This window comes from Gracilinanus agilis, chromosome 1, assembly GCF_016433145.1.
Source record: "Gracilinanus agilis isolate LMUSP501 chromosome 1, AgileGrace, whole genome shotgun sequence".
Taxonomy (NCBI): Eukaryota; Metazoa; Chordata; class Mammalia; order Didelphimorphia; family Didelphidae; genus Gracilinanus; species Gracilinanus agilis.
Genome location: NC_058130.1, coordinates 706,144,518 through 706,214,153, shown reverse-complemented (window position 1 = coordinate 706,214,153; position 69,636 = coordinate 706,144,518). Strand labels below are relative to the sequence as shown.

Sequence of the window (69,636 nt, the reverse complement as noted above, 5' to 3'; positions counted from 1 at the left end):
TACCTATCTCCCCCCCCCCCCACTACTCATTCAGTCAGCTTCCCTTTCTTTAAACTTCTCTTAGTTCCCTTTCCGTTTTTCCTTGACTTCTCCCTTAGCCACCCAGTTCAAATTGAGCCAGTGATTGTTAAGCATCTGCTATGTACAAAACTTTGAGTTAGGTGTTGGGGATATAAAAACAAAAGGAAAAAAAGATGGTCCCTTCCCTCAAGATGTCTACAGTCTGCTTGGAGAATACAATATATAAACATAAGTATATAAATGATAATAAGGGGAGAATATTAACAAGAGGATAAAAAAAATTCTCCTATAACCTAAACCTTAAAGGAAGCTAAAGATTCTAAGAGATAGAGTTAAAGAGTGTCCTCATGCACAGAGATTTGCATGGAGACAGTGCCACTGTTGGGGAGAAACAGTAGGCCAGTCTGGCTGGAGCATAGTGTGTGAAGAAAAGTAAGGTACACTAAGTCTGGAAAGGTAGGCTAGAATTCAATTATCAAAAGCTTTAAATGCAGCCTGGATGTTTGTCTTTTATCCTACAGCAGAGGTTGGGGGTTGTGAATTTATTTTGTTAATTTCAACATAATTGTTTTCCTTGATAATGCTATGTATTTTACACATTTAAAAACACTTTTGAGAAGGTGTCCATGGCACAAAAAAGTTAAGAACCCCTGTTCTAAAGGATAATAATCTTTACCTCCCCCCAAACCCTATCCTCCATTGAGAACCAAAGAAATACAAAACCCAATTTAAAATGTATAAGGAAAATTCTACACTAACCATGTCAAAAAACTTTTTTCTCACTCTAAACTTCACTTCTCTGTCAGTTGAGTATATAGCTTGTTTTATCAGTAGTTCTCTGGAATCATGCTTGGTCACTGATAAGAGTTCTTACTTTTTTCAGAGTTGTTTGTCTTTACCATATAGTTATCACTGTATAAATTCTTCTCTGGTTATATTTACTCTGCTTCAATTCATATAGGTCTTCCCAGATTTTATTGAAACCAACTCCATCTTTTCTTATAATATAATTACATCACACTTATATACCATAACTTATTCATCCATTCCCTAATTTATCTCTAACTATCCCCTTCCAAAAAAACTATAAATATTAGCCTTTCTTTCATATGACAGCTTTCCAAATACTTGAAGACAACATACTTCCCCCTCCACCTCCAAAGTTTTCCATTCCCTAGGCCTGTAGTTGTGGACATATGGCACATGTGCCCAAAAGGGCACGCAGAACCATCTCTGCAGGCATGTGAGCTGTCATCTGCCAGAATTCCTTAGAGGAACTCAAGAAAGCTGCTCCCTGCCCCCTCTCCACCTTGCCTGAGGACAGTTTTTCACTTCACCCATCCCTCTGCCCAGCAGCCCAATAGGACCGTTTTCTCCCCTGTCAGGTAAGGAGATGGAGGTTTCTGGAAGCACAGGGTCTAGAGGCAGGAGGGGTAGCATGCAGTCTCTAAAAGGTTTGCCATCACTGTCTTGGCTAACCACTCCCAATTTCATTCAATCAACAAGCATTTATTAAGAGTTTACAATATACAGGCACTATACTAAGAACTGGAGATATAAAGAAAGACATTAGTAGTCGTTGCTCTCAAGGAGTTTATAATCTGAGGGGGACAGACGACATGTAAATTAACTAGTACATATGAGATACACACAGAGGAAATAAAAGGTTCCTTCCACGAATAGTAGGCCTTTCCACATCCTGGAAGCCCTCCTCTAGTCTCTCTTGAATATTAATTCATTTAATATGAATTAAGTGACTTATTTGTGCAAGACACTGACCTTGGCATTGAGGATGTAAGGACAAAAATACAACTCTGTCCTCCAGATCTTACATTCTGTAGATGAGATATACTATGGAAAGAAAGAAACCCAGGCCAAAGAAAGCTAAGGATGTAGAGCAGGGGTCGGCAACCTTTTTGGCCATGAGAGCCATAAACGCCACATTTTTTAAAATGTAATTTTGTGAGAGCCATAGTGTGCGCTCCTGTAACAGTGCCTGAAAAAAAAATTGATGATATGGCTCGAGAGCCATACGTTGCCAACCCCTGATATAGAGGGTATTAGCAACTGGGAGGATGAAGGAAGGCTTCCAGGAGGAAGTAACCCCTGAGTTGACCTTTAAAGGAAAATAAATTAGAGAGGAGATTAGGAGGGTGTTTATTTCAGTCTTGGAAATAGTTTGTGTGAATGTATTGAGTATGGATTCCAGTTTTTCAGGGGAATAGAAACAAGGTCAAAGAGGTAGGTGGGAATCAGCTTATCTAGGATCTTAAATGCTAGACTAAGGAGTTTGTGTTTTGTCTGGTAGGCAAAGGAATGCCACAGAGCAAGGAAGTGACTTCAGATCTGTGTCTTAGGAGCATTATTTTAACAACTGTATAAAGAATTAGTTGGAGAGACGAGAGAGTGAAAGCAGAAAGAGTAATAGAATTATTGCAGTAGTCAAGTTAGAAGTGATAAGGACTTGATTTAAGGTGTGGTGACATTGTGAGTGGAGAGAAAGGAACAAATTCAAGAGATATTATGTCCCTTAAGATTGACAAAACTCGACAACTGACTAGATTAATTAAAAGAGGGATGAAAGAGAGAGAAGCAAAGACTTTGAAGGTATAGGGGAACCTGGGAACCAGAAGGATGTTGGTACCTTTAATACAGAGGTCGGCAACCTTTTCGGCTGTGAGAGCCATAAACACCACTTTTTTTAAAATGTAATTTCGTGAAAGCCGTACAGTGCTCACAGTGCAGCTCCTGTAACAGCGCCTGAAAAAAAATTTATGACTCCTGCAGAAAGAGCCATACGTTTCAAACCCCTGCTTTCATAGAAACAGGGAAGTTTAAAGGTAAGTTAGGCTTAGGGGAAAAAGATTCTGAATTGCATTTTAGACATGTTGAGTTTGAGATATGTATGGAACATCCATTTGGGAGATGTCCAATAATTGATGTGAGACTAGAACTCAAAAGAAAAACTGGATCTGGATTTAGTTACCTCTGCCCTCAGTTATCCCTTCCCTGTATCTTCTGGTCTTCCCAGTCACCCCATACCTATTCCCCCTTGATTTCTCCCTCAATCACTCTTTCCCTTGCCTTTCTTTTGCCTCTCCTTATTTCTTCTGATTTCCCCCAACCACCCCTTATCTGATTCCTTCCCTCAATCATTCCTTTAGCACAGTGCTTGGCACATAGTAGGCACTTAATAAATGTTTGTTGAATGAATGAATATACTCTAATTCTCCCCTCATTCATCTCTTCTCTGATCCTCTTTCACTTATCCATTTCTAGTCTCTTCTTAATTATTCTCATTTTTCCTTCCTCTGATGCTCCTTTCTCTTCTCCCATCTTTCCTATGAATTATCTCTCTTCTCTAACTTTCTTTTCAAATCTTTCTCAGTAATCCCCAACCTTAGCACTCTCCTCAGTCATTTGGCTGCCTGTCTCTTCTTTCTGATCCCCCTCTCAGTAAACTCCCTCCCTGTCACAAGAGGATGAGTGGTAAAAAGCAGGGCAAATCTCCTGCAGAATCTCGGAAGGCGACAAAGCCTACCCCTGGGTCTAAATCAAGGACACCTTCTGGTGAGTTCATGGGCCTCCCCTACCCACTCCTACTGTCCACAATCCCAGGGCTGACCCTCAACCCCCACACCCAATTCACTGTGCCCTTTGAACTAATCCACTATCGAAGGCCTTCATAACCCCCTCTAAACCCAAACCTGACTCACTTAATGGTCTTTAGACCCCTATCAACCCTCTCCTGACCTGTTGAGTAACATTCAGACTCAACACATACTTCCTCCAATACCTCCTCCAAATCCACCTCAGACCTAATGAGTAAACCTTCAACTGCCTTCCTAATCCACTTCTGATCTACTGAGAGACCCTTCAAACTCTATGCCACTTCCATTCGTCTTCAGAGATTCCTTCAGAGATCCCTACATTTGGAGTGGAAAAGTGGTCAGAAGAGAAGCCCGTGTTACCCTTAGAGTTTAGAATAGTGTCACTCTTATAACTTTGCTAGGTGGTGTTGGGGAGATGGATGTGGGGTTGAATCTTGGGCTATTGAACAGATTTTTGCTGGGACTAGGTGATAAAATCAAGTAAGATTTTTTTTTTAAACCCTTACCTTCCATCTTGGAATCAATACTGTGTATTGGTTCCAAGGCAGAAGAGTGGTAAGGGCTAGGCCAGGGGTTGGTGATGTATGGCTCTCAAGCCATATCTGGCTCCACCTCCCAACAGGCCAGTCTGGGCAGAGCCCCAGGATATGCCCCAGGGGGGCCTTCACCCCCCACCCCATATTCCAGCACCTTCTGCCTCCATCCTCCTCCTTCCTCACCCGTTTATGGCTCTTAGGGCCAAAAAGGTTGCCGACCCCTGGGCTAGGCAATAGGAGTCAAGTGACTTGCCCAGGGTCACACAGCTGGGAAGTGTCTGAGGGCAGATTTGAACCTAGGACCTCCTGTCTCTAGGCCTGACTCAATCCACTGAGCTACCCAGCTGCCCTGATCAAGTGAGATTTGACATGGGTCTCTCCATGGTTTGGGTTTAATCTGTCAAAGAGGAGAGGTCAGGATGAAAATAGGGTAGAGATTGAGATCAGAGGGAGGTGGTATTCTGATAGAAAGAACAATATACTTGAAATGAGAATTTTGGTTAAATCAGTTTCTCAGTCTGGGCCTCAGTTTTCTTCTCTGAAAAATGAAAGGGTAGGACCAGATAATCTCAGAAGTTGCTTCTAATTCTAAAGTTATGTTCCTATAACTTAGCACAGCCTTTTTTACAGAGTGTCCCAGAAGTTAAAACTGCACTAAGGTTTTTGGAACTTCCTAAGTCTTCTCTTCCTTAGGCTAATGAATTACTCCCAAGTTCACTCAATCAACAAGCACTTAATAAAAACTTACTATGTGAGGCAGCTAGGTAGCAGCACCATGGAAGAGCACCAAGTCTGGAGTTATATAGGTCCTGGATTCAAATGTGGCCTCAGGCACTTCTTAGCTTTGTGACCTGGGCACAACCCTAAATTGGCTAGTCCTAGTTGGTCTGCTTTGGAACCAATATTTAGTATCAATTCTAAGATAGAAGGTAAGGGTTTAAAAAAAAACAACTTACTATGTGCAGGCACTAGACTAAGCTATAGAGATACAAAGAAAGACATTGGCATGTCTTGCCCTCAAAGAGTTTACATTCTAAGGGGGAGAAACATTATGTAAATTAATTGGTACATACAAGATACACACAGAATAGATGTAGGACTCCTTCAACTGTTACTCATGGGATGAATAGTAGTATTCATCTGGATATGCCTTCCTCTGTTCTATCTCTGAATTATCAGTACCCTTCCTAAAGTCTAGTACCCAGAAATAAATATACTACTCCAAATGTCTAGCCAAGGCAGAGTAAACAAGAGCCTCAGTTCAATTCATCTAATATGTATTGAGTGACTTATTTATGCAAGACATTGATGTTGGCTTGGGAATACAGAAACAAAAATACAGTCTGTCCTTAAAATTTTACATTCTGTAAAAAAGATACAACACAGAAAGAAAGATGCTCAGGACAAGAACAGAAAGGGTGTTAGCCACTGGGAAGATGAAGGAAGGCTTCTAGAAGACACCTGAGTTGACCCTTAAAGAAAAACAAGATTCAGAGGAGAAGAAATTAGGAGGAATTCATTTCCAGCCTAGGGAACCCTCAATAGCAGGACAAAGCAGACTCAGGCTAAATTTATTATCCCTGGGTTCTCTGAATAGGCAATTTCAGTAGCACTCAGAGTGATCCCAGGGAAGTCTCTAAAGAACCCTAAGGGTTTCTAGCTAAGTTCAGTGTACTCCCAGAGACATTTTCCCCATTTCTGAGGGACTCTGACTGACCCCAGAGTGATGCTGGTAAGATTTTTAAACTAATTCTGAAAAGTTTGTTCTTTCACATCTTCAAACCTTGATTATTCCCATAGAGATGCTTCAGTCATCCCATTTGTCAGCACTTACCAATCCATGTCACTAGTATTGATCCATGTCCAATCTATGTGAGTATATACTGGACTCCTCAGGCTCAGAAATGCACACTGCTCACAATCCTTGACCCTTCCCATTCCATTCCCCCCAATCTTATGCCTCAGGCCTCTAGGTCTTGCAGGATTCCTCATGCTGGATCAAAGGACTCAGGAGAAACCATTGCCTGGGAGAGTTGAGGGAGAGCAACTGTTTAATACCACTCCCCACCTCCAAAGCTCACACCTGAGTCCCCAAAATAGCCCCAGCTGAGTCTGAGGCTGGGGCCAGCCTCCTTAATGAGAGTAATGAGTACAGCCACAGCGTGCTTCCCTGATCTCTAAGCACCTAATAAATGCCAGGGAGAGGGACAAATCAACCAGGAAACTAGCCCTTAAGGGGAGATGGGGGTAGGGCAGAAAAGGATGATTAGAAACACGAGCTTTCTCTATCTTCATCAGTCTTGACTCACCACACTCAGGTCCAGTCTCTCCCACCATATACAAACATAAACATAATCCTATACTTCAAATAAATAGATGTTTCTCCATGCAGACATGCATCATGAATATGCCCTCCTCTTGGAGCACTGCCCCCAAACAGGCATATGCACATAGTCATCTGAACACATAGATGCATATATATATCCTCTCTATTCTGCAAGAACATCTAAATCCCTAATACTTTCTGTCTCCTATACCTTGCCTTCCTCAGGCTGACCAGAGACCCTTTAGTAGTAGCTCTTCCTTTCTCCTATAGTGGGCCTTGTAAACCTAGGTCATAGACCTTTAGTTTCCTTTGTGCCCACTTAAATGTAGCCATTTCACATTCTTCATCTGGCCTAGAACATTTCCCACCATGTATTAGTAAGCCCCCTTGATTTCTTCCCAAAAAAGATACCATCACTGGTCCTTCAGTGCTGCCTAGAATATAACCAATCATATATGTTTGTCATCTTCCCAAATTCCTGCCTAGAACACATTTCATCTCATGTTCCATCATACATCCTTCAAACCTCTGTTTACAACATGCTCCACCATATGACTGTTAACCCCCTTGTTCAGATCATGATCCATGTTTGCCAGCTCTCCTCACTCATGACTTGAACATGCTCCATCATGTCTTCTTAGCAGCCCCTTCCCAGAACATGTTCCATCATATATCTGCCAGCCCATTGCCCAGAATGTGTTCTATCACATCCCCTAAATTGCTTGCCTCCCTAAATAGTACATGATCTATCTCCCAACTCCTTCTAAGATAGACCAGCACTCAAAATTAAAGCAAAATTTCTTTTCTACTGCCTCTCCCAATCAATTTCCCCTATACATAATAGCTGTCCCTTCCCAAAGACTCAGTGACCAACCAGTCCCCTCCCCAAGAGGATACAGTTTTCCCTGTCTGGTCCCCTCAGGGTCAGTGACCAATCTGACCGCTGATTGAGATGTCAATGACCAGTCTCTCTGTGGAGTTCTGACTACCAATGGTTCATCCATCCTTCCAAAAGGTCAGTGACTGACTGAATATATATACCATCTCCAGTGGTGTCCTTTGGCTATAGAACCTGGTTCTTCTCTCAGTGACTTACCTGACCATGCACCTGTTCCTCCTGCTCTTCAAAGCCACCTGTTCTTAGCTGTTCCAGCTCCAGGGCTAGCTCAATCCCCTCCATCCGTACCCATGCATGTTCCTCTTGTAACTGCTCCAGCCATCGCTGTTCCTCTTGCCATAGCTGCTCTTCCCGCCATAGTTGCTCCTCCAGCTGCAATTGCAGCTGGATCTGCCGCCGGCGGTCCTCCAATAAGAGCTGCTCCCTCTCCAGGCACAGCTGGACCTCTTGGAGTCTTAATACTTCCTGTGCCAGGGCCGGGTCAGGGCAGCTGGCCCCATATCCCCCCAGCTCCATGGCTGTGACCAACACCAGCTCTGGGCTTGTAGTTACAGGCTCTGCCAGCCCCTCTACTGCCCCTGAGCAATCTGACCTGACCACTGGCCCAGGGTGCCCCACAGGAACTGACTCGTCCATCTCACCCATCTCTTCTATCACGTGCCTTCCTTGACCCGCCCCATTCTGGGGGCCCCCTGGGGCCAGTGGCCTCGTCTCAGCCACAGAGCCTGTCTCACCACCTCCCTTCCGACCCCGTCCCTGTCTCTTAGTTCGGGGTCTACGGGACCGACTTCGCTTCCCAGACATGATGTGTCTGGTCTAGACTGTTGCCCCTGAAATGACTATCTTGCCTTGCCCTACTGGTCACAGCCCCTTCTTACTCCCCAACACCCCAAAGATCCTGGTCATATTGACCAAGATGTCATCTCTGGCCAGCCGTCAGCAAAGATAGTATTTGGGGATGGCATAAATTCCCAGAGGTAAGTGCCAGCATAGGCCAGCCCTCAGGCTCACCCCTTCCTGTGGTCCCGTGCTTGCTTGCCTGTCGGGCAGCCGGTATCTTGTTGTCTGCCTGTCTCCCAAGCACCCTCCCCAGGCCTCCAGCCGGCACTTCTAGCCTGAGAGGCTTCTGAGTATCTCTCTCAGCCCAAGAAGGCTGGGGCTAGGCCAGGGGAGGTTGGAGAGTTTATAGGGACTCCGAGCTGCCGCCTCTCAGCCAGGCCTCAGAGGCTGACTAACAGGCTGACACATGGCAGCAGGGACTTTATGGGCCACAAGCCTGGTTAGCCAAACCAAGGCAGAGCTATAGAGAGACAGAGTGAGAGAGGCAGCTTTCACAGAGGCAGGATCTGACAATGTGTTTACAGCAACTTGTTGAGTCCTGTATCTGGGCTGGGCAGACACCCACAGTACTGCCTTATATGGAATCACTTCAGCCCCCTGTGGATGGACCGGGAAACTCAAACCCCAAACCCTCGCTTAACCAGGGTGTCCTAGACCCTTAATGAGCAAGGAGACCTTGAACCCTCCCTGACCACTTGGCTTTGTAGGGAAAAACCAATAATCTTACTTTGTTGTAGCTGTTCAAAATGGGCATTTAACTTAGGGTAGCCTAATTTTGCAAGATAACATGGCATTGAAATGGAGTCTGAGGACCTGAATTCAAATTCTAACTTTCCTACTATGTGACACTGGACAAGTCTTGCTCTCTGGGCTTCCATTTCCTCCTCTAAATCATTTCAAACATCCCTTTCTGCCCCCCAAAATCCTAGGAATTTAGAGGACCCTTACTGATAGTAGGAAACCCAGAACCTGAAACCTCCCTGACTCCCTGACCAACAGACATCTCCACCCCCTAGCCTATGGCTGGACCAGGGGAACACACCCTAAATCCAGCAGGCCTGAAGTCTGTGAGAGCATGACTGTGGGAATATAGTGCAGAGAACATAATCCCTATATTCAGAGCTATTTGAGGAGATGATAGCTGGTATGTGTAATCTTTAAAAGGCTTAAAACATGTTTTACATTCATTTGAGCCTTACACTAACAGGTAAGGAAAAAGTTTAGTTAGGCATTTAAGTGACTGACTTGCCCAAGGTTATATCCCTAGTAAATATCAAAGGCTAAATTCAAACTCGGGTCTTTCATGACTCCAAATCCAGTACTTTTTTTTACTCCATACTTCCCAGTAAGATACACAAGAAAAGATTACTAACTGTACCAGGTAATACATAAGCAGAATTATGTGAACACTGGGGCTACTGAGAATACACATTGAGCCCCACAGGCTCAAAGGGTTATAACAAATAGGAAGGTGGGGTAGGGGTCTTTGTGGGCTGGGGTAGTCCATGGGGATAAGAGAACTGAAGTGTCCACTGATCACTGAGGGAACCCTGAACTGGAAGAGAGACTAGAAGTAGGCCTGTTATGGTTGGCAAGTTTGGGGTCAGTGGAGGGGGCCTGGGTAAGCAAATGTTTGAAGCTCTAAAAGTACAAGATGTGTTGGAGCACTATGGGGGGCCCAGCTGACTGGGGACATAATAACTGTCATCCAGGATTAGAAGACCTTCTGGGCAGAAGAGGTAGAACTGAGTGGGCAGAATAAGGGAGAATAAGGTGGATGCTGAGGGGAGGCAGATTCAGATGAGATTACAGACAAAGGACAACTGTCCAAAAGAGGACTAGGCCACCACAGGGCACACATCCACAAACAAATGCCGAATGACTACTTGCTAGGGAAATCACTAAGGGGTTTCCCACTCTCCTATAAATTGGATTAGATTAGATTTATGGGGTCTCTTCCACATATGAGAATCTGGGAATGGGAAATCATTCAGTATGGAAAGATCAGACAAGTTGATAAAAACTGGAACCATCCAAATTATGAAGGGCCTTGATTGCCAAATGTATGAGTGTGAACTTTACTCCTTAGTCAGAGAACCCAGGAGAGCCAATGATGGCCAGAATTGCTGACTCCTATACCAGCATCAGCACTTCTTCCTTTCTTCCCAATTTCCTCACCACCTCTTCATTTGATATGATATTTCACACAGACTCAAGACTTCCTTTCTTGTGTAGGTTTGGAAAGGGGGCATCTTCAAGCAAAAAGTAATTATTAATCAAATTCCTATAAAATACATAGGTGTGTAAAGCCCAGGTGAGGTTGGTCCTAAGGAGGGAGAAAATTAGAAGAGAAGGGGAAAAGGGGTGCAGTTGGGTAGGACTCAGATGGGACAAACAGTACTAAAGAAGGGGTATGGGTGGGGGTTCCCTAACAGTAATATCTAGATCCCTCCCCTTCCTCACTTCTCCCCACCGCAATCTGTTTTGGGTGAGTCACACCAACGCCCAGAGCTCAATAAACTTCTCAACCTACCGGCCCTTCAGGTTTGGCCTCCCAGACCCCTCCCCCATCTCCCTGATTCCCCACCCTTCCCTCCCTTTCTTTCCTCTCCCCATTGGCCCCAGGAGTGGCAGGAAGAGGAGCCCTGGGGGGAGGGGTATACTGGGCAGGACAAAGCAGAGTGTTGGAGAGAGCAGTTGAGAAGGAGGTGTGGGGCCCTAGGTGAGTATGGAGGGGGAGGGGGAGGAGAGCCAGAGGTGCTGCCTCACCTCCAATTCTAGTGCAGTGGGCACTGAAGCTACTTCTGTTATGGTTACCCAAACCCTTTTCCATGACCCTGGTGTACTGGATAGCCTGGTGAGTCACTGATTATTTTCTAGGCTTCATTTTCACCATTATTCTTTATGAGAAGAAGCCGAGGCTACCTTCAGAGGGAGATGGTCTAGCCCTTGAAAGTCGAGGGCTGAGTTTGGGTTCTTGGCCACTGGCCAGGCCTGTCCAACTTCCCCAAAAAAGGTGTTGCCATATAGCTTGGGGCTGGAGTGTGATACAGCATAAAGGGTGCTAGATTTGGATTTCGGCTCCCAATTCTGGCTCTGTCACTTATTACCTGTGTGACCCTGGGCAAATCCCTTAAGCTCTCCCGGTCTCTGTTTCTTCATTTGTAAAATGAGGGAATTGAATTAGATAACCTCTCAAGTTTCACCTAGCTCTAAATCTAAGATCCTAATGACCCTTTGTGCTTCCTTACCCTCCATATGCAGTCAGTTGTCAGTTCTTTTAAATCTATCCCTTCTCAACATTCAGATTCCTACCTCTCTAGTTCATACCCTCATCAGCTTTTTTTTAAACCCTGACCTTCTGTCTTAGGATCACTATTGTGTATTGCTTCCAAGGCAGAAGAGCGGTAAGGGCTAGGCAATGGGGGTCAAGTGACTTGCCCAGGGTCACACAGCTGGGAAGTGTCTGAGACCAAATTTGAACCCAGGACCTCCCTGCTCTGGGTCTGGCCCTCAACTCATTGAATCATCTAACTGCCCCACCCCACCCCCAATCAATTCTTAGTAACAACAACAGTTACTGACATATGTGACACTAAGGTTTGCAAAACATTTTACATACATTCTCATTTGTTATTAAATAACCCTCTGTGACAATTGCACGTTTCCCCCCAGTCTCATACAGATGAGTAAACTGAGGCTGCAGAGACTGAGTGATTTGCGCAGTCATAGGGCTAGTAAGAGGGTTTGAAATTAGGTCTTCCTTCAAATTCACTCTTGCCAGTCTCCTAAGCCATCTCTGTGCCTCTATTTCTACCCTTTTAGTCTACACTTCATATTGCCACCCCATAATATTCCTAGCTTATGGGACACTTATTCAAAAACCTTTGGTGGCTCCCCAGTTAGCTGGAAGAGAAAACACAAAGCCAGTAGTCTGCCATTGAAGGCCCTCCCTAATCTCTTCACACACTTGATGGAGCCAAACTGGACTTCTAGTCTTCCTCAGTCTCATTCTTCTCTCACCCCACCTCCTCTGTGAAGTCCAAGAGAGACTCTGACCACATGCTGGACATTGAAACCCTTCTTTTCCTTCAGGCCCAGCCTTCTTCCCTCTCCCCAGTCTAACAGTGCTCTCTCTCTGCTCGCAAGTTTCCCATCCCTTTTTCTGCATCTCTCCTTTGTCCCCAGTCATGGTGCCCTGCCAATGGAGGGGAAGTTCCTCCAAGGCAGCAGCTATGCTTTTCCATCCTTATATCCCTGCCTCCCAGCACTGAGCGTACCTGTTACACACAGTAGGTGCTTCATAAGCATTTGTTTAGTGGAATTCTTGAATCTCTTCCTGATGAGGGACCCCCTTCCTGAAGGAGTGTTGTGAGGTTTGCTAATTAAGGATGCTGTGTGTGGGGTTTTGCTACTAATAATGGTGCCTGAGGAGTTGGCTTGTTAAGGCCAGGGGAACTCATTAAAGGCAGACGCTGGGAACCTTTTAGGAGCCCCATAAACACGACGGTGACTCCTGGGGTGGGGCACTGGGGGCCATACTTCCCAGTCCTCTTATTAACAACAATTTCCCCCCAACTATTTCCCCCAGGGAAGCCAGCCAGTGGTACTAAGCCTGAGAAGCTCCAACAAGCTACCCCTGTCATCGAAAACCCTGGCCCCAGCCACAAAGGTAAGAAGAGGTACAGAGTTCTCACAAATGTGCCTGAGCACCCTGAAGCCTCCTGCAGCGCCAAGCTTAAAGTGAGGCCATTCCTGCGTGCAAGGCTGTGTCTCTCCTCACTGGACAGGGGAATGAAGCAGAGACAGACTCCGGAGAGGGAGTCGGGGTAGTCTGGGTCTTCTGTTTATCTCTATGCCTCCCTATCTATCCATATATACACACGTCCCTCCCCTGTGTCTGTGTCTTTATGTATGGTCTCCCCCTTCTGGACGGAGAGGGAAATGACCATCCAGCTCTGAGATCTGGGATCCATGGGACATACTGCCAAATTTTCTCCCACTGCCTCACAGGCCCCTTGTTACTCTGCCCTCTACTCAGAGGCAGCTTGTGGTGTGTGGCTAGAGCTCTGGGTCTGAAGTCAGGAAGACACGAGTCCAAATCCAGCCTTTTGCACAGACTATATGCTATGTACTCTTTGTCTGCTTTGGTTTTCTTATCTGTAAAATGGGGATAAATAACAGCATCTACCTTTCATGATAATTATAAATGATTATTCCCCTTTCCCTGGCCTTCTTCTTAATTTCTCTGTTACTTTTGAGGGTACTACCATTCTCCCAGTTTCTCAGGCTCACAGTCTAGGTATCATCTTCAATTCTTTACTCTCACCCCATCTTATATCCAGTCAGTTGTCAAGTCCTGTCACTTCTACCATCATAACTTCTATATGTCCCATTTGTCTTCTGACACTGCCACCACCCTGGTGTAGACCCTCATAAGCTCTTGATTAAACTATCTCAACAGTTTGCTGATGGGTCTCCCTGCCTCAAGCAGTTAAGTGGGTTAAGACCCACTCAAATACATAATAATAGCTAACGTTTATATAGCACTTAACTATGTGCCAGGCACTGTACTAAGTGTTCTACATCTCATTTACTTCTCACCCCAACCTTGAAAAATAGGTGCTAGATCATTTTACAGATGAGGAAACTGAAACAAACAGATTAAGTGACTTGCCCAGAATCACACAGTTAGTAAGTATCCAAGGTCAAATTTGAACTCAGATCTTCCTGATTTCAGGAATATGATATATCCTCATTTAGGTATTAAATTTCCCAAAGTACAAATCTGACCATATCACCTCCCTATTCATTAAACTCTTGTGGCTTTTTATTCCAGAATCAAACATAAAACCTGTTTGTTGTTGTTGTTGTTGTTTTAAACCTTTACCTTTCCTCTTGGAATCAAGTCTGTGTATTGGTTCCAAGGCAACAGAGCAGTAAGGACTAGGCAGTGGAGGTAAATGACTTGCCCAGGGTCACACAGCTAGGAAGTTTCTGAGGCCAGAATTAAATGCAAGAGACTGGCTTTCTATCCACTGAACTACCTAGCTGCCTCCTGTTTGGCTTTTAAAGCCCATCTTAACCCATCTTACTTTTCCAGACTTCTATACTTTATTCCATTCCACATATTCCTTATCCCTCTCCACATATTCCACAATCTAACTACAGTGGCATAATCGCTGTTCCTTGAATATGTCACTTAGAATGGTCTCTTTCTACTTCCTAAATTCTCTGCTTTCCTTCAAATCTCAACTAAAAAGTCCCATGTTTGATAAGAAGCCTTTCTTTTGATTGTTTCTTTTTTCCCCAGTTATATGTAAAAACAATTCGTAATGTTCATTTTCTAAAAACTTTTAGTTCCACAATCTGTCCTTCTCTCCCTTCCTTCCCACCTCCCTGAGATGGTAAGCAATTTAATATAAATTATGCATATGCAGTCATTCAGAATATATTTCTATATTCATCATGCTAGGGAAGAAGACACATCAGTTTTTTTAAACCCACAAGGAAAATAAAATAAAAAATAATATTTATTGATCTACATTCATACTCCATTTCTTTTTTAAAATTTATTTCTTTTTAAATATTTTCCTCTGGTTACATGATTCATGTTCTTTCCTTCTCCTCTTCCCTCCCCCCTCCCAGAACTGACAAGCAATTCCACTGGGTTATACATGTGTTATCACTTGGTACCGATTTCCATATTATTCATTTTTGTAATAGGGTAATCTTTTAAAACCAAAACCTCAAATCATATACCTCGATAAACAAGTGATAAATTATATTTTTTCTTCTGTTTCTACTTCCACAGTTCTTTCTCTGGATGTGGATAGCATTCTTTCTCATAAGTCCCTCGGGGTTGTCCTGGATCATTGCATTGCTCTCAGTAGCAAAGTCAGTTACATATGTTTACCCCACAGTGTTTCGGTCTCTGTGTACAATGTTCTCCTGTTTCTGCTCATTTTGCTCTGCATCAGTTCTTGGAGGTCTTTCCAGCTCTTATGGAAATCAAGCAGTTTTATTGTTCCTTATAGCACAATAGTATTCCATCACCATCATATACCACAATTTGTTCAGCCATTCCCCAATTGAGGGACTCCCCTTCATTTTCCAATTTTTTTGCCACCACAAAGAGCACTGCTATGAATATTTTTGTACAACCCTTTTTTATTATCTCTTTGGAATACAAACCTAGTAGTGGTATTGTTGGATCAAAGGTCATGCATTCTTTTAAAGCCCTTTGGGCATAATTCCAAATTGCCTTCCAGAATGGTTGGATCAATTCACAATTCCATCAGCAATGCATTAATGTCCCAGTTTTGCTGCATCCCCTCCAACTTTTATTATTTCCCCTTACTATCATATTGGCCAATCTGCTAGGTGTGAGGTAGTACCTCAGAGTTGTCTGGATTCGCATTGATTCTCTAATCAGGAGAGATTTAGAGCACTTTTTCATGTGACTATTGATAGTTTTTATTTCTTCACCTGGAAACTGCCTATTCATGTCCCTTGACCATTTCTCAAACGGGGATCCTTCATTTCTTTTTCTTGAAGTGGATAGCATTTTTCATCATGAATCCTTTGAATTTGTCTTGGATTATTATATTGTTGAGAATAGCTGTCATTCATAGTTGATCCTTGTACAATATTGCTGTTACAGTATGTAATATTCTAGATCTGCTCACTTCACTTTGTATTAGTTCATGTAAGTCCCACTTTTTTCTTTTTCTTTTTTTTTTTAAAGCTTACCTTATGTATTAGAATGGATATAAATATTGGTTCTAAGGCAGAAGAGCAGTACAAGGCTAAACAATTTGGGTCAAGGGACTTGCCCACGTTACACAGCTAAGAAATGTCTGAGAATAGATTTGAACCTAAGACCTCCTATCGCCAGGCCTGGCCGTCTATCAATTGAGCCACCTACTTTCCCCTTTCCAAGTTTTTCTGAAATCATCCTGCTCATCATTTCTTATAATGCAATAGTATTCCATTATAATCAGATACTTCAGATTATTCAGCCATTCCCCAATTGATTGACATCCCCCCAATTTCTAATTCTTTGCCACCACAAAAAGAGATGCTATAGTTATTTTTGTACAAATAGGTCCTTTTCCCTTTTTTTGACCTCTTCAAGATACAGACCTAGTAGTGGTATCACTGGATCAAAGATGTGCACAGTTTTATAGCTCTTTTATATTGCTCTCCAGAATGGCTAGATTAGTTCACATTTTCAACAACAGTGCATTACTGTTCCAATTTTCCTACATTCATTATTTTCCTTTTCTGTCATATTAATCAAAATGATAGGTGTAAGAAGATGGTATCTCAGAGTTGTTTTAATGTGCATTTCTCTAATCAATAGTGATTTAGGGTACTTTTTCCATATGACTATAGATAACTTTGATTTTATTATCTGAAAACTGCATGTCCATATCATTTGACCATTTATTATTTGGTAATGACTTGTATTCTTATAAATTTGACTTAATTCTTTGTATATTTGAGAAATGAGACCTTTATCAGACATACTTGTTATAAAAAAATTTCCTCAGTTTTTTGCTTTCCAATCTTGGTTGCATTGGGGTTTTGTTGTGCAAAACCTTTCTAATTTACAATAATAAAAACCATCCATTTTGTGTCTTATAATGTTCTCTATTTCATGTTTGGTCATAAATTCTTCCTTTATCCATAGATCTGACAGGTAAACTATTCTATCCTCCCCTAATTGTGAGTAGTCCATTAAATAGTACATTTGGCATTCAAACAATGTGAGCAAACCATCAGAGTTGTGCTTTCTGCAGTGGAGTCTAAATGCTTGGCTATTCAGCTGGGGAAAGGACCTTAGTGTCCACTACCTTATCTTACCAGGAAATCTTTAGAATCTTCCAAAGACAATTCAAATGGAAGCAATTCATTTTCCTGCCATAGGGCTGGTATACTGTCTAGGGGTACTAGTAGAAAAGAAGGAAGGAAAGAAAGAAACAAAGAAGGAAACAAGGAAGGAAACAGGCATTTTAGTGCTTGTTGTATGCCAGACACTGTGCTAAGCAAATACAAACAAACAAAAAGACAATCCTTGCTCTGAAGGAGCTTGCATTTTGTTGAGGGAAGATAACATATGAAAGGAAGCTGAAAAATGGGGGAGAAGATTTAGGGAAAGGAAAGTACCATCAGAGGCATGATTTTGAAGTTCAGAAAGTCAAGAATAGGACTGGGAGGAGATTGAAGGCTTATGAGCAGGCCTGGGCCTTTCAATTAAATAGAGGCTCCAGGAATAACTCCAGAGGGGAAGAATTGGGAGGCAGTTTTTCTGAAAGAAGGAAGGAAGCAAACATTTATTTAGTGCCTAGTGGGTACCAGGAACTGTTGTTATACACTTTACAAATATTAATTTATTTGATTCTCACACTGAGTCTGGAGGTAGCACTATTATTTTACGCATTTTGCAGTTAAGGAAACAAAGACAGACAGATGTTAAGTGACTTGCCCAAGGTCACATAGTTAATAAGTGTCTAAGGAAGGATTTGAACTCAGGTCTTTCTGACTATAGACCTACTTCCTTCCACTGCATCGAATAGCTGGAAAGAATGTTCCAGGGTGAGCAGCCAATAGGAGGAGTAGACTATTCCAAATCTAGGGGACCCAGTCACTGAGGGAAGTTTCAGGATGAGTCAGCAAGGCTAAGTAGAAATTGCCTGATTTTGAAATCCAGAAAGCCAGGAGCAGGACAAGGAAGAAAATGAAAGTACAAAGAATAAAGCAATACCAACTCACCAGAGATTTTCATTCTAGTGGAGGAGACAAGGCATATATAACTTTATATGTAAATATAAAATTAATAAATATCTATATCTGTATAGAATCAAACATATGTAAAGTACTAGAATACAAAGTAGTTGGGAGGGAAGGCTTTAGCTATTGTTCAGGAAAGACTTCACAAAAAAGATGATACTTGAACTGAATCTTAAAGAAAGGGAAGGACTCTGAGGCATAATAAGAAAGGAATGCATTTCAGGCATGAATGACAGTCAGTACAAAGACTGTGAATGAGGAAGACCAATTTGAGTGGATTATAACATGGAGGATGATGAGTGCTGTAGGAATTCATTTTTAATGGTTTGACTAAAATATATGAAAATTATAAATAATATAGGGGTCACTGATTTAAAATATTATAGCTCAAAGTCAAAATGACTTTTAATAGCTTTTATTTACAAAAGAAATGGAAAGAGTGAAAATAGAGAAATACAAAAAGGAATAGAGAAGATGTCTAGCCTATCACACTAAATATTGCTTTGATGCTTAACTCAGTCAGGCACAACTTGCTAACCCTCTCAACTGAAGTTAAACTCTCTCCAGAAGGAAATCAGGAAAGGAAAGCCAGCTATCACTCACCCAAGTTTCCTCCAAGAGGCAGGTTAAGACAACTTGAGCTGAAGATGACTCCTAAAGCCAATACTCCTTTTCTTTTTTTTAATTTTTAATTTTTTAATTAATTAATTTAGAGCATTTTCCCATGGTTATAGGATTCATGTTCTATCCCTCCCCTCCTTCCACCCCCTCCCATAGCCAATACACAATTCTACTGGGTTTTACATGTGTCATTGATCAAGACCTGTTTCCATATTGTTGATATTTGCACTAGGGTACTCATTTTGATATATCCTATTGATATATCATGTTGATATATATAATTAGGGATTATAGAGATATAATCCGTAATTATATCCCCATCCTCCCATGTGATCAGGCACTTGTTTTTCTTCTGGTTTCTGCTCCCACAGTTCTTCCTCTGAATGTGGATAGTTTTCTTTCTCATAAGTCCCTCATAGTTGTCCTGGGTCATTGCATTGCTGCTAGTACAGAGGTCCATTACATTCGATTTTACCACAGTATATCAGTCTCTGTGTACAATGTTCTCCTGGTTCTGCTCCTTTCGCTCTGCATCTGTTCCCGGAGATCTCTCCAGTTCGCCTGGAACTCCTCCAGTTTATTATTCCTTTGAGCACAATAGTATTCCATCACCAACAGATACCACAATTTGTTCAGCCATTCCCCAATTGAAGGGCATCCCCTCATTTTCCAGTTTTTTGCTACCACAAAGAGTGCAGCTATAAATATTTTTGTACAAGTCTTTTTCTTTATGATCTCTTTGGGGTATAAACCCAGCAATGGTATGGCTGGATCAAAGGGCAGACAGTCCTTTAGAGCTCTTGGGCATAGTTCCAAATTGCCATCCAGAATGGATGGATCAATTCACAATTCCACCAGCAATGCATTAATGTCCCAATTTTGCCACATCCCCTCCAACATTTATTACTTTCCTTTGCTGTCATTTTAGCCAATCTGCTAGGTGTGAGGTGGTACCTCAGAGTTGTTTTGATTTGCATTTCTCTAATTATTAGAGATTTAGAGCACTTTTTCATGTGCTTATTCAAAGTTTTGTCTTCTTTATCTGAAAATTGCCTATACATGTCCCTTGCCCACTTATCAATGGGGAATGGTTTGATTTTTTGTACAATTGATTTAGCTCCTTATAAATTTGAGTAATTAGACTTTTGTCAGAGGTTTTTGTTATAAGATTTTTTCCCAATTTGTTGTTTCCCTTCTGATTTTGGTTGCATTGTTTTTGTTTGTACAAAAACTTTTAAATTTAATGTAATAAAAATTATTTATTTTACATTTTGTAATTTTTTCTAACTCTTGCTTGGTTTTAAAATCTTTCCCAGGGGCAGCTGGGTAGCTCAGTGGATTGAGAGTCAGGCCTAGAGATGGGAGGTCCTAGGTTTAAATCCAGCCTCAGACACTTCCCAGCTATGTGACCCTGGGCAAGTTGCTTGACCCCCATTGCCCACCCTTACCACTCTTCCACCTAGGAGCCAATACACAGAAGTTAAGGGTTTTAAAAAAAATCTTTCCCAAAGATCTGACAAATATACTATTCTGTGTTCACCTAATTTGCTTAGTTTCCTCTTTTATATTCAAGTCATTCACCCATTCTGAATTTATCTTGGTGTAGGGTGTGAGATGTTGACTTAAACCTAATCTCTCCCGTATTGTTTTCCAGTTTTCCCAGCAATCAAATAGGGGTTTTATCCCAAAAGCTGGGCTCTTTGGGTTTATCATAGACTGTCTTGCTGAGGTCACTTACCCCAAGTCTATTCCACTGATCCTCCCTTCTGTCTCTTAGCCAGTACCATATTTTTTGATGACCACTGCTTTATAGTACATTTTAAGATCTCATACTGCTAGGCCACCTTCCTTCACATTTTTTTTCATTATTTCCCTTGATATTCTTGATCTTTTGTTCTTCCAAATGAACTTTCTTATAGTTTTTTCCAATTCAGTAAAAAAGTTTTTTGGTAATTTGATAGGTATGGCACTAAATAAATAGATTAATTTGGGTGGGATGGTCATTTTTATTATGTTAGCTTCTCCTACCCATGAGCAATTAATGTTTTTCCAATTGTTTAGATCTAGTTTTAATTGTGTGGAAAGTGTTTCATAGTTGTGTTCATATAATTCCTGTGTATGTCTTGGCAGATAGATTCCTAAATATTTTATTTTGTCTAGGGTAATTTTAAATGGCAATTCTCTTTCTAACTCTTGCTGCTTGGATGTGTTGGAAATATATAGAAATGCAGATGATTTATGTGAGTTTATTTTGTATCCTGCAACTTTGCTGAAGTTGTTGATTATTTCCACTAGCCTTTTAGTTGATTCTCTGGGATTCTTTGAGTAGACGACCATATCATTTGCAAAGAGTGATAGCTTGGTCTCCTCATTGCCCATTTTAATACTTTCAATTTCTTTTTCAACCAGTGGAAATGTGTGTTGGATATGGGGAGGGGGGGAGGGAAAGGAGGGGAAAGGGAAAGTAAAAGCAAGAATCATGTAACCATGGAAAATTTTTCTAAAAAAATAAAATATTTAAATCAATTTCTTTTTCTTCTCTAATTGCTACTGCTAGTGTTTCTAGTACAATGTTAAATAATAGAGGTGATAATAGGCATCTTTGTTTCACGCCTGATCTTATTGGGAAGGCTTCTAATTTATCCCCATTGCAGATGATGCTTGTTGATGGTTTTAGATATATACTGTTAATTATTTTTAGGAAAGGCCTTTCTATTCTTATACTTTCTAGTGTTTTCAATAGGAATGGGTATTGTATTTTGTCAAAGGCTTTTTCAGCATCTCTTGAGATAATCATGTGATTTTTTTTGGCTTGCTTGTTGATATAGTCAATTATGTGGATGGTTTTCCTAATATTGAACCATCCTTGCATTCCTGGTATTAATCCCACTGGATCATAATGAATAACCCTCCTGATCACTTGCTGGAGTCTTTTTGCTAGTATTCCATTTAAGATTTTTGCATCTATGTTCATTAGGGAGATTGGTCTGTAGTTTTCTTTCTCTGTTTTTGGTCTGCCTAGCTTTGGAATCAGTATCATATTAGTGTCATAAAAGGAATTTAGTAGAACTCCTTCTTTGCTTATTATGTCAAATAGTTTGTATAGTATTGAGATTAGTTGTTATTTGAATGTTTGATAGAATTCACTTGTAAATCCATCAGGCCCTGGGGATTTTTTCTTAGGGAGTTCTTTGATAGCTTACTCAATTTCTTTTTCTGATATTGGATTATTTAAATATTCTATTTCTTCTGTTAATCTAGGCAATTTATATTTTTGTAGATATTCACCCATATCTCTTAGATTATTGTATTTATTGCCATATAATTGGGCAAAGTAATTTTTAATGATTGCCTTATAATTTTCTCTTCATTAGAGGTGAGGTCTCCCTTTTCATCTTTGATATTGTCAGTTTGGTTTTCTTCTTTCCTTTTTTTAAATTAGATTGACCAGTACTTTGTCTATTTTATTTGTTTTTTCAAAGTGTCAGCTTCTAGTCTTATCTATTAATTCAATAGTTCTTTTACTTTCAATTTTATTAATTTCTCCTTTAATTTTTAGGATTTCTATTCTAGTTTTCATTTGGGGATTTTTAATTCACTTTCTAGTTTTTTAAGTTGCATGCCCAATTCTTTGACCTCTGCCCTCCCTAATTTGTTAATATATGCACTCAAGGATATAAACTTCCCCCTGAGTACTGCTTTGGCTGCATCCCATAGATTTTGGTAAGAAGTCTCATCATTGTCACTCTCTTCAATGAAATTAATTGTTTCTATGATTTGTTCCTTAACTAACTGATTTTGAAGAATCGTATTATTTAATTTCCAATTAGTTTTTGGTTTGCCTCTCCCTGTACTCTTGCTAATAACTATTTTTATTGCATTATGATCTGAAAACGTTGCATTTATTATTTCTGCTTTTTTGAATTTGTTTACTATGTTTTATATCCTAGTACATGGTCAGTCTTTGTGAATGTACTATGTGCTGCTGAAAAGAAGGAGTATTCCTTTTTGTCCCTATTTATTTTTCTCCACATATCTATTAACTCCAATTTTTCTAAGATTTTTGTTCACTTCTCTAACTCTTTCTTATTTTTTTTTAATTTTTTTTAAACCCTTAACTTCTGTGTATTGACTTATAGGTGGAAGAATGGTAAGGGTAGGCAATGGGGGTCAAGTGACTTGCCCAGGGTCACATAGCTGGGAAGTGTCTGAGGCCGGATTTGAACCTAGGACCTCCTGTCTCTAGGCCTGGCTCTCAATCAACTGAGCTACCCAGCTGCCCCTCTTATTTATTTTTTGGTTTGATTTATCTAGATCTGATGGAGGAAGGTTCAGGCCTCCACTAGTATAATTTTGTTATCTATTTTCTCCTTAAGCTCCCCCAATTTCTCCTTTAGCAATTTGGATGCTATACCATTTGGTGCATACATGTTGAGTACTGATATTTCCTCATTGTCTATACTGCCTTTTATCAGGATGTAATTACCTTCCCTGTCTCTTTTAACTAGATCTATTTTTACTTTGGCTTTGTCAGATATCATGATTGCAACTCCTGCCTTCTTTTTCTCAGTTGATGCCCAGTAGATTTTGCTCTAGCCTTTAACCTTTATTCTGTGTGTGTCTACCTACCTAGTGTGTGTTTCTTGTAGACAACATATGGTAGGATTTTCAGTTCTAATCCATTCTGCTATTTGCTTCTGTTTTATGGGTGAGTTCTTCCCATTCACATTCATAGTTATTATTACCAGCTGTGTATTCCCCAACATTTTGATTTCCTCTCCTTGTCCTGCCCTTTCTTCTTTCATTATTTTCTTCTGTACCAGTGTTTTGTTTTTAATCAGTCCCACTTATCCCCACCCTTATTTTACTTCCCTTTCTCCCCCCTCCCTTCTTATTCCCCTCTTATTTTTCTTTAGGGTCTTTTTGAGTTACCTCCCACATTCTCCCTCCCTAGTATTGCTTCCCTCCCCACCAGTCCATTTGTTACCCTTCTACTTCTCTAAAGGACACAAGTCAATTCTCTGCCCCAATGGGTCTAATTGTTCTTCCCTCTTTGAGTCAATTTCAATGCATGTACAACTTAAGTATTTTCCGTCTCCAACTTCTTTATTCTTCCAGTGTATTGGTCTTCTCCCCCACTCCCACCATGCGCTTCTTTATGAAATATAAGTTTACCCCATTTTATCTCTTTTCCCATTTCTCTTAATATTATCTTTTTTTACCTCTAGTTTTATATATACTTATAAATACATGTATATATCTTGACATTTGATCTTATACAGTTCGTCACTATACCCTGTAAGTATACTTCTAGCTATCCTGATGATGATAACAATTTTTAAGAGTTACCAATATCATCTTTTCTTATAGGAATACAAATCATTTGAACTTATTGGGTCCCTTAAAAAAAAGTTTTGATTTGTTTTCCTTCTCTCTTAATTACCTTTTCATGATTCTCTTGATTTCTGTGTTTGGACATCAAATTTTCTGTTTAAGTCCAGTCTTGTCTTTATGAACGCTTGGAAGTCATCTATTTTATTAAATTACCATACTTTCCTCTGCAAGAATATAGTCAGTTTTGCTGGGTAGTTGATTCTTGGTCATAGGCCTAGTTCCCTTGCTTTCTAGAATATCGTATTCCATCCCAAAGTCCTTCAGTGTAGATGCAGCCAGATCCTGTGTTATCCTAACTGTGGTTCCATGGTATCTGAATGACTTCTTCTTAGCAGCTTGTAATATTTTTTCCTTGGTCTGATAGTTCTTGAATTTAGCTATAACATTCTTGGGCATTGTCACTTGGGGATTAAATGTAGGATGTGATCTGTGGATTCTTTCAATCTCTACTTTTCCCTCTTGTTCAAGCATGTTAGGGCAGTTTTCTTAGATAATTTTCTGTAGGATGATGTCCAGACCTTTCCTTTTGTCATGATCTTCCAGTAGTCCAATAATTCTCAAATTGTCTCTACTGGATCTATTTTCTAGATCTAAGGTTTTGTCAATGAGGTGTTTCATAGTTTCCTAAATTTTTTCATTCTTTTGATTTAGTTTTATAGATTCTTGCTGCCTTGTGATGCCATTTGCTTCTAGTTGTTGGATTCTAATTTTTAAAGACTGAATTTCATCCCTGGCTTTTTGGTCATCCTCCTTTTGTTTTGATTTTCTTTGTAGGTCATCTTTCACTTTTTTTGCCTCATTTTCAAGCTGGTCAGTTTTGGCTTCTAAGGCACTATTTTCTTGTTTAAGTTCATGTATTTTCTTTTCCCAGTTGTCTTCAGCCTCTCTTGATTGTTTTTTGAGTTCTTGAGTTCATTGAATTTTGAGTTCTTCCAAAGCCTGTCACCATTTCACTGGAGTTTCTGTGTTTTTTCTTGGTGTTCCTTGATTCTTCTCTGATACATTTGCTTTTTGTTAATTTCCTGGATAGATGCTGTCAATTGTAATTTCTTTTTTCTCTTTCTGTTGTTTACTCATATTTTTTCCTTCTTTCTCCCCTATAATTGGCTGTAATCTTGCTCCTTTGATTATTTACTGGATCTTTGGGTTTGGGCTATTCAGTCCTAGAAGGGCTTCTTCTCTGCTCTGTTGACTCACTAGATTAGTGAGATTAGTGAGCCCTGGGGCCAGATCTTCCCCATCTGGTAGTAAAAACTAAAGATGTGATTTTGGCTACTTTTACTGCAATCTCTAGGGGAGGGGTTTTGAAGCTTCCCTGCCCTCTGAAGACTTCTTATCTGCTGTATTGATAAGATTAATCCCAAGTGGAGTTGATCTGCAAAGCTTGATATGCCCTGAGGCCAAAACCTTGAGTAAAGGATGGGGTGGGGGGCAGTGCAAGATGGAGTGTTTGGCCCCCCTCCTTGCGCTTCTCCTCCAGCTGCCTCCCTGCCATCTGTGATCAAAGCCTTGTGTCTAGCACAGCTATGCCAGCAAGGCACTCCCTCCACACTAGAGCCCTTACCCACCCAGAGATTCTAGGATCTGCCAGAGTCTCAGTACATTAGGTGGAAGAAGGAACCTGGGATCTTCTTTTTTCCTTTCCCTTCAAACCCAAAAGTTCAAGAATTCAGGCTTTTTTTTTTCACGTTTTAAGTTTGATTTAGCAGAAGTATCCCTCAGCTCCATTCTGTTGTCAGATTTGGTTTTCTGTCCCCTTGATACCCTTTGTCCTTGATAGGTGATGAAGGGTTTACAGAGGTCTGGAGCCTTGCTGCTTCTAAGCTGCCATCTTCCCAGAATTCCCCTCTAAAGCCAACTCTTCTTAAAACCAACTTCCCAGCTCCAGTAATTCAAGGCCTTTTATAATGGCTTCTTGTCCCTTCCCCTCTTCACAGAGGCCAATCACAGCTTCCAAATTGCCCACCACTGCCCAGTGGGGGCAGTGTTTTGTGGAATCCACTTCTCACAGCTGAAATTGTTAATTCTTATTATAGGCCTCTGAAGGTGTAAACCTTTTTTATCATGGGATTCACACATATCTGAATGATTGGGTTAAAAGAGTGGAGCTCTCTTTACTTATTGGTTAGCTAGGTACTAAGTAGGGGTACTAAAAGAAAGAGTTGACTAAGTGTTAACTCAAAGTAGACAAAGAGAGTAAAGAATTCCCTTTTACAAGTGTTAACTCAGAGAGAGAGAGAGAGAGAGAGAGAGAGAGAGAGAGAGAGAGAGAGAGAGAGAGAGAGAGAGAGAGAGAAGAGAGAGAGAAACAGAGACAGAGACAGAGACAGAGAGAGATTCAAAGCAAGGGCCAGACCAGCCTTGCCATGAAATCCCAGGCAAACTAACAATCATGTCTTTTATGGCTGCTTTCCTCAATGGGCCTTATTTGTCCTAGGTTCCTCCATACTAGGGGGCAGAGAAATGTCCAGTGTGCCTGGAAAAGATAGGTTGGAACCTGATTGTATAGGACTTTAAAAGCAAATAGAGTTTAGAAGCAATAGGAGACTCCTGAAATTAAGTAGAGGAGTCGCATGATCATACCTGTGCTTAAAGAAAAATACTTTTATAAAAATGTATAGGACAGACTGGGATGGTGAGAGACTTGAGGCAGGGNAGACAGGAGAGAGAGAGAGAGAGAGAGAGAGAGAGAGAGAGAGAGAGAGAGAAGAGAGAGAGAAACAGAGACAGAGACAGAGACAGAGAGAGATTCAAAGCAAGGGCCAGACCAGCCTTGCCATGAAATCCCAGGCAAACTAACAATCATGTCTTTTATGGCTGCTTTCCTCAATGGGCCTTATTTGTCCTAGGTTCCTCCATACTAGGGGGCAGAGAAATGTCCAGTGTGCCTGGAAAAGATAGGTTGGAACCTGATTGTATAGGACTTTAAAAGCAAATAGAGTTTAGAAGCAATAGGAGACTCCTGAAATTAAGTAGAGGAGTCGCATGATCATACCTGTGCTTAAAGAAAAATACTTTTATAAAAATGTATAGGACAGACTGGGATGGTGAGAGACTTGAGGCAGGGAAACTAAATGAGAGGCTTTTGTAATAATCTAGGCAAGATATGATCAGTTCCTGAATCAAGAGATGTGTAAATGGAAAGAAGGGGTTGAATAGGAGAGATGTTTTAAATGTAGAAATGGCAAGATTTGGCAACTAATTAGATATATAGAGTGAAGCGAAGTAGGGAATCTGGGATAATACCACAGTTATAAAATTGGGTGACTAGAAAGATAGTGGTGCCTTCGGTGGAAATAGGGAAGTTTGGAAGTGGGAAAGGTTTAAGGGAAAAGATAATGAGTTCAATTTTAGACGTGTGAGTTTGAGATGACTCTGGGAGATCTAGTTTTGAAATGTTCTGAAGCTCAAGGGATAGACTAGTGATGGGGTGCATGCGTGTATGTGTGTATGTGTATGCATACACATATTGTCAATATGCATGTATATAATACAGGTATACACATTTATCCTCTTTGGGTTCTCATTTCTCTCTCATCTCCATGGCAGAGTCTTCTCTGGAACATCGAGCAGCAATCATCATTCAGTGTGCCTTCAGGAAGTACCAAGCACAGAAGGAACGAGACCGTCGAATAAAAGAGCGGGAAGAATACACAGCCATAATGGACCAGCTTCAAAAGGAGGTAGGAGTCCACAATCCTGAGAACTTAGGGGTGTCAGGTAACATGATACTGGATGAATGACCCACAGGGACCTTTGTCACAGAGGTGGTTCATTAAAAGGGGTCAGTGGCCTTCACTCTGTCTGCCACATCTCTTGAGTTGGCTTTTGGGAGCTGGTGTCACCCAGAGGTAAGCGGAGATCACACTTTGGCTCTCAGGCCTTCCTGGCTATGGTGAAGCGTGAGCAGGAGCAGGCAAGACGGGAGCGAGAGAAAGAGGAAGAAGAACGGCGAAAGAGACAGGAGGAGCAGATGCGTAAGAAGCAGATGTTGGAAGCTGCATTTGATGGAGATGTAGAGGAAATGAGGGCTGTGCTAAAGGAGGTCAGCATGGGGTATTCTATGCATCATTGAGGGGGTCTTCTCCAAGGGTCATTTCAAGGTCAGCAAGAAGTCAGGCTAGATTAACTTCTGGATCATCCAGGGATAAGTATAGGTCAAAATGGTCAACAAAGGGCTATTGAGGATTCATCAAGGACTAGAACAAGGATAGAGTCAGGAGTGAAATCATGTCCAGGGACTGGTAACAGGGGCTTGTTAGGAAAATGTTGAAATCTATTTCCCATATTGTTGTCCAGCTTACTGCAAGGGATACCTCATATTCCAAAGCAGAGCTCAGGGAGGATGTGACCATACTTGTGTCCCACCCGCTCCATGGAGTTTAGAAGTCTTCCCAAATCTGCTGTCCTCAGACCATACTGTCCCAGGTTCTATATACTTTCCTCATTCTCAACATTCTACTATAAAAGCAGGCAGAAAACAAAAGAGCAGACTTACTTCTAGGACAGATAGAGGACAGATATCTGAGCTGAAACACTAAGAGATAGGATTGTCTTGGTCCTTGTCCGCGTGTTCTCCTCTAGACCTGACCCTTGTATGTATCATCTGTACTTCTTGTCTGTGTCCCCTCACATATACCCAGTGTATATCCCTATATGCCTGTGCATGTCACCCATTTCGACTCCATTATTCATTCATACCTAGCATGTCACTAAGGAATGTGTCCCTCTGTCATCCCACTTGTGTGTCTCCAGGCTGTGTCACATGAACGTGTATTCCCATGTGGCCCCTGGACATGTTTTCCTCCTGTCACTCCCTATGTGTCACTCATGTGGGTCTTTGTGGAGGTAGGGGACGTGCTGACCCGGGAGGGCATAGGCCACGATGATCGGGGGAAAGCCCTGAGGTTGAAGAGCCATGTGGCTATGGTGGAGTGCACAGATGCCAATGAGAACACACCACTGTCGGAGGCTGCAGGAGGAGGGCATCCTGCTTCAGTCAAGTTCCTTGTGGAGAACGGTGCCAATCTCAACTGCAAGGTACGGAGGGAAAGGGGGCACCTAGAGGAAGAGAAGGGATTTAATGCAAGAATGGAAGCTATGGGTCCTAGTTTAGAGAGTTTTACGGACGAGAGGAGAGGAATTGGTGGATAGTGGTGTAGCAATCCTGGACCAAAGAGTCAGAAGGAAAGAAGAAGCCCTGGCTTAGAAAGGATCAAGCCCTTTGGTTTAGGGAGTCCTGGGAGGTGGGGAAAAGAGCGGCTGAGGAATTATGGTTTAGGAAGCCCTGGATGAGAGGGAATAGGGATGAAGTTGAGGGCATCCAGCTCAGGGAGTCTCTTCTAACTCAGGGAGCCTTTGGTCGGACCCCTCTGTATAGAGCTGCCTTTGGTGGACACCTCGCAGTAGTGGAGATACTCTTGCAGAATGGAGCAGACCCACGGATCTATGCAGATGACGGAAATACTCCACAGCAGGTGTGGATATATGCAGTCCCTTTACTCCCTCTTTCCCCTGACCAAGATGTCTACCCTCCCTGTGAAATCCTAGACCTGATTCTCAGTCTGTCCTGTTACTATTCTAAGGCCCGGGCCACACCCTTTGATCCCCCTCCTCTTTAAAGCATGTCTCTAAACCCCCTTCTTCCCAGGAAGGGCCTTGATCTTGTGCATTATTGATATGAAAACTGAGCAGCTCAGTCTCTAGGCTGATTACAGCGTCAGGGCCCTTAGTCACTATATAAACAAGTGCTATTCAATTCAACCATGAGTGTAGCCTCCCTTCTAGACCTTGGGCTCAGGATTTTTTTTCTAAACCCAGATTGAGACTTCCTCTTCTCCTGGAAAAGACTGCCCTTGTTTTAATTCCTCTAGTACCAGCCCCAGCCTCTTGCTGTCCCAGCCCCAGTCCTTTTGCTTCTTAGCTTTTCTTTAAAAATTTATTTTGTTTTATTTTTTCATTCAGTGAAAATCTGCCTTCTCTTTCTTCTACCTCCTTTTCCCATTGAGGGAGGAAAAAAACCATCCAAAACCTTATTTCAAACAAGTATAGTCAAGGAAGAAAGAAAATAAAAATCTGTTAAGCATTTACTATATGCCAGGCACTGTGCAAAGTACTGGGGATGCAGATAGGAGAAGGGAGAGGAATAAGCATTTATTAACTGCCTACTATGTACCAGACACTGTACTAAGCACTTTATAAATATTATTGCATATTTAATTCTTATAACAATCCTGTAAGTATATAGTGACATCCCATTTTATAGTTGAGGCAAACTGGTTAAGGGACTTATTCAGGGTTACACTAGCTAACTCAGCTAGTAAGTTTGGATATGAAATCATCTTCCTGAATTCATGTTTAGTACTCTATCACTGTGCCACCTACTTGCCAAATATAAGAATGGGGAAAGAGGGAAGGGAAGGTCTTCTCTGACCTAAAGGAGGTCGCATTCTAATATCAAGCAGAACAAACTCTTGCATTGTCCATTTAAAAGAAAAAAGTCTCATTCTGCACTCTGAACCTTTCACCCTTCTCTCAGGAAGTGGGTAGCATGTTTCATCATGAGTCTTCTCGATTTGTTAATGGTCATTGTTTTAATCTTAGCTCCTAAATCTGTCAGAGTTGTATATCTTCATAATATTGTTGATACCATATAAATTGTGTTCCTGGTTTTACTCACTTCACTTTACATTGATTCATACAATTCTTCCCAAATTTCTCTGAAACCATCTCCATCATTTCTTATAGCACAGTGGTATTCCATCATATTCATATACCATAATTTGTTTAGCCATTCCCCAATTAAGGAGTAATCCCTCAGGCTCCAATTCTTTGACATCACAAATAGAATTACTATAAATATTTTTTGTGCTCATGGGTCTTTTTTCTCTTTATTTCATCTCTTTAGCATACAGACCTAGTATTTAGGGATCAATGAGTATGTACAATTTAATAATTTGGGGGGACATAGTTCCATATTGTTTTCCAGGATGACTAGCTCAGTTCACAGCTCCACCAACAGTGCATTATTGTACTTGCTTTCCCAATTTTTCCTGGTAACTTTTTATATTCACATGACTTTGATAATTTACATTAGCACATCTATGTGGCTTGTCCTAACCCCCCATCTTAGGTGAACTTTCTTAATGTCCCCTAACTCATATTGTCCATCAAAACTTTCATAACATCCTCAGTTCCACATACACAATGTCTACCCCACATATCTATAAATGTACATTAAAATTTGCATTCATGACTGTTGACATAAAAATCTCTTCAAAATTAGACATCATTGGACTTAATTGAGATTCCAACTCAAGTAATAAAACAAATAATAATAATAATTATAAAATTATAACAACAAAATTGATTTTAAATGTCAAAATGAAAAACAAACCCTGGAAATATGTCATGAGTTCTTGGGCAGTAGAGAAAAAATGTTGATCCCAGATGAGCTCCTATAATGTAACTTTGACTCACATCTGTAATGTAGTTTTTTAACATAGGGCCTAAAGTCATAGCAATTCTACACTTAGAAGGGATGTTACAAAATAGTTCGTGCTTAGACCCCCAGTTAGAAAACAAAACTCTTAATAATGAATTAGAGTTTGAGCACTGTCCTTCACAAGGTTAGGCCCCTTTCTCCTTCATGACTTAATTTCATCCTCATGCCACAAACAAAGGGACACCTAGTAACATACAAACAGTATTGACCATAAGTGTTTATGAGAAATAATATTAAATCCAGCAAATGAATCTTTAATAGAATAGATTTAAGAAAAATACAGGAATTTAAGATTTAAGAAAAATACAGGAATTTAAGCTGGGACAGGAGAGGGCCCATGTAGTCACACATACCTCCTAACTTGTCCATTTAGAGGTCACCTCTCATGGTTTTTAAAGAAGGAACTGTATGTGTGGCAGATATCAGCTCTTAACCCTGGTCATGTGCTATTATGGGACAGCTATTACCTCTCCTTGTTTTCCTTGAAAGTCTTCAAACTTTGGCTGTTATGTGTGCAAAGTCTCTGCACTCTGCTCTCCCACCCATGAACTGAAGTTGTGTTAGTTTCTCCTCTTCCCAAACTGGGAAAAGCTACAAATCCCAGGGGCTTTTGTGGCCAGCCAGCCCCTTTCCAGGAATTGTTACACAAATATTTGAAATGTCTTCACGTGAAAGAGATTGGACTTGTTCCATTTTGCCTCAGAAGGTAGAACAAAGAGCAATTAGTGAAAGTAGTGAAGAGTTGGGCAGATAGCTGACCCCCTGGATAGAGCCAGACCTGGAGAGAAGAGGTCCTGCGTTAGATGCATTAGCTATAGAGTCAGATACTCTATAGCTGTGTGACCCTGGGCAAGTCACTTAACCCCAACTGCCTACCCTTACTGCTCCTTTGCTTTGGAACCAATATTCAGTATTGATTCCAAATCAAAAGGTAAAGGTTTAAAAAAAAAAAAAGTAGTGAAGAGGAAAAACTTCCTAACATTTAGAGCTTCCTTATCTATAACCAGAATGGATTGCCTCATAAGGTAATAAATTTATGCTTCTTGGAATTCATTGGAAAGAGTTTGGATGACCACTTGTTAGGTTGTAGTTCAGAATTCTTTAAAGTTTGTAATTGAAATTGGGAGGATTGAGAAATGATAGAAATGTAAATATCAGCGATGGCCCAGTGAATCTTAGGGCTCTGCCTCATACAGGCAAGGTTCTTTCCTGAGGACATGACCCCAAAGAGTTAGCTTTGCTCTTTGACTTCTTATACTTCTATCCCAGAATAAAACTACAGGAAAGTCTCTAAAACAGAGCTTCAGTATGGTCTCTCCAAATGTAAATGATCAGGTTGCTAATTCTTCCATAGGCTCTAAATGTACAATATAGGTATATGATATGGCATATTGAACAACTTTTGTTCTACTCACTGAGAAAATACATTAAATGCAAAGGATATACAAGAATCCATGAACAAATACAGAAACATGAAAGACTCATATAGCTTATTAGCCTTATTAGAAACATTAGTCCTCCCACTGCTAAATAAATATTTCCCTTTCTCTTCAAACATACTAAACAATTCATAACAATATGGTTGGTAAGGTCTAGATCTCCACTTCCATGTCCAGGTTTTGGTCTCCGAGCTAAAGGGTGATCCTACTGGAAGTACTCTTCTTCTTCTGATAAATGCTTTGTTAAGGAAATCTCCCTATAGATGAACTGTTCCTCAGTCAGATCCAGGAACTGCCAAACTGGAAACTCAAACTCAAGATTACTCATGGGGTAACCCTTAACACTAGAAATGTCCATTCTCGGGGTCACTGGTCTCTAACCTGTACTTAGACCATCTTATCATTGAGACTATCCTCAAAATATTTTTCTGCTTGGTAGAACTTTCTGAAGCTTATGATCTACTACCGTCACCTTAGAGGACCAGGATTATCTCTATATCATGATGAGGTATCAGAAAGAGTAAGATGTTTCTGAGGGATAACATAAACACAGTGATGATGACTTATGCTAATGAGTATGATGTTGCATGATATGGTAGAAAGAGTATTAGGCCTAGAATCAAGATTGATTCTGGATCAGATTTACTAGTTTTAGCAAGTTTGTTTTTCTGAGCCTTTTTCTTCATGTGTGAAATAGAGATGAAAATATCTTGGCTCTCCAGCCTACAAGATACACAACAGTTGTGTATACCCACTTCATGTGTAGGCATCGATGTGTATTCATGATGTCTTTCATCTATTTTCCACTTGTAGGTAGCCTCCTTGGATGCTGTGGTAGATGTCTTGAAGTCTTGGGATGTGACTCTCACAGATGCCATGCTGAAGAAGATGGAGGCTGAGCAACAGCGTCGGGCCCAAGAGGCCCAGAAGCAGAAGGACATTGAAACCAAGCGGTGCTCATGGGGAAGGGCAGGGTAGGGAGAGGGGAAAGTTTCAGGAGTTAAATGAGAGACACTGGGATAGGGCAAGTGAAGGCTGGAGTTAATGCATAAAGGTACTGATTAAGGGAAACCACCACCCTTACTTCTACCTTCTTTTCCTACAGAATGGCTTCCAATGTGCAAGAACTGCAGAAGGAGCAGGAACGATGTCATAAGGAGGTTAATATGGACAAGACCACAACCCCATGGTCCCTCAAAATTAACCCCCCCAACAAACTCAGAGCCTGACTCCCCCATGTAGGTTCCCAAACCCATTGAATTCAAATTGGAAGGGATCTCATAGGACATCTAGAACAACCCTTATTTTATCACGAATCCCCTCAACAGCATCACTCAGTGGCCATCCACCCCTTGCTTTTAAAACTTCTTGAGAGGGAACTTCTGAACAACTCTTGATTACTAGAAAATGTTTTCTTATATGCAGCTTACATCAGCCTATCTGAATCTTCCGTTTATTATCCCTAGTTCCTCCTTCTACGAGTTAAAAAGTACATCTGACACCTTTTATATATGACAACCCTTCAGATACATGAAGGCAGATATGTCATTTCTGGGTAGTTGGGATAACACACTGAATAGAGCACTGGGTCTGGAGTCAGGAAGACCTTAGTTCAAATCTAGCCTTAGTCACTTACTATATGTGTTGCCCAAGGCAAGTGACTTAACTGTGTTTGCCTCCATTTCCTCATCTGTAAAAATGAACTAGAGAAGGAAAAGGCAAATCAGTCTAGTATCTTTGCCAAGAAAACTGCAAATGGGGTCACAAAGAGTGGGACATGACTGAAAAATGACTAGGTAAAAAAATCATGTCCCTCCTAAGTGTCTTCTTCAGATTAAATATCCCTAGTCCCTTCAGTCAATATGGCATATTCTCCAGTGCTTTTACCACTCTTTGCTGGATATATTCCAACCAGTAAGAGTAGCATTAATCACAATCATTGATATGTAGTCTGACCAAAGCAGACAGAGTAGAACTGTTCCTTTATTCTGTATAGCATACCTCTCAGTCCAGTTTAGGGAAGAGAACATTATTAGCATTTAGAGATGCCATTTTCACTATTAACTCCTATTGATCTTGAAGTCCAGTAAAACCCCCTTATCCTTTTCACAGTAACCCTAATATAGTCCTTGCTCCCCTACTCTGTATCTGTGAAATTGGCTTTTTAAATTCAAGTGTAGGAATTCACATTTGTCCCTGTTACACTTTATCTTATTTGATTCATTCCATTGTTCTAACTTTTGTGAACCCTAATTTTATCATTGAATGTATTAGATTCCTCTTAGCTTCATGTCATCTGGAAAATTTAATAACTATGCTTTTCCTGGATTCAAGGCATTGATAGAAAAAAAAAGTTAATATCATAGGACTGAAAATAGACTTCTCAGACCACACTTCAAGTTGACATGAGCCCATTAATGACTACTCTTTGAATCTAGTCATTCAACCAATTCTGAATCCACATTTCTCCATTTTGTCCACCAAACTAACATGAGATAATTCATTGAATTATTTCTTAAATGTCATCTACACTATTTCTCTTATCTACCAGCCTAGCTACTCTGTTAGGAAAGGAAATGAGGTTTAATCTGGCATAATCTGCACTCATTGAACCTGATATATTCTAATTGTGTGTTTGTATGATTTTGCTTCCTTTTCTAAATGTTCTCAGACCATCCCTTTAGTAACATCTTCCAGAATTTTGCCAGGAATAGGATCAAGCTCAATGTCCTATAGTTTACAGCTCTACTCTCTTCTCTATTATTAGCATTCTCCAGGATTTTTCAAGGATCATGGACAGCACATCAGCAGTTATATCTGCCAGTTTTGTTTGTATTTTCAGTATCATGGGACAAAGTCCAATCGTTGACTTAAACTTCTTGAGGAAAATTAGGTTCTCTTTTACCATTTCACTTGTCTTAAATTTCTTCTTCTTACCAATTGTTTTTGTTTTGTTCTTTCCTAAACAAGGATTGTTTTTCTTGGAAGAGAAAACAAAAGCAAAATGAGGGTTGAATAGTTCTGCCTTCTCATTCTCATCCACCCAAAGTAGCAGTCCTTCCCAGTTTTTAATCCTCCTCTTGGTCACAAAGTAACTAAAAAGCCTGGTTTGTTGACTTTAGCATGCCTTCCCAACTCGTGTTCTTCAACTCTCTTGACATTCTTCTTATAGGATAATACTCTCCTTTTATATTTATCCTCAGTTACTTACTCTTGCTTCCATTTTTCTGTACATGTCTGTTTAGAATTTGGATTAGTTTAGTCATCAAGGTCCCATACAGTCACATTTGTTTCTCTCCTTTTTCCAGAATCATTTATGCTTGTGTCTTCCCCTCAAACTGAATCCTCCAAAGCTACCTGCCTCATTCCATGGTCCTCAGCACCCCAGCATTTCTCCAAAAACTCAAATCCTTACAACCCAAGACCTTTAAACACAAATCTAGCCTCCTACTCCTGGGGTGCATCCACCTCTAGGTCTCTCTAACCCAACATCTCCCAAATCCGATTTTCAAAACCTAGAGTCCTTAAATCTGAAGCCAGATTCTCAGCATGATCTTTCCATTGAGAGGAGGTCAAGACTCAACCAACCTTACTCTCTGTTCCCAACAGCTGCAGAGAGCCTACTGTGAACTTAACAGGAGGATCACAGAGCATGACAAATGTGAAAGGAAGAACATGGATAAAACAGAAATTACTCTGCAGGTGGGAGAGGCACCAATGCCAGAAGAGGGGGTTTTACTGTGTGAGGGACAAGTCATTACTAAGAGGTATATGGATCCCTCTAGGGCAGGGGTCAGCAACCTTTTTGGCTGTGAGAACCATAAACGCCACATTTTTTAAAATGTAATTTCGTGAGAGCCGTACAGTGCTCACAGTGCGCTCTCCTGTAACAGCGCCTGAAAAAAAATTGACTTTATGGCTCCTGCAGAAAGAGCCATATATGGCCCTCCAAAGAGCCAGATATGGCTCGAGAGCCATATGTTGCCGACCCCTGCTCTAAAGGCTTCAAGGAGTCCAGTATGAGGAGGGAGGCATAAATCATATAAAAGGGAGAGCCAGGGGGCAGCTGGATAGCTCAGTGGATTGAGAGTCAGGCCTAGAGACGGGAGGTCCTAGGTTCAAATCCAGCCTCAGACACATCCCAGCTGTGTGACCCTGGGCAAGTCACTTGACACCCATTGCCCACCCTTACCACTCTTTCACCTAGAAGCCAATACACAGAAGTTAAGGGTTTCAAAAAAAAAAGGGGGTGGGGGGAGAGCCATTTCCTAGAAGGTGTAACTGAAACAGAAAAGGCCACAGTAGAGGTCTATCATAGTGAAAGGGAGAGTCACACCAAAGAATCACAGATAATGATTTGGAGGAGACCTTAGAGGCCATCTCATCCAACCTTCTTATTTTACAGATAAGCCCAGAGAGACTAAGTGACTTGCCTGAGATTACAGCAGAGCTGGAAATCCAGGGTCTCTGTCTCTAAATCATAGGATTTGAGAATTAAAGGGGACTTCAATAGTTATCTAATGCAACTCATATTTGAAAGGAATTCCCATTATAATATATCTAACAAGTGAAGACCTCCAAGGAGGGCAAACTTACCACTTCTCCAGGCAACCCATTCTAATTTTGAATAGCACTAATTGTTAGGAAGTTTTTCATAGCAGCATGCAATGTTCTGGGTCTGTAACATTTAGGAACTTTTCCCCAATGGATCTGAATCAAGGGTCTGAATATGACAATCTCATTTCCCCAACATTGCTAATCCAAATGTGCCTTGTCAGATCCATCAATCAGTCAAGCAAACATTTATTGTTTACTATATGCCTGGCATTCTGCCTGGTGATACAAAGAAAAAACAAAGACAGTCCCTGCCCTCAAGAAGCTTGCATTCTAATAGGGGATACTTCAAGCACGAGCTACAGAGTAAAAGGAAGGCAGCATTGGAGGGAGACATTAGCTGGTCAGAAAAAGAGACAAAATGAACAGACCTAGGCCCTAATCTTGCAGCTTAGGGGTAGAACTAGATAGTTATTAGACACAAAAAGCCTGACAATAACCAGAGACAATATATAGCTGTTGTCAAAATGTATGAAATGGATTCGTTTTCTCTCACATAATGTTTTAGTTTGCCTGCCTTATTGAGGTCAATTATTCACGTAGATGCCAAGTGCTATGGGCACCCCAGGAGGGGGAAAGCTCACTATGGGCTGGAGAGGTTATGAAAGGCTACAGAAAATACATGAGACAGATGGGCCTTGGAAGATCAGGAGTTGGAGATATACAGAGGGACAAAAGAAGGGCATTTGGGCAGGAGGAACATCATGAGCTTAAGTGCAAAGCTAGGAGTGAGTCTACTGTCTGGAATGGGTTGGGGTTAGGAGAATGGGGATGAATAATCTACTTTGGTTGGAGCCAAGAGTGAGTGTTGGGGGGGCAGCTGGGTAGCTCAGTGGATTGAGAGTCAGACCTAGAGACGGGAGGTCCTAGGTTCAGATTCAACCTCAGACACTTCCCAGCTGTGTGACCCTGGGCAAGTCACTTGACCCCCATTGCCCACCCTTACCACTCTTCCACCTAGGAGCCAATACACTGAAGTTAAGGGTTTAAAAAATAAAAATAATAATAAAAAAAAAGAGTGAGTGTTGGGGAAATAGTTGGAAATAGTTGCCAAATACTTGGGGGCAGAGGGAGAGGGTACTTGAATGCTGGGCTAAGGAGTGGGCATTTTATTCTATGGTCATGGGGCACCATTGAAGTTTCTTCATGATGTAATCAGAGCCTTTCACTTTAGGAGGAATAATTGAGCAGAATATATTGTATGGGGGAAAGAGCAGAGGTGGGGAAGCTAATGAGAGGGCTGTTGTGCCAGTGTAGGTTAGCAGACCTGAAGCCTGAACTAGGTTAGAAGCTGTTGAGAATATTGAGGGATATTGGGAATATTGACTTTAAGACATTGAAAGAATTAAGATCAGCTACAGAGGATAAAATCCCAAAGAACTGAAATATTGGTGTCTATGTGGTGCTTTATTGGACCTCCCACAAAAATTCAGCCAACTTGGCCTAAGCACACCCCAGACCCCTTACCTTTTCATTTTCTTCCTCTCTGACAGTCTTTCTCCTAAACATAATCCTTCTCATGATTCAAGTTCAAAACCAGTGTCATCCTTAATTCTTCCCTCTCCACTACCTCATATATCCATTTATCATCATTTCTTTCTCTACAACATCTCTCATATATGTCCTCTACTTTCTACTTACACTGCTGTCACCCTAATTAAGGCCCTCGTCACCTCTTACCTGGACTATTGCAATGACCTTCTCACTGGATTCCCGGCCTGAAGTCTGACCGCACTCAAATCCATTTTCTGCTCAGCTACAAAGTGATTTTTCTAAAGCATAGGTCTGGCCATGTAGTTATCCTTGTCGGCCAATGTTTTAGCCCATTAATATTTTTTGGGTCTTAGTGGGCCCACTACTTTTTCTTATCATCTGTGTTCTTGATGGTGCCTTTTATAACTGCTCCTCATTCCCAAATCATCATCCCTGTTGACATGTGACAGCCTGCTTCCAGCCAGCTTATGTCTTTCAAATGCATTTCAGGTTGCCTGAATTTTAATTCCTCTGAGAATAGTCTTCCATGAATCACCGTCATATGATATCACCAGGAAAATACTGCATTTAAGAGAGTCTTTTATACCAGAAAAGCTCAGAATCACTAAGAATGCTTCACAATTTCCAATATGTGTTTCAGCATAAATTCTCGTTTGCTTCTGGTTCTAGTTCATCATCCATTGAAAGGGCCCATCCCAGAGGTGTGCAGTAATAGACCAACATATAGGGCTGCCCAGCCAACAGATTGCTAGTGACAATATGCATTTGTCTACTCATTTTTTCCTCTGTGGATTTATACCTGACCTCTTTCGAGTGGCCTTTGCATTTTATTGAGGAAACTCTAGTATTTGGAGACCTGTTAGAGTCAGCACAGTGTCATCTATAAACAGTTCCTGGAGAAACTTATCATCTAGAGGGAATCTGAACAGGTCATTCTCCATGACAATGATGAACCTCTTAGGTGAGTAACTAACATTTCACTGGTCTATGTCCTGCTTAATATTACTATTTAAGAGATTATTGAATAAACTTCAGCAATCCCATTTTTTCAGGTTTCAATTATGCGTGAATGCACACACACACATACACAGGCAACTAGTTGGCATAGTGGATAGGGTATCAGTCTGGAGTCAGGAGGACCTGGGTTCAATTTTGAAATCAGATACTTCCTAAAAGTGTGACCCTGGGCAAGTCACTTACCCCTAGTTGCCTGGAGGGATATATATATATATACATATATACATATATACATACATACATACAGTTTATCAGCAAAGAACCTTTAACACTAGATTTTGTTCTCCTGAATCATATGCTTTTTTAATCATCAGAAATAAATAACAATGGAACTCTATATTCTTTAAACTCAGTCTTATTGTCATAGAAAAGAAACTCTTTATACCTGTTTAAATTTTTAAAAATTTGTGAATGAATATATTTTATTAAAGATCTTTTATATTTTATATTATTCTATCATTGATAGGACTTATTATTATGGTGATTTTCCCCAACTATTGACTATGCATTCCTGGCATAAGTATTATTTAAGTTATAAACAATATTTGATTTGTTGTTGTAATCCATTTGTATATTTGTGTCAGTATTCTTTAACATCTCCACCAAGTTCTACTCCAGGCATCAGTGTATAATGGAAATGATCTTACATCCTAAAAGATTTTACCAGCAAAGGTAAAATTTTTTCTTTTATATTTTCTTTTAAAAATATTTCCCCATGTTTATATAATTCATTTTCTTTCCCTCCTGTATCCACTAAGCACTTCCACTAGGTTAAACAAATGTTAGCACTTATGCCTATTTTCATACTATTCATTTTTGCAATAGAGCAATCTTTTAAAACCAAAACCCCCAATCATATATCCATATAAACAAATGTTAAGTCATTTGTTTTTCTTCTGTATTTCTACTCCCACAGTTCTCTCAATGTGGATAGCATTCTTTCTCATAAATCCTTTGGGATTGTCTTATAGTAGCAAAGTCCATTACATTGGATTGTTCCACAGTGTTTCATTTTCTGTGTTTAATGTTCTCTTGGTTTTGCTCATTTCGTTCTGCATCAGTTCCTGGAGGTTCTCCCAGTTCATAAAGAAATCCTCCAGTTCATCATTCCTTATAGCACAATAGTATTTCATTACCATCATATACCACAATTTGTTCAGCTTTTCCCCAATTGAGGGATACCCCCTCATTTTCCAATTTTTTGCCACCACAAAGAGTGCAGCTATGAATATTTTTTTACAAACATTTTTCTTTATTATCTCTTTAGGATACAAACCTAGTAATGGTATAGCTAGATCAGAGGGTATGCATTCTTTTAAAGCCCTGTGGGCATAATTCCAAATTGCCTTCCAGAATGGCTGAATCAGTTCATAACTGTAGTGTATTAGTGTCCCAATTTTGCCACATCCCCTCCAACATTTATTATTTTCCTTTACTGTCATATTGGCCAATCTAGGTGTCAGGTGGCACCTCAGAATTGTTTTGATTTGCATTTCTCTATTCAGGAGGGATTTAGAAGACACAAAGGTAAATTATTTAGCAGGTTCCACCATGCTAGAAAAGGCCTTACATATGATCCTGGCAACAATGTATGTCTGCTTTCTGGAGACCAAACTAGCTAAATACAGAGAGGCTCATCACCAGTAGGTTGCCCATTAAGAGATTAATTATTTGACCATACTAAAAATGCAAAATGGCCCTCAAGCCTATGTGACTACTTTATGCTTCTGCAATGAAGGAGGCAGATGCTGCTAAAAATCACAAAGCTTTTAGCCCAGTTATAAACTTTAACTTATCTGTTGGCATTCTAAATGCGTGACCCTTGATCAAAATGAAAAAACAAAAAATAATCCCATTATAAAGAGCTATTATGGTGACAGGGACACCCATCCGTCTCAATAATGAGAATGACTTAAAATATATATAAGCAAAACTTCAAAGAAAAAAACACCTTGGTACAAACAAGTTCAACTGGAATTTCTGGAAGAAATGAAGCAAGAGTTTTAAAAGATTTTTAAATTATTTTGTTGGGTACAGTGAAGAGAGTATCAGGCCTGGAGTCAAGAAGACTATCTTGAGTTTAAATATGGCCTCATACACTTACTAGTTGTGTGAACTTGGGCAAATCACTTAACTCTGTTTGCCTTGGTTTCCTCATGTATAAAATGAGCTGGAGAAGGAAATAGCAGACCACCTCAGTGTCTTTTCCAAGAAAATCTAAATGGGATCATGAAGAGTCAGACATAACTGAAAAATAATTGAGCAGCCACAAAAATGATTTTATAAATAAAATGAGAGTATTAGAGAAATAAATTGGAAAATAAATTACTGCTAAGGATAAAGACATGGGAAAATAATTAGTAGCTTAGCACAAGTGGTATAACATTTTTTTTTAAACCCTTAACTTCTGTGTATTGACTTACAGGTGGAAGAGTGGTAAGGGTAGGCAATGGGGGTCAAGTGACTTGCCCAGGGTCACACAGCTGGGAAGTGTCTGAGGCCGAATTTGAACCTAGGACCTCCCATCTCTAGGCCTGACTCTCAATCCACTGAGCTACCCAGCTGCCCCCTAGTGGTATAACATTTTACTGAAATTATAAATCCCTTCAAAATACAATGGACCTAACAAACTCAAAACAAACCTAAACAAACTCATAAGATTTTTAAAATAGAAGAAAATATAAGATGTCATATCAAAAACAACTGATATGGACCTCAGGCACTTCCACCCTGTGTGACCCTGGACAAGTCACTTGACCCCCATTGCCTATCCTTACCACTCTTCTGCCTTGGAGCCAATACACAGTATTGACTCCAAGACAGAAGGTAAGGGTTTAAAAAAAAATAAAAAAACAAAAAACACTGATATGGGAAACAGATCAAGGAGAAACAATTTAAGAATCATTGGACTACACGAAATCCATGACCAAAAAAAGAGCCTAGATTTTAAAGAAATCATGAAAGAAAACTGCCCAGATATATTAGAACAAGAAGGAGAAGTGAAAATAGAAATAATCGCTAATCACTTCCTAAAGGAAACCTTAAAATGAAAACTCCCAGGAACACTGAAGCCAAAATCTAGCACTTCAAAATTAAAAATAAAAAATATATATTGTAAAGCACCTAGAAAGAAAAAGCTGAAGTTTTGAGTTCATCAGAATTTGACTTCCTTTTATTGTTGATTTCATTCATTTTACTGTAGTAATTGTCTTTAGTCAATAGCCAATAAACATTTACTAAGCATTTACTATGTGTGTCAGACTGCTAAGCACAAAGAACTTACAATCTAATGGGGGAAGACAATACATAAAAGGAAGCTAAAGAGGGAAGTGACTTAATATGGGGGGGCAAGAAGGGATGGGAAGAAGATAAAGAATTCCAAAATTAGTGAAGCTGTATGAAAAATGAAAAGATATCTGTGGAGATGTCTATCCTATTCTTTCTCCTTAAATGCAAGAGTTTACGGCTCCACCCTTCCAGAAGACCAAAGTTGTACAGATAAGGTGTGTGACAGGGCTAATTGGATCTTGCAATATGAGATTTCTCAATGATGAGTTTTCTGGGGGCATTGTGAATAAATCAAAGAAGTCCAAGATGAGTTCAGCCAGGATTAGGAAATTGTGTTTTGTAATTATATATATATTATTCCCCTGATTCTGTTTATTTCACACAAATCTTCCCATGTTTCTTTGAATTCCTCATATTCATAGTTTCTTACAGCTTAATAATTATTATAAATCATTACAAGACATAGATTATATTTTAATGAACAAATGGCGTAGGAACAATATTTTTTCCACACAGCCTGGGCTAATTTTTCCTTGAAAGATAATGAAACCACCCTCAAAGACTTCATTACTACAAGAGACTAAGGCTCAAACCATTAACGTAGCTTCCTGTTTACCCGATTACACAAAGAGTTTGGGGCTCCTCAAGCTTAGCATGCTTCTTCTGCCTGGCATACCTCCTTAGCAAATGTGAAATCAGGCAAGTTGCATCGACCTGAAACAATACCACATTCTTGCCAAGTATTCTTTTCATGATATTGTTAAATATACTTATTTTTGTTAAATCTTAGATGATTTGTGAGCATCACATTTTGTTTCGGTTCTAAACTATGTCAGTCTTAGAACCAAACAAGCAACAATTATAAAACTGCTTGGACTGTAAACCAGGATGTGACTCCTATAAGATAGACGGAAACAGGGCATTATTCATGGTATTCTGACCTTCTCTTGTGGCAGGAACATTTCAAAGTTATTTCTAGGACATATGTCACTGGTGTGTCAAGCTGATCCTGATGTTCCAACGCAATTCTTAATATCACCAAACTGTTAGAAAATTTTAACCCTTGATATTTCTCCCTTTTAGGCTGAGGGATGGTCAAAAAAGAAAAATTTACTGGGACATAATTTTTGGTCATAATCAGTTGTGGGTATCTCAACACAATACTTATGAAAATATTAAGAAACATAAGAACTCAAAGTAGAGATACAGAGAAACAAAAAGCCAAAGCAATATAATAATGAATATCAACATTAACTAACATCAGGTCTCTGTTTGCATTTTAGTAGCCCATCCTCAATGTCCACAAAATTTCAATTTGAATCTCAGATGTCCTGTATGGTTGGTTGATCTCCAAAAACTTTTCTTGGGCATTCAGAGTTAGGCCTTTTCTCTAATAGATTTGTTTCAGAGGTTCCAAGTTACTTGCAGAGATTCCTTAGGTGTTCCTTCTAAAATGTTTTACAAAGCAGATCTCAGTACAATTTAGGAGAACTTCTCAAATTTTGCTTCTCCAATAACTAGTTGAGATGGTAAAAACCAACCAAAACCTTGTGGTTCTTATTTTATTAACAAAAGAACTATAAGAAGAACAATAAATTAGGGATTCACAATTTACTTTAAACCAATCATACTGAAAACTTCATACACAATTATCATTTATGAGATTTTTGTAGCCAATCAATAGAATAATGAGGTAAATATACAGTGCTTATCATACCCAGTTTCTATATTAAATAATTGCCAATTCTGCTGTTTATTAGGAGATGAAAGCACCAAAATTTCTTTAAGATGCTTTTTTAGCAAATATAAAAATCCTTAACAGAACAATGAAGTTCTGGAAATTATTCACAGAAATAACACAAAGAATTCCATAAGTAAATATCATATACAATTCCAATTTCTTACTTAAACAAAACTCTTCTTTTAGGGATGGGGACAAGAAAACAATTTTTAAGAATTCAAATAGAGGGCAGCTAGGTAGCTCAGTGGATTGAGAGACAAGCTTACAGATGGGAAGTCCTGGGTTCAAGTCTAGCTTCAGTGTGACCCTGGGCAAGTCCTAGCAGTGTGACCCTGGGCAAGTGATTTAACCCCATACTTTCTGCTCTATTGCCTTGGAACCAATCCACAGTATTGATTCTAAGTCAGAAGGTAAGAGTTAAAAAAAAAAAAAGAATTCAAATACATAACTATATGATTTACAGTAAAATTTCTGAAAAATACAGGGGTCATTTCTACTTCACTACAAAGCTTGGAAAATGTCCAATTAAATGTTCTAATAACTTCTTTACCTTTAATTTCAATCCCCAGTTTACAAAGACTTTCTTGAATATTTCTGCCAACATCGCTCTGCCAATCAGAAGAATGATCTTGTTTTCTTGGCAGTTAAATCAATAGCATTCTATTGATTTTTTCTATTCTCCTGTTAAATTAATTTCTTTTAGCTTAAAATTTAAGGAGTGTCCACTCCAAACTCACTACATAGTACCTCTGATTTTATAAAAATCATTTAAAGGAACAATTTAGGGATCTACAACTTCATCTTCCAATTAATTTGCACCAGAAATTCTTTTTAACTCCTTCTCTTTCTCAATAGGAAAAGGTCTAAAACAAATCACAAAACACATAGAGGTTTTCTTTCTAAAATTCTAGCACATAGAATTCTCTAAATACAGACAAACTAAAACATGGGTTTATAAACATCAAACAATTAAGAACCTCTCAAGTCCTACTTGCCTGATTTACTGTCTCTTGGGGAAAAAAAATTTCACTGGCTGCTTCCATAGGCTATAAAATAGAGATGCAGACAGACAATACACATAGAACAAATGCAAAACTATCATTTTTAAAATTTTGGAGTCAATTTCTGAAAATCATTCAATCCAGAAACTTACAGGTGGCTTTGTTTTTAATAATTCTATTTCATCCTGATCAAAGATCTTCATTTTTGTGGTCAGTGGTTATCATGATTATTTTTATTTCCCATCATTAAAACTAAAGGATCCTTACACAGAATAATAGAGTTCTTACCTACTGACACCTCCAGGAGATCCATAAATCAAATACAGATGCCCTACCATCACATTCCTTTGGTGACTTCTTATTGCTAACTAAATTTCCCATAATCCAAGGAAAAGACCAATAGCTAAAAGGTACCGTTAACCAAAAACCAAAGCAGAACTTTGTCCTACAACCAAGAGCTCTCCCAAGAAGAGACAGGCAAAAATCTCTTCAGTCATGAGATCAACAATTTAATCTTTCAAATTTCAAAGCTCAACCAAAGATAGGAGTTTTAGGAACCAAAACTGGGGATTGGGCCATTCACTGCTATCTGCAGGGGTCCAGACTGAGTTGAAACACAAGGGACCTCTTTAGGTACCATACCTCAGCTTGATCATGGAGAGCCCAAGAAGCATCCTCTATCTGATCCTACAATCTGTCACCATTGACTGTCAACTTTAGAACCAAACAGGCAACAGTTATGTTACTCTAATAAACTAATCAGGCAAATGGCTCTGCAGCATAGATATTTATTTCCATTGAGAGTGAGAGAAGTCACACAGACGTGTGGGGGTTGGTTAAATCCTAGTCCAAGGAGGAGAAGATGACAGTTTTTATAGCATTTTAAGAAAGAGAGGAGAGAATCTTCTAGCATTGGGCAAAAAGGAGGAATTCTGTCCAGCCATAGATGTATTGTCAACCACTTGGAATGTAAACCAGGATGTGACTTCTATAAGACAGAGGGAAGAATAGCACTGTTCAGGCACTCGGACCTTTTCTTGTGGTCAGGAACATTGCCAAGGTATTTCCCGGGCATATGTCACTGCTGTATCAGGCTGACCTTGATGTTTCAAGGCAATTCTAAATATCACAAAACCATTAGACAAACTTTGATAACTGGAACCATCAGAAAGGCCTCTTCAAAACAACAGAAAGTCATCTATTTCTATGTAATTTCTGAATCAGCTATTTGTTTATAGTCACTCTGATGAATCATTAAAACAAAGCTCAACATTGATATCAACTTAAAAGAAATAAAAATGAGAAAAAGATATGACATTCAAATGAGGCAACCCTAGTCACATCAACTTAAACAAGCAGTTAAACACTGAAAAAAAAAAAAAAAGAAAATGGAAAAAAGAATGTCAGCACAGACTTCTAAGGAAGCTTAACCAGTATAAATAACTCAGTCACCATATGGAGGAGAACAAACCTGGACCCTCAGCTAGCCATACTTGCCCTCTTTGCCCAGGGAAGATATAATGCAGGCAAGGACAAAATCATTTTAGAACCCAAACTTATTTATAAAAATCTTACATAAGATGATGCTAGGTGAACATAAGCCACATTATCTCATAAAATAGTGGGAAGCTATGAAGGGAAAAACAAGTTTAAAGAAATCTTGATGAAAGACCTAACTAAGCAAACTCATCCCAAGGGCATTTAAGAATAAAGCTGAAAGGAGGGCAATGAACAAATGAATGTAAAAAGTCTAAAACATTTCTATAATAAATTTTTATTCTTAATGACATTGGACTCCCACTTCATCTGGACTCTTTATCAACCTGAAATAACTTGTACTACACCAAAGGAGCAACAATATGGGTCTTTAATAAAGGCAAGGGAATTGTAATGCAGGTCTTCCTCACAGAGGGCAAGAATGCCTGAAGAGGGGCAGAGGGGCAGGATTTAAATACACTTAAGTAGGGAGGGCAGTAGGGAGGAGTGCTTGGGAGGGGAAGCAGTGATTAACATCTGATCAGATCAAAGGATTTCAGGTGTAGTAAGTTTTCAAAGCTATCACAAAACCTGCTCCAACCATGAGGTCAGTGAGGTCAATGTAATCTTTTTTTTTTTTTTTAAACCCTTACTTTCTGTCTTGGAGTCAATACTGTGTATTGGCTCCAAGGCTGAAGAGTGGTAAGGGCTAGGCAATGGTGGTCAAGTGACTTGCCCAGGGTCACACAGCTAAGAAGTATCAGATGCCAGATTTGAACCTAGGACCTCCCAACTCTAGGCCTGGCTCTCAATCCACTGAGCTACCCAGCTTCGCCCTAGTCTCTTCTGATAATATTTAACAACTCTTAATATTACAGTCCCTGATATGCTATATGAGGAAATAGAAATCCCACTAAAGGAAACAAAGATGGAAAGAACACCTAATCTAGATAAAAACAAACACAAAGAAGGTCTCTGCTAGAAGTGACACAATTACAAGGACACTGAGGAACTCGATCTCAAAAGAGGGGAAAATGCCAGAGACTTGGGGAAAAAAAATGTTATCAAAAAAAAGTGACAGGGGCAGCTGGGTAGCTCAGTGGAGTGAGAGTCAGGCCTAGAGACTGGAGGCCCTAGGTTCAAACCCGGCCTCAGCCACTTCCCAACTGTGTGACCCTGGGCAAGTCACTTGACCCCCATTGCCCACCCTTACCACTCTTCCACCTATGAGACAATACACCGAAAGTACAAGGGTTTAAAAAAAAAAGTGACAGATTTTTCACTGGTGACTAATCTATATGCTTATTTGTAATACCTATAAAATGTTTGTGAAAATAATCAACATACCCATCACGAACATCTTTGATGAAGATATGATAAGGGAATAGGTGTGTTTTTGAAAAAATTACTCTACAGAAGATGATTATGATTTTTTTAAATCACTGAAAGTTATAGAGGATATAAGATTCCATAATACTGTCTTCTAGGTTAGATATAGCTTTCAAATAAGCTTGTTCACATGAATCTTTGATTAGTTAACTATAAAAATTATTTGGTAATATAAAATTCCACCTTAAAGATTCTTTTCCACAATTTCCCAGGTACATGTTAAAATCAAAAGATTTGTGTGAACAACCCAGAAATATCTCCTAACTGAGATTCATAATCACCCCAAAAGAGTTTGATCAAACTATCCACCCAGGAAAAACCAAGTGGGTGAACAATGACTTTTGTACATCTGTGATAGGCAGTTGGATGGGCAACTACAAATCCAATCAATTAGAAAATTTTGTGTGTATGTATGTGTATGTATATGCATGCACATTTGGGAATTGGATAGGCTCTTCCTATAAGCAATTATATGCGTCCTGAATTGAAAAGAAGGCAGAAACTGAGCTAGATTGTCTTCGGAGAGTGATATTGAACTTTTAATGTTTCAGGGAGAAATTTCTCCACAAAATAAAAATCAGATCTCTTTTTAACATCAGAATCTGCTGATATACTATGGATTTGAGTCATGGACTTCCAAAATCTCAGAAGAAAGTTGAGAGTGGTGATGAATGGAGGTTAAATGGACACAGTACAGATTAAGAAGTGCTCAAAAGAAGTAGGGTAGGGGCAGCTGGGTAGCTCAGTGGAGTGAGAGTCAGGCCTAGAGACAGGAGGTCCTAGGTTCAAATCTGGCCTCAGACACTTCCCAGCTGTGTGACCTGGGCAAGTCACTTGACCCCCATTGCCTACCCTTACCACTCTTCTGCCTTGCAGCCAATACACCGAAGTACAAGGGTTTAAAAAAAAAAAAGTAGGGTAAAGGATGTCATCAGAATAATATAAAACCAGAAAATGTGGCCCATCCTATAGGAAAGGGAAAGATAGTAGATAGATAGCCCATTGGCTCCAGTGGCATCCACAAAATGTCAGGAGACCTGGAGGAAAACCCCTTAGCGTGTTAGGTGGACCTTTTGTGGAAGATATTTTAGCAGTGGACAAGAATTGTGCAAGATGAAAGAACGAGCTGCAGTCTGTACCACCTGAGGGAATGTCCACCTTTAACAGCATCACAAATGTTTCAAAATATTGAAGTATTCATTTGTTCTTCAGTTTTCCATTTTAGACCTTGTCGGGCTTAAGGATGAAAACTATATTTGCCTCAGAGAAAGAACCAGGTAGCATTTAGTCTTTTTCTATATTTAAATAGATTATTCCTATATAACATGATGTTGATTTCCCCTTTGAAAGCTTTGGTAGAATTCACTTGTCAGTTTGTCTAGACACTGTATATTTTTATAGGACAATGCATTAATGAATGACTTAACTGTCTCCTCCCTCTAAGATTGGTCAATTTAGTTTATCCTTTTTTCCTTTTTTGTCAATTTGGATCTTTAATGTGTTTGTAGATATTCTTCAGGTTCTCAAATTTATTAGCATAAAGATGCGTAGTAATCCATGCTAATTTTCTTCATTTCTTTTTATTTTTGTGATCTTTGCTTTCATACTTCTAATTCTGATCATTTGAGTTCTCTCTTTTTCTGATTACTAAATATCCATTTATTAGTCTTCTTAAAAATAGTGCCAGTCATTGAAATTGGTGTTCTGTTTTTTATTGCATTATAAAGGTGCAAGTCGTCTTTCAGATTTTGAGTGGTCCATTTTTTACTTCATTAAGAATATCTGAAAGCTCCCAGTTGGACCTTCTATAGGCCTTAGATTTATGAATGGTTCATTTGTCAGGGACCATTCAAAGGGTGAGGAGGTCAGAAAGAGGTCAGGAAATCCAAAAAATAATGGGTTTGTTCTGGTGACTTTTCTCTGCCCAATCTGTGGGCAAATGGGGAAAAATCTGAGTTTAAAAGAAAAATTACTGAGCTTGCTGAGTCTAACTTTAGAATAATAGCAATAGTAAAAATACCAACACTATGAATAATAATAGCTAACATTTATATAGTGCCAACTGCCTAATATGTGCCAGGTGCTCTACAAATATTAGCTCATTTTATCCTCACAACAATCATAGTAGCTGCTATTGTTATCCCCATTTTATATTTGAAGAAACTGAGTCAAACAGAAATTAAGTGGCTTGCCCAAGGTAACATATCTAGCATGTTTCCAAGACTGAATTTGAATTCAGGCCTTCCAAAGTCCAGGTCCAGTGCCCTATCCACTGTACCACTTAGCTGCCTTTTAATTTGTAGTCAAGTAGAGGGAATGATAAAAGCAGTTGAGAACCTAGCACCTGCAGTTGATAGTTCCCAGAGCCAAGATTCCTGCTGGTCTTGATGTAGAGGCTCTGGTTCTTTCTGGTGCATACTAGTGCCCTAAGCCAGGATGTCAATTGAGCTCAAAGATGGACAAAGTAGTATCTGTTGCCAAGTAGTAAAACAGCTTCCGTCAGAGACTGTAAGACCAAGATCAGCAGGAGTAGTGGGAAGACATCAGTGGCTCTGCAACTCAGCAGCAATTGTGACTTGAGCTAGTTGTTTCTTCTCAAAGGTGCCTTAGTAACATGTGCTTCTTATGTGTTTTCCTCTCCTCTTGTGAACTCTATAAACATCCATCTTCTGACTGACACTGTGTGTATTTTGTGGGACAATGGGCCCCACATTTATGATAGAGACATTGCATTACTACAGTTTTTACTATGAGATTTCAATAAATGCCTTTGCATTAAGCTAATCAAGTCTTCTAGCAGACTAAAAAAATGCAAACACATTGGTGAGAAAGGTTAATAACCATATTTTTAGAAATACAGATTCACAGAGTATCTTAAACCTGGGAGTAGTCATTCCCCAGGGAACTAAACCTACAAGAATGAGTTGAGGCAGGGATGTAAGCACAACTGGTTCTCCAAAAATAAAATGTTCACACACTTTAAAGTTTAATCTACATTATTAATATTTTTCCATCACTTTCTTGAATCTAGATAATCAACAAAAGAAATTGAACTCTGATTTGTACTGTTTACTGATTTCTAAGGTACAAATAAATGCTCACACTGAAATTTTCAAGCACTATTATTATCCCCATTTTACAGATAAGGAAACTAGGCAAGCAAGTTAAATGATCTGCCCAAATTCAATCATAAAGTATCTGGTGTTACATTTGAATAGATCTTTCTGACTTCAGGAAAGAGGACCTGGGTTCAAATTTGGCCTTAGATGCTGATCCTGGGCAAATCACTTTAATGCCATTTAAACCCATACTACTCTTCTGCCTAAGAATCCATTCTAAGAAAGAAGTTAAGAGTTAAAAAACAACTATATACAATGTTCTTCAGGGAAGGGGAAAAGAATAACTATAAATTGGAAAACTATTTTATTTGCATCCAATTTATGTGTGCAGGAATTGACTAGAAATAAATTACTAACCTGCCAGGCAAAAGCCCAACTATGTGAATTTAAGAAAGCAAATTAATTTACCTAGAATATAATATTACTTTTTAAGGCTTTGTTAAAAGTAGATCATAACTAAATTTAGAACTTCTCAGAAATAAAAATACATTTGTGACTCAGGGTTACAAATGACCCTTCAGCTAATATTAAAATCTATTTCAAACTGTATATAATTGGTAAAATAAAGTATCTTTATAATAAAAAAAAAATCTCTTTTTCTGGAGATGGATAGCATTCTTTACCACAAGTCTCTCAGAATTATCCTAGATCATTGTGTTGCTGAGGGTAGCTAACTAAGTATATCACAGTTAGTCATTCCACAATATTGCTTGTCACTGTATACAATGTTTTCCTGGTTTTATTTCACTTTGCATCAGTTCATGTAGGTCTTTCCAGCTCTTTCTGAAATCATCCTGTTCATCATTTCTTGCGTGTGCTGGAGTTTTTGTTGACTTAAAAAAACAACAACTTTTGATTCAGTAGAAAAAAATACTGCCTTAAAAGCTCCCTTCTGATAAGGTGTGTCCTATGTGTTCATTAAAATTTCCCAAGAATCCTTGATAACTTTTTAATAATAGCGGTAACTTTATTCAGTGGCCCTCTGGTCATTAATATTAGATTTGTTTTAAAAAATGGAGACATCACACCAAAATTGTTTGCCAGGGTCATGTAGGAGATCCATGAAAAAGTTCAAGTTTAAGAGAGATTTCAGATATTCTGTTTGTAGATGACATTATTCTGATTGCAGGAAGCCCTAAAACACTGCAGAGCCTCTTGGAACACTCAGAACAGTTCAACTTAACTATCTACGAGGCAGGGATGGTGAGGGGGGGTGGGGGAAGAGAGAGAGAGAGAGATTTACATATATGTATGTATGTATTTACATATAATATGAATGAATAATGTCTGTCCAGATTATGACATACAGTTTGCTGAACAACACTGAAATTTGAAGTTTGTTCATTAATATATAAATCTAGGATAGACACTGTAAATTGATAACAAATTGAGCTCATAATTGAGGAGAACCAGCTGCACTGCCTCAGAGAAATTGCAATGTTCTTTTAATGACTTCAACTGTCTCCTAGAACTAAAGTTCCATCTTCTTACCATATGTATTTTTTGAAGGCTGTATGGTTACAAATCATGGAACATTTCATTCTCCAAAAAATAATAATAATAATTGTCACTCCAAAGACAACAATGGGTGTGAGCAGGCTAAACCCATAACAGATAAGGAATTAGAAAGAAAAACCAGAGTAAATGATATCTAAAAAATTCTTGATTGAAAAAGATGGGCTGGTCAAGAGGCAAGAGAGCCAGAGAGAAACCATGGACAGTCTGTGTGCATCACTGATCCTCTATTGATTAGTAAAGAGAAAATAAGAACCCCACTCTTCCTGCACATTGGGTAGATCCTTGTGCTAAGCTTAGAAGAGGATAGAAATAGGAGTAGCACAAGACGGATAGATATGAATGGGCAACAAGAGGGAATATCCCCTTCAGCTGAGAGATCCATTTTTAAAAATTTTATTTTTTTAAAATATTTTTCCATGTTTCCATGATTCATTTTCTTTCCCTTCCCTCTTCTCTCCCCACTCCCAGAACCAACAAGCAATTTCACTGGGTTGTACAAATCTTATCACTTGATACCTATTTCCACATTATTCGTTTTTACCAAAGGGTCAAAACCCCAAATCATATATCCATACAAATAAGTGATAAATGATGTTATGAAGTTTTTCTTTTGTGTTTTTTGTATTTGTCTTGTGTGTTTCTATTCCCATAGTTCTTTCTGAGAGAACCATTTGAATATGGGAAGTCACCAACAATACCAGAACAAAATCCTTAAGCTTTAACTTTGTTAATATGATTAATAAGAAATTAACTGTGACTAAGGTGTTCTAATCACACTCCCTACATAATGTAGATTAAGATCACATGAGGGGAAAGCTATATGGCTCAATGGATTGATAGCCAAGCTAGACAAAAGAAGTTCTAGGTTCAAATTTGGCATCAGACACTTTCTAGTACTGCGACCATAGGCAAGTCACTCAACCCCTATTGCCTAGCCCTTACCACTCTTCTGCCTTAAAACCAATACACAGTATTGATTCTAAGACAGAAGGTTTAAAAAAAAAATCACATGAGCTATTGTGTTGTTAGGTCAAATCATTGACTAATATCAAGATTGAAAGTCATCGTTTTGTTTTTTTTTCCTAAGACTATATTATTTAAGTTCTCTTTTCTTGTTTGGTTAAAATGGGCATTTGGGGGGTAAACACTCATTTTATTTAATTTGTTGGTTTTATTGGCATATAGTTGGGCAAAATAATTTCTTAAAATTTCCTTTATTCATTTGTTGTGAATTTCCTTTTTTTCCCCTCTTTTGAATCTTTTAATATAGTTTTCCTCTTTATTTAATCAAATTAGCTAATGATTTACCTATTGTATTGATTTCTTAAAACTAGCTTTTATTTATTTTTTAAACTAGTTCTTATTTATTAATCCATTCAAGTTAGTTTTTTTCTTTTACCACAATCTTTCCTCAATTGTAGATAATTTAGTCATACCCAATTTTCTTTCCATTTTGTTTTGCTTAGCAGTTTACCAATTTGTTTTCTAGTAATTACTAGGTTTTACTTACCTTACCTTACTTTATCTTGTTAACTACCATTTTATCTCACATTCCTTAATCTTATTCTTTATCCTGTGATCTTCTCTAATGAAAGCCTAAAGTAGAATTAAGACTTGATGAGTGTTCTTCAAATTCCTCAATTTATCCCAAATTTCTACTTCTCAAAAATCAGTCCCTGGTGGGACAGCTGGGTAGCTCAGGATTGAGAGTCAGGCCTAGAGAAAGGAGGTCCTAGGTTCAAATCTGGCATCTGACACTTCCCAGCTGTGTGACCCTGGGCAAGTCACTTGACCCTCATTGCCTACCCTTCTCACTTATCACACTCTTCTGCCTTGGAGCCAATACACAGTATTGACTCCAAAACAGAAGGTAAGGATTTAAAAAAAAATTTTTTTTAAAGCAATCCCTGGCCTTCTTTACAAGTCCAATTGCCTTCACAATTTCTTTCTCCTTATTCAACTCAAGCCTTTTTATCTTACTCCTTCTCAGACAATTTTCTTCCAGAGCATCTGATAGTAGGATCTGTCCCTATTGAATTTCATCTTATTTGATTAGGCCTAGTGTTTTACTATTTTGAGATTGTTTTGGATGCTGACTTTGTCTATGTTACTTTGCCTTTTAAGCATCATATTTCATTTGTAAATTTGATAATTGTGCCTTTGCTTAATCATTGGCAAATATGTTGAACAGCATATGGTTGAAGATATATAGCTTTAGGGCACTCCACTAGATACCTTCCAAGTTGATAGTGAACTATTGATTACTCTTTGGATTCTATCATTCAGCTAGTTCCATATTAATCTAATTATGCTCTCATCCAGCCTATTTATTTCCATAAAGATATTATTTCCATAAAGATTTTGTCATACATGTGAAGTCCAGGAATACTGTTTGCCATTTATCTCATCAACTAGTGTAAAAAAACAATCAAAAAAGAAAATTAGTCTAGCAATCTTGTTCTTGATGAAACTGCGAGATCTTGATGATCATTGCTTTCCTTTCTAAATATTCACAAACTGTCTCCTTAATAATATTCCCTAAGATTTTGCAAGAAATCAAAGGTCACATTAATCAGTCTACAGTTTGAAAGTCAGAACATTTGCCCTTTTCCAATCCTTCCCATTCTCCAGTTTCTCAAAGTTCACTGACAGTGGCTCAACAATCACATCTTCCAGTACCATGGTGTAGTTCATCTAGACCTGGCTCCAATCTAATTGTCGGCCGCTAGGTTCTCTCTCACCATCTCATTTATTTTGTGTTTCAGTTCCCTGTTGATTATATTTCTCCTTCCCAGTATGAAGATCATTCTGGTTGGCAAAGAAAACAGAAGCAAAATAAAAGCGGACTCATTCTACATTCTGTTCATTGTCTTTCCACTCCTTCCACCCCACAAGCTGTTGTCCTGTTTCTTCTCTGATCATCCTCTTTGTCCCACAGAGGATCATAGGTTATGGATATAGTCACTTCAATAAGTAAGAAGGACCATGGTTAGGGGGTTATACAGCTAGAAAGTCAACCCAGATGATAACAAGAAGTTATATTTGCAGATAATACTATGAAGGACACAGTATGAGCAGTCCCTGCAGGGGGATTCAGAATGTCAGAAGTAGTCATATTGGGGAATTCATTGTGCAACCATTTTAACTTGAGCGTAACAGAAAGTTATGATGGATGACTAGGTATTTGGTAGGAGAATAGGCCGCCAGGGTTAGGGATTACCGAGTCAAGGAAGTTTCAGGGCTAGGAATCATAGATATCACAAATCTTAGGCCATCAAAGATGCTGAGGCTGTGGTGGATGAGATGCGGCTAGCAGCAGAGAAGGCAGAAGAGAAGCTGGCCCTGGCTCGTCTGGAGCTGAGAGAGCAGACTCAGCAGGGTAGGTACCCGAGCTTTAGGGTCTGTGAGCCTTAGACACTTGGAGATCAGGCCCCTGGCTGAGCTGGCCCTTTGGCTTCCCCACTGACCCCAGCAGGATGGACTTGGTGGGGTGGGGCAGAGAGGGAATCTGAGGCCTTTGGAGAGAATGATGGCTTTGGGGGGGGGGGGAACAGGGCTTGAATGCCAATGCCTTTGGGTCTCCAAATCATTCCCACAGGGGAGGAAGAACTGCCAGGGCTGAAGTGTTCAGTGGCTGAACTCCATGATGTTTTGCTCAAGGATGTGGGTGATCGGATCAAGGCTGATGGTCGGTCAGTGCAGAGGGGACAATGAACCTTGGGTATTGTGATGATGAGAAGGGTGTGAGGTGTTGGGAAGTTATTTTAACTGAAAGAAGGTTAGTATGACTCAGTGAAAGGGGATGGAGAGCAAGGTTAAAGGCCCATCAAAGTCACAGATGTGTTGTCAATGGCCTCCCCAGGTGGCCTCTGGTTATTGATCCCTCAGGTCAGGCAGCCACATTCCTTCGCTACCAGGATACCAACTACCTGGACACCCTCAACCCAGCCCACTTGCAGCCTCAAAGTCTTCGCCTGGCACTGCTTGGGGCCATCAGGTATGGGGAAAGGAAGCCCAAGTCCATCTCTCTTCATACATGTATGCCCACACATAAGCCTCTTCTAAGGCTTGAATAATCCCTTTCCCACTTTGAGTCTGGCCTCATCCCAACAACCAGACCCTTCTTGTTTTTTTGGCATTCATCCTGATATCCCTCCTTAATGGATACCCTATTCCCTCTTCATCTCTTCTCTTTCCTCCTGACACTGGACCTCCTAAGCAGATAGGCCCCAGGGTGAGGTGTAGAGGAGACCCCCATGACATGCCCCAACTCTGGTGCTGGCACCTAGGTATGGAAAACCCCTGGTGTTTGATATGCGTGAGATTGACATGTTTGAGACCGTGAAAAAGGAGCTAAATTATATCCAGCGTAACCTGGCTGAGGACCTTCTCTCCAAGAAACTGCTAGAAAATGACAGGTACAGAGGAAAAGGAGACTTGGGGAGGCTGTGATGGGGAACCAAAGGGGGCAGTCCTTCCGTAGATGCTTGCCTATGCTGGTAACCTCCCTTCCTGACCCTGCTGGCCCCAGCAGCTCCCTAACCCAACTGACCATCCTTGTCCTCACTGATCCCTTTTTGACCCCAATGACACCACTTCCCCCCTCTCCGCTGACTATCCCTGACCCCACTGACCCCTTACCTCCAGATTCTTGGCCCTACTTCGCCCAGAGGATGGTCCTGAGTATGACCGTACCCAGTTCCAGATCTCTAGGATCATTCACTTCAAGCTCTTCTTCCTGACAAAGGCCCGAATACCACCAGAGTCCCAGCTGGAGGCCCTACTTCCCATCCAGGTGCTACTGCCCCGGGAACGATTCTAGGCAACTTGGCAACAAGAAGGGGCAGGGTGGTACTGGACAATAAACTGTGTGTGCAGGCCTTGGGCCCCATCCATGGCTGGGACTGGGGGGAAGAGGAGAGTCACAGTAAGGAGAAGGATGGAAGATGCATGTATCTGGATTAGGATGTGTGTGATGGGGGAAAGTGTGTGTGTGTGTGTGTGTGTGTGTGTGTGTGTGTGATACTATGTGTATATGTCTGTGACAGAATGGAGCAGGGGAGCATGGTGTCACAGCCTATTCCTGAGTTTATTTTGGGAAGAGAGGGCATTGCATTTGTGTCAGTGTCCAAAGCTTTTTTGGGTATATCTATTTGGTGGGGCAGGAGGCAGAGGACACTGTGTATATGTGATAGATTATTGGCAGCTCACTTACCTTGCCCACTGCCCCCATGGATCTCAGTTACAAGGATCAAGTCAAGGTATTTTCCCTCTTGGTTTCCTGCCCTGGGAAATCCTCACCCAGCTACTAGGTGGCAAGAAGATGATGGTAGCCTTAAGAATCTTTTCTAATTTGACTGTTGAGTAAAGTCAAAGGAACAGAGCTACAGACCCTACCATGACTCACAGACAGCCCTAGGTCAGAGACCCCACCCCTGATTTCTCTATCCCTTCCACCCAACCCATAGTTCTGGTAGCACCAGGATAAATCAATCACACATGTAGAGCTTTGGGTTACGAGCTTCTCCAGGATGCCAGAAGTGGTCACAGCAACAATCTAACTTGTTTCTGAGGGCAGGAATATGGAACGTTTCATTGCTGATCCACAAAAGGAGGTGTCATTGAGTCATTAGAGAGAGTCATAAATTCTGAGTTGCAAGGAAAGAAGTTAGATCATCTAGTTTGACTCCCTCATTTTATAACTGGAGAAAATTGGGGCCTAGAGAGGGAGTGATTTGTTCAGTCATAGACCTAGAAGGATAAGGCTTAAAACCAAGTCCCATGACTAAACCTAGTTTTCTTTTTACTGTTACTCTAGCACAGAGCATCTCATTTTCAGTTTCCTCATCCATAAAATGAAAGAGATAGCCTCTGGGGGAGCCTTCTAGTCCTAAACCTATTATCTTATTGTAATGTCAAAATAGTACTATTTCTTGCCTTCTTGGGATGGATTGGTTAGTACTCACCCAACCAATGAACCTTGAAATCAATACTAGAATAGAATTTGATAGTCTCACAGCAAACATCATTTATTACATAAAAGGCTCTGCCATAATTAAGAAATACTTTTATCCAGGGAAAAAACAGTTGAATGGATTAGGAGTAGGCAAAAGATTAGATTTATGCCATGAAGATGTGGGAAAGACAGGCTACCATGAAGAAGACTGGGTCTTGACTCTTGGATATATTGTTTAGTCATGTCCAACTCTGCATGCCCCCATTTAGGATTTTCTTGGCAGAAATACTGGAGTGGTTTGCCATTTCTTTCTCTAGCTCATTTCTAGATGTGGAAACTAAATAAACAGGGTTAAGTGACTTGTCCAGGGCTATACGACTAGGAAGTTGCTCAAGCCACATTTTAACTTAGGAAGATGAGTCTTCCTGATTCCAGGACCAGCACTCTATCTACCATGCCACCTAGCTGCCTAGACGCAAGAACTTTGGAACAGAGTCCCAGTTGGCCTGAGCCAGATTACAACTCTACTGAGAGGCATTTGAGATACAAGGACAAAAACAAACTAGTTCCTACCTTCAAGGAGTTCACATTCCCTTTGGGTGATACTTATATACAGATAAGTAAATACAAGATAATTTGAGGAGGAAGAAAATACTTGTAGGGATCAGGAAAGGCTTTGCCTAAGAAAAAGGCATCTGAGCTGAACTTTGAAGGAAGCCAAGGATTCTGAGAGCTGATATGAAGGATGGATTGGAGAGGGAAACAACTGGAAACAAGACCACCAATTAGAAAGCTATAGCAATAGTCCCAGTGAGAGAAGAAAAGGAACAGAGGCAGGTGGGTGGCTGGAAGAGCAGAGAGGGAGATGTGAAGAATATTGAGGCAGAATATACAAACTGAGCAAATATAGGGGTGAAAAGGGTAGGGTTCCCTACTATGCAAAGAAAAGTGAAGAATATTATCAAGAGCCACTAAACTAGCTGCAGTGCATATGAGGGAGGTGATCAGTCTTTTCCAATCTTGGAGGGGGATTCAGAAATTGAATTAAGCAAATGAGACATGGCAAAGGAAAAGGCTTTAATGTACATGTTCCCCTACTCACTCCCTCCCCAAACTGATATTTTCTTAGGATTCATTAGTAGAAGCATAGTTTCCTTAAAGAAAACAATACTCTGCCTCAGTCAGACCGCTTCTGGAATATTAATTTTACTTCTGGTACTGTACTTAGAATTATAATTTTTAGAGTTGTAAAGGATCTTAGAGTTCATCATTTGATAGATGAAGAAACTGAGTCTTGGAAAAATTCATTGACTTGCCCAAAGTTACATAGGTAGTAACAGAAGTAGAATTTGAACTCAGGTTTTTTGATTCTGAAACCAGTGATCTTTCCACTGCACATATCTCATTTTCAAGAGCACTGACAGACTGGAGAAAGAACAACTAAGATGGTGAGAGCACTAGAGACTACACTCCACAAAGATTGCTTAAAGGAACTGGAAATGTTTAGCCTGGAGACTTGAAAGCAACATGAAACTATCCTTAAGTATTTGAAGAGTAGTCTTGTTCTGCTTGGGCCACAGTGAACAGAACTAGGAATAATTGCTGAAAGTTTTAGTCAGATTTAGGCTTTACATAAAGAATAACTTTCCAACAAGTTATCCAAAGTGGAATAGAATGCATTGGTTGGTAATGGGTTCTCTTATACTGGAGAAAATAACTGAAAAAAAAAGTGAAACAGTTTATGGGGTCTAGAACTGATGATTTTGTAAGTGTAGGAATTTTGACCTGATCATAGAAGCCCACATTACTTCCCTTGGTAAAACCTGCCCTGTTCTTGGGGTCCTCACTTTTGAATCTGCAGCCTCTTTCCCTGCCCTGCCATATTCTCCCCCTAGAGAGCTGCTACTTACCATATGACCACTACTTCTACCACCCACACAAGTACTCTAGACCAGTGGTTCCCAAACTTTTTTGGCCTACCACCCCCTTTCCCAAAAAAATATTACTTAGCACCCCCTGGAAATTATGAAACTATTTATTGAACTCAGAATAGAATGTAATACAAAAGTGTGGCCATCACCGCCCTCCTGGATTGCTGCAGCACCCACCAGGGGAAGGTGGCGCCCACTTTGGGAATCACTGCTTTAGAGCTACATCTACCCATTACTGGTTCTGTTTCCCTACTTTCTCCCATTCTATGAGAGCAGCTATTAATGTGATTAACCACATTAAGCTGATAGGACTGAAATAGATTATTTGGCTATCAGGTAAACTACTCCCCCTGTCATCAATTGCTTTCAAGCCCATAAACTGCTATATCTGGTCCCCAGGGTTTAATAGTGGTCTAGAAATGTGCTCTAGAATATACCCTACAGCAATTACCAAAAAATAGGAAATCCTTCATCTCTTTGAGTCCCCTTCCAATTTTGAAATCATCCCTCATGAACATGTGAAAATTCATTCAGTAACCAGGTGGTTTATTGAAATAGTCAAAGTGGCTTAGAAACTCAAACTGTATGAGGCTTTTAAATAACTTGTAGGATGGCCCTTTGGGTTTATTTCCTTTCCCACCCTCTCAATCCCCCATTCTTTAGTTAATAAAGCTGTCAGGGGAAGGGGAAAAGGTAATGCAAAAGAGAAGGGATTTGGCAAATTTTAGAACTTGAAATTCCCTCTGCAAACACTTATGGAAGCACCAACTGGAGTCCATTTTTTATCTCATCATGGCTATTTCATGGTAGTATGACATGTTCATGTCAGTCTCAAATCCTATTCCACTGTGTCCCATATCTGCCCCTTCTTCTCATCTACTACAGGTCCATAGTTCCCAAGGTCTCTACATAGGTTCTCAGAGTTCTCGTAAGACTGAATTCAATCCTTGCCACCACTCATCCTAGCTGCTACTGAGCATCAAATGTCCCTCTAATTCAGGATTCAGAAACAAAATCCAAAATGGAATTCAAATGGATTTCTGCCTCCAATCCACAAAACTCATGGTAGAGAGTCAAGGTCTGGGGTACTCTGGGAAATATATACTGTTTTCCTTGTTTTCCCTAAACCACCTTAGCCGCTTTCTGAAGGGCTTAGAAAAACCTAGTTACATATGACTTTTTCCTGCAACAAGGGAAGGGAGGTTTCCAGAGAATTTTCCATTCCACCTAAGTCACAGGAGCACACAGAAATATCCTGTGCTATGGGAGAAATGGAAGATACATAAGATACTATCCTCATGAAGCTTGCAATCTAGCACAGGAGGGGGGGGGGGGCAATACAAAATACACCTGTAATAGGAAAGTCTGCCTCTGCCTTTAATAGAAGCTTTCCACAGAGCAGATTTGGTTTGCTCATAGTTCCAATGTCAATTAGGCAATTGCTCATAGAAGAATTCTCTGGGAATTGTGAACTGATCCAACCATTTTGGAAAACAATTTGGAACTATGCCCAAAGAGCTATAAAACTCTGTGTGCCCTTTGACCCAGCAATACCATATGTATCCCAAAGAGATCAAAGGAAAAGGAAAAGGATTTATATGTACAAAAATATAGCAGCTCTTTCTGTGGTGGCAAAATTGGAAATCAAAGGGATGATGGTCAATTGGGAAATGTCTGAACAAGTTGTGGCATGTTGCTGTGATGGAGTACTATTGTGCTGTGGGAAATGATGAAGGAGGGGGTGGTTTTAGGAAAACATGACAAGACCTATGTGAACTGATGCAAAGTGAAGTGAGAAGAACCAGGAGATCATTGTGCACAGTAACAGCAATGTCATAATTACTGAAAGAAATATATCTTGAGTCTGATCCATCATGTTCCCAGCCCTTCTAGTCAATCAGAGTTGGGGGGTGGAGGTGAGGCACCACTTAGTCTGTCATATGGGCAAGCCACGTGGCCACTGTACAGGAAGTATCACACCTAAAACCCTACCTGTCCCACCCGTGTAAAGTCTCGTGTACTTGGGGAGGAACAGAGCTGCTTAGGCCCACCTTTTTGCTGATGGGAGCCTGTCAAAATTTGTCCATCTAATTACAAAAGTTTTGTTATAAAAAACTGGCCCACCTTGAAATCGGGGCTGATCTCCAGTAATCACCCATCAACATATTACTACCTTCACATTTTTAATCAACTAATTTCTTTATCCTGAGTTTTGCCTCATTAATAAGGATAAAAACCCAAAAAGGGAATTTCTCAACATGATCAACTGTGACTTAGCTACTCTGAATAATACAATGATCTCAGATAATTCTAAAGGACTCATGAAAAAATGTTATCCAACTCCAGAGAGAAGGAATGAATTGAGTGAAAACAAATAAAATTTTCTCATTTTACTTTTCTTGCTTTTTAAAAATATGACTAACATGGAAATATATTTTGCATGATTTCACATGTATTTCACATGCTGGTCACCTTTTGAGTTGGTGGGAATTTAGAACTCAAAATTTTAAAAAAGAATGTTTAATTTTTTAAAAAGGATACTTTTTTAAAATTCAAAAACATTTTATTTTCCCAATTACATGTAATAATTTCTAAGATAACATTTTCCAAAATTATGAGATCCAAATTTTCTCCCTCCCTTTCCTTTTCCCTTCTACGAGACAGTGAGCAATTTAATCTGGGTTATACATATAATCATGCAACATACTTCCATATTGGTCATTGTTGTAAGAGAATGCACGTAAAAAAACAAAACCCCAAAATAAAATCATAAACTAATGTGAAAGATAGTATGCTTTGATCTGTATCTGACTCCAACAGTTCTTTCTCTAGAGATGGATAGCATTCTTTTGTCATAAATCCTTCAGAATTGTTCTAGATTATTGTATTGCTGAGAGTAAGTCTTTGATCATTCAATATTGCTGTTTACTGTGAACAATGTTCCCCTGGTTTTTCTTGTTTCTCTCTGCATCAGTTCATGTAGATCTTTTCAGCTTTTTTAAAATCATCCTGCTTTTTGTAGCAACAAGAATACACTTGACATGGGGGACAGCTGAGTAGCACAGTGGGTTGAGAGCCAGGCCTAGAGATGGGAGGTCCTAGGTTCAAATCTGGCCTCAGACACTTCCCAGCTGTGTGACCCTGGGCAAGTCACTTACCCCCATTGCCTAGCCCTTACCACTCTTCTGCCCTGGAACCAAAACACAGTATTGACTCCAAGATGGAAGGTAAGGGTTTAAAAAAAAAAAAGAATACACTTGACAGCAACCACAAAGTGCTTTCTTCCTTACAGTGGGGACTGTGTCAAAGATAGCTATATGGAGAGTGTCTCTGGTGTAGGCCATGACTCCAGTGCAGATGTGGACACTACCCAGAAATGAAAGCTGTTGCTAGCCACTAGCCATGATGGAGAGGACAGAAAAGAGCCTCTTTTAGACATCCATATCATGTATTTGAACTAATATGTTCCTCATCAGCTGTGCTGGGAGGACAGGAGAATTATTGAAGATTTACTAAATGATTCATTCCTTGGATATTGTCTTATTCGTTGCTTTTGCTTTAAATTCAAGTATCATCTAGTTTGACCTAGAAGAGATTGTGAGACTCAGGTGTGTATTTCAATGGATGGGGAACCCAGAAAGGGAAGGATGTTTTGCATAAATATGCAGAAGAATGGAACCACCTTTCTTGAGTTTTCCTCCCCCCCCCCCCCAAACTGTCATATCCTAGGTATGAGGTGGCATTGTAGATAGACCTCTGGAACCGGAGTCAAGAAGACTTGGGTTCAGATTTGACCTCAGACACTTAACTGGCTGTGTGATCCAGAACAAGCCACTTTATCTGAATACTGGAGATGGAAATGGCAAACCACTTTCTTGGCCAAGAAAATCTCAAATAGGGCCATGCAGAGTTGGGCATAAATGAACAACAACTGACCCTGGGTAAGTCACTAAACCACTGATTGCCTCCATTTTTTCATCTGTAAAATGCAGATTAAAATGATACCTACCCTTCCAAGGTTGTACTGAAGATCAAATGAGATAATTGTAAAGCACTTGGCATAGTGCCTGGCACATAGCTGTTTGGTTATTGTTCTTTTTCCTCAAAGAGGGCCAATTGCTTCTCCACCTTTTGGCTAAGATCAAGTGTCAAAGAGGACCAAAAAGAATAACATCACTAAGTGATGTCTTTTGATTCTTGTGTAAATTGATTTTAAGTAAGGCAGAGTTGCACAAAGTCATCAGCTTCACTTTGTCTTCCAGAGTTATCAAAGTCCAGTGACAAGTGTCAACCTAAAAAGAAACAATAACTACCAAAGTAGTTATAATAAGGGTCTTTAACTGAGGTGGGCAGATTAACATAGGAAGATGCATGGAATCTCAGTCTGGGACTAACAACGACTCACAGAAGACAAGGTGCTTATGTACATTTTAGCAGAGGGGGAAGAGCATCTGCTCTGCCTCAAAGCACTAGTCAAGGTCTTGGGTAGGAGAGGCTTAGACACAATGGCCAGAGCTAGGTTGACTGGACAAGTAATTAAGGTTTTGATTATTTTTAGTTGTCCTGGCTTAGGTGATTAAAAAGTACTTGAGGGTTTATTGTTCATTCGGGGAGTAGGGTGCATCTGGGGATTTCTGAAGACAAGTTGTCTCAAAGACCATGGAACCAAAACCTTCCCCCAATCCCTACCAAAATTAACAGCCACCCCACTCCCAGCACCTGTCCAAACAAACTGCCCAACAAAACCTGGCGGAACACCAGGACTTTTCTGTCGGGCCTGGACAAATGACCTCAGCATCACTGACCATCAGCCTGAGAACTTCTCCCCACCCCCCAGAGACTGAGGTTCCACACCCCCTTAGGGCCATCCAAGTAACTCACCTGAACCAATAGAAGCAAGCCAGGTTATCTCATCCCCGACAATCCTGCAAGAGGTTTAACAGATCTCCACTCAGGTGGAGACTTGGCAACCATACCTCCCTGTTCACTGCTCCTTTTCCCTATTCCCCTCCCTTCTCTCAGATGGGACTCCAAAACCACTGAAGCCGCCTCTCCTGGCACTGGGCCTCTCTCCCTCACTTCTCCTTCCATCCCTTACCCTGCCCCTGCTTTCCTCCAATAAAGCTTCACTATACCACCACATTCTTGTTTTATTAGTCTCTTGGTTGGATCCCTGTCAGTCAGGCCTGACAATTACAAGATAGTCAAGACAACTGGAAATAGTTCTCGATGCAATGGCTTCTTTGATGTCTATCCAAATTCTAAGCATTCCAGAGCACCAGCTTCTGCCTCCACCACTGGAGCAAATTGTTCTCAAATGCCTCTCATTATCCTCAAATTGGTATGCTGAGTCAGTTTTACTAGGATGTGGCTACTGTGTATGCTACAGCTTCTTGGAGCCACAGATGGTGGCAAGTGGATACCAAAGGTGGATAAGCAGCCCTGAAAAAGAGTTCAGCAAGCCCTCACATCACAGGTTCTAGTCCCTGAACATCCCATATACCCCCTGGGACATACTAAGCTCTATATAAATGTTAACTAGTATCAAGACGCCAAAAGGAAAGGCAATGCAGAATTGAATTTCTGGAGGCTCTTTTGTAGTTCTATAACAACCTACAATAGGATAGTTGAGAGCATCACCTTCTTTACAAGAACAGTGAACTTTTTTTAAACCCTTAGTTTCCATTTTAGAATCAATACTGTATATTGGTTCCAAGGCACAAGAGCAGTAAAAGCTAGGGAATTGGGGGTGAGTGATTTGCCCAGGGACACACAGCTAGGAAGTGTCTGAGGCCAAATTTGAACTCAGGACCTCCCCTATCTAGGCCTGGCTCTCTATCCACCAAACCATCTAATTTCCCCTGACAGTGAATTAATAACACAAATAGTGTTAATGATGCTCCTGTAGTTTGTCTAGAAGGCCCCTCCACCCTAGAGCCTGGATGGCATGAGACTGGGTTTTGTAAACCCCAAATTATACAAGTATTTCAAGTCAAACTGTAAGCAGGAAAACTCCTTTGCTTCCTTGCATTTTTGTTAATAGTGAGGAAAAGGTGAACCTGTGTATCAAAAACTCACAATAGAAAGACCCCTGAGATAAATATTTCCCTTGAATTTTCCCCTACATTTTGAGATGGACACAGATATACATCTTTTGGTTATGCTCCAATACCATCAGGTCATCTAGGACATCTACTTATTCCCTAAACTATGCCAAACCCCTGTCAGATAACATCTTCCAACTCCTACCTAACCTCATTCCATTCCTTCATTCCTGGTCACCAAGCCCCTGTTTTCCTAAAGTTATAAAAAGGCCAGAACACATCCCCTGTAGGAGGCAGTGTCCTGTCTATGCTGTCCTCCCAGCCACTTCAACATGAATTCCAAATTAATAAATTTCTCTTTTTATTTCTAAGTTATGGAGGTTTGCATCCTTGCAAAGGGTACCCATCCTGAACCCCAGGGGTTCACCTCAAACCCCCCACAACATGGGCACAATACTCATGATGTGATGAAATACTCTCATTTGATCCCAATCTACTGTCATTCCACTTCTTCCTCTCCCTTGCAATCCCCAGACCCAGTTCTTTGTCTTTACTATGACCTCCAATCACTATACTCTTCAGTTCTTTTCCAAGCTATCACTCCTTGATTGGCTACGAACACTTCTGTTGAATGCAGCTGCTCACTATGGCTGTTCTTACTAGTTCCCAGGGGCATGAATCACCAGATCCAGAGCCCTGGGACTTCACTTAAACTATAGAAAATGGGGTGCTTCAATAATCTTTGGTACAGGGGGAAGGGCAACAGCCTGGTTACATAAATTTACTGAAGGTTGGGAAGGAAACACTGGCCAGAGATAATAAAGGTTTTGATTCTCTTTAACTGAGTTCTGGTTTAGGTGATTGAAAAGTATTTGAGGATTTATTGTTCAATCTGACACAAGGGTCAATCTGCGGGTATTTAAGAGTCGATTGCCTTCTTTAAACTCAGTCTTTGGGGAAAAGGCAAACCCATAGGTAAGTCAATCTTTGTCTTTTATTTTAACTCTCTGTGAAGTCTGGAGACTCCTTGAAGACAATATTGTCAAAACTATTCTGCCTGCCTCTGCGTGTTATGATCCTTTTATATACTTCCCTAATTGACTTCTTTTCCACTTACCACAGTGGTTCTAAACTTTTTCATTCCTCCTCAAACCTCCCATAGCTCTCCTTTCCTTCACTCTCTCAGCTAAAAACTTTGCCTCATATTTCACTGGAAAAATTGAAACCATTCACCAAGAACTTCTTCCCTCCTCATTTCAAGTGATTTATCATACAATTAATTGCCTTCTGAACTTGTTCCTTCTTTCAATACTGTCGCAGATAAGGAGGTGGGCCCTTCTCATGCCAAGAATAATCCCTCTCCTTTCCAAAGTGACCCCATTCCATCCTATCTTCTTCAACAGATTGTCCCCTCTATCATTCCTACTCTCATTTATCGTCAGTCTTTCCTTGGCTACAGGCTGCTTTCCTACAGTCTATAAATATGCTATTGTAAGTGTGGCAGCACCCTCTTAGTTCAGGTTAGATGTTGGGATGAAATGAAGCAGTAGTGAGTCATTGAACATTTAACAAAGAAGGAAGTTTGCTTTCCCCTAACATAGCAAGGATATGCTACAAGGATACGGTGGCACCTAGATTCTCTGGACACGATCCCCTTTGTCACCTGGAAATTCATCTGTCAGTCAGTCATCAAAGTATGGTGACTCACATTATCTCAGGCACACTCCAAGTCTGAAAGGAATGAATGTAAGATCATGGCTGGGTTTTTTAACCCTAGCCAGGAAGCTGTGTCAGAGAATCTGAGACCAATCAAGTTTCATAGGGGGGAAGAAGCTTCACCAGGGAAGTTGCTAGGGAAGTGGAGGGATGAAGGAAGTTGTGAGAAGCAGGTTGTATGTGGGAAGGAAGTGAAAGGAATGACCACCTATTCAAAAATAATCTTGAACTCTACTACGTTAGTATGTCAAAGAGTCTTTTATTTCATCTTCCTGAGTGCTCACAAGCTAGTGTTACAAGTGTTACAGGCAGCGAACAAGAGTGCAAAATATCAGAGCTGAAGGCCT

The 69,636-nt window shown here is 40.1% G+C and overlaps 1 protein-coding gene across 1 annotated transcript; it reads left to right on the top strand.

Moving 5' to 3' along the window:
• Positions 1–10,960: 10,960 nt before the first annotated feature.
• On the top strand, positions 10,961–58,464 carry IQANK1 (IQ motif and ankyrin repeat containing 1). The gene is made up of 15 exons (XM_044684761.1): positions 10,961–11,089; positions 12,421–12,508; positions 12,824–12,904; positions 27,592–27,725; positions 27,923–28,087; positions 28,891–29,082; positions 29,394–29,519; positions 33,799–33,938; positions 34,091–34,145; positions 36,595–36,687; positions 56,913–57,021; positions 57,241–57,334; positions 57,505–57,639; positions 57,932–58,060; positions 58,290–58,464. Exons 1-15 carry the CDS (start codon positions 10,961–10,963, stop codon positions 58,462–58,464), a joined length of 1,845 nt encoding a protein of 614 aa, XP_044540696.1.
• Positions 58,465–69,636: the final 11,172 nt, after the last annotated feature.

Bases quoted from the DNA above. Each gene is read 5' to 3' on its own strand.
- IQANK1 (XM_044684761.1), top strand. From the start codon at position 10,961: ATGGAGGGGGAGGGGGAGGAGAGCCAGAGGTGCTGCCTCACCTCCAAT. The intron at 12,509-12,823 runs GTACCTGTTACA...TATTTCCCCCAG, and splicing joins CCTGCCTCCCAGCACTGAGC to GGAAGCCAGCCAGTGGTACT. The intron at 12,905-27,591 runs GTAAGAAGAGGT...TCTCCATGGCAG, and splicing joins CCCTGGCCCCAGCCACAAAG to AGTCTTCTCTGGAACATCGA.